The 72,089-nt window shown below is 36.8% G+C and overlaps 2 protein-coding genes across 2 annotated transcripts; one reads left to right on the top strand and one right to left on the bottom strand.

Annotated features, from left to right (window-relative positions):
- Positions 1-6,616: 6,616 nt before the first annotated feature.
- LOC140147241 (plexin-B-like) lies at positions 6,617-39,464 on the top strand. The gene is made up of 28 exons (XM_072169021.1): positions 6,617-7,797; positions 11,220-11,435; positions 14,193-14,324; positions 14,903-15,015; positions 15,625-15,754; positions 16,325-16,496; positions 16,660-16,756; positions 17,078-17,198; positions 17,627-17,854; positions 18,482-18,637; positions 18,997-19,101; positions 19,412-19,514; positions 20,942-21,147; positions 23,596-23,747; positions 24,129-24,246; positions 24,462-24,598; positions 26,125-26,295; positions 26,741-26,834; positions 27,331-27,597; positions 28,854-29,021; positions 31,723-31,966; positions 32,155-32,283; positions 35,755-35,832; positions 36,278-36,459; positions 36,684-36,799; positions 37,206-37,368; positions 37,929-38,065; positions 38,990-39,464. Exons 1-28 carry the CDS (start codon positions 6,709-6,711, stop codon positions 39,402-39,404), a joined length of 5,439 nt encoding a protein of 1,812 aa, XP_072025122.1. The 5' UTR covers positions 6,617-6,708; the 3' UTR covers positions 39,405-39,464.
- A 4,287-nt stretch (positions 39,465-43,751) lies between these two features.
- On the bottom strand, positions 43,752-60,448 carry LOC140147242 (uncharacterized). The gene is made up of 5 exons (XM_072169022.1): positions 60,400-60,448; positions 52,895-53,161; positions 48,659-48,781; positions 44,561-44,680; positions 43,752-43,977 (listed from the first exon to the last, which is right to left on the bottom strand). The coding sequence occupies exons 1-5, from the start codon at positions 60,446-60,448 to the stop codon at positions 43,781-43,783; spliced, it is 756 nt and encodes a 251-aa protein (XP_072025123.1). The 3' UTR covers positions 43,752-43,780.
- Positions 60,449-72,089: the final 11,641 nt, after the last annotated feature.

Raw genomic sequence — 72,089 nt, forward strand, 5'->3', positions numbered from 1 at the left:
CGGACGACTTATCCAATCGATAACGACTCTATTGACATGTACGAACGGGGCCCCACTGACCAAGTTTTGGGATATTTTTCACTGGTTTGCAGCTGTTTGCTGTCATTTACTCATCAAGGCGGAGTACCGTTATTATAAGGACTATGCCAATTATTTAAAGATTGACATGTAGAGAATAAGCCATAATTGATTGGCAGAAAGTACTAAATTTGTACCTATGACGGTTTTATGACGCCAATCTTCAAAATACAATAAAAAAATGGCTGCCCGGTGAAGTAAAATGTGCATTGGAATAACACGGCGAGTTTGGATAGATGATAGGATTTCTTTTAATAAAATGTATGTTCCCCGTTATTAAAGCTTGTACCGGGTTGAAGATTCAGATATTTGGAAAAGAATAAGTAATTGAAACAGAGAGAAAGTACTAAAATCATAGCTTTTATACTTTTTGATATATGATACTAACTAGTTCATCCCCAATAGCCACGATACAGCGCTACCAGTAGGGTTCAATTGCCTATTGTGAGTGTCCCTGTGTTGTGTGCATACATGTAGTTAACAATAACTGCATGATGTTGGACACAAATCGCGTGCATAACGGCCACAAGGTGTCAAAATAGGCTGATTTGGACCACATGCTGCAGAAATATCATGAGCCTTTTCTACGCTCTTTACGCTCAGTTTGTGAGAGCAGGACACATATGTATATTTTAATCAACAAACATAATTAATCTATTCAACGGAATTATGCTTACCACAATATTCAGCTCGATCTAATAATATGTCGAGTGACTCTTTATTCCAATATATGCGGTTGGTTAATGGTGTTGGGTCATCAACATACCACAGTTTGTTGACTATGTCCAACTCAGTACATAAATGAGCTACCACTCCTTGACATAAACATCTCTCATGAAAGGGCAGTGACCACCTTAAAATGCCACCTTGGGCTGGGTCTGGTCGTTGCTTCAGCACGCACACATGGCAATTAACTAGATATAATGCTAAAGAAATAACAATAACAATAATTATAATAACAAACATAACGAGACCTAAGGTGATTTTGCATTGATTGAAACATTCTGGAAGCAAGTTTGTCCAACAGTATGCTTCGACTTTATTTATAAATACGCATTAATAAGCACGTGATAACCTCCGATCTGCCATAACAGCTTGTAGACAGGAAGTTTGGAAGTGACCTTTGACACAGCGGGTGGTCTTCCAGTATATTTGCATACAGAGGTGGTAAACGTCACCAGGTTGTGCAGCAAAATTTTCTATTTTGCTCAACTTTGTCATATTATTGTAAACGATAAATATTTTTCCCGTCGGTAAATACTTTCAAAATGTTGTTTGTGAATTCACTATATATAACTAAGGAGTTCCTATCCTTTTCTGTATAGTGGTCAATGGCATGAGTGTATTTATAAATACAGTCGAAGGTAGCCGTCTAAGATGGTAATATATTTGACTGAATTTGTTTTTCTGATCAAAGGGATTTCCCCAGATGTGGTCATCACACACACACACACACACACACTTGCATGATTACTTGAAATATGCATAGTGAATACTTGTCACACACGTTTCTTTCTTTTTTAAATTAATTTTTACCATCACATCATTTCCCAACATTCCTAGAGATAGACGGGGCTTCTTGAATGGTGCATTTCTTGGCATGCATAATATAATCATATTTTATATAATTATATCAATGCAAACGTATATTAATATGATATGATATATCAATGCTTCAAATCAATTATTTAAATCTAATTTAACAATCATGGTGATTAGCTTTTGCTTTTTTTTTGGTCCACTGCACTTTCGGCCTTTAGTATTTATTATGCCCATTTCATCGTGATGCAGTTCATTTCAATATTATTTTGATTTCTCAACTAGAAAGCCACCTTTCATCAAATATTTCGAATAATTTAACTTATTTTATACATGTTGATCGAAATGGGATATTCCTTTTGAAATCCACTCTCTTGTGGAAGATTTAGCTTAAGTCTTCCACAGAGGGACTAAGGGTTTCAAATACGAATGCACACGATGGAGAGGAAAGAAAATTACTGTTGCTATGTTGTTAGTTTTGAAGATTTTTCTTTCCATAAGAAGTCAAATATTTTTCATCATTTTTATAAGAACGCAGAGGAAAGAAAATTACTGTTGTAATGTTGTTAGTTTTGAAGATTTTTCTTTCCATAAGAAGTCAAATATTTTTCATCATTTTTATAAGAACGCATGTAGCACAATCCCAGCAAACACAAAACATTTTACTGAAAACGTTTCAATGTCGGCTCATATAAAATGCGTAAAACGTTTTAATAACATTCACAAAACATTTTTGAAAACTTAATGCAAAATATTCTGAGATAACATGAATAATGTTTTTAAGTGTTTACAAAATATTTTGCTAAAATGTTTGCAAGAAAATATTTTGCAATAACATTTTGACATTCTAAAAATGTTATTGTAGTGTTTCTTCATATAAAACGTTTTAAAATGTTTTCATGACCTTTATATAAACCGACATTTAAATATTATTAAAACGTTTTGACCAAAACCAAAATCCGTTTATAACACGTCACAATAACGTTTTTAAACATTTTTATGTTGGCTGGGATGTTGTAAGCATCATAGTTTAGGATTCGTTTTGCTTCAAGTTGGATTGCTAAAACCCCCTTTTTTAAATTTCAAATGTGTTATCAGCGCAATGAAAGCATTAAAAGAATAAACATCAATACAAAAATGCAATGTTGATCATAAGGTGATACGGTGGAAATGGTCAAGACACATTAAACATAATATTACACTCACCCGATAAAGCCACTAGTAAGGTGACCCAATTATATAATATCATCTCTGATCCTTCATAAATGTTATCTGCTTTTTGATACCAAGAAAAATTATGAAAATGATTTTTGTTGCAGCTTTAGAGTGAAGTTATCAGCTTACCACACCGTGCTGGCTCTTGTGTTTTATTTTCTAAGCCTATCAGTCTGCATATTTCGCACAATTAAGCTAGACACGGATACATTGCGCATGCGTATGATGTAGTATGTAGGTACAATGCCCTACTACATGTTTTCTGTTAAATTTGAATTTTAATATTCTTTCACAAATAATCACGGTATCGGTATTCTGTCAATTTTAAGCCGAAATATTAAATGGCCTCATGAGGTGAATGAAACAAAGACCACTTACTCTTTTGAGCGTTTAATAGCGAGGTGCAATGGGGATTTATTATTGTATTACGACATATAAACTCGCTATGTTTTCCTAAGAACGTTACAAAACGAATTGGGCAGATTTCAATTTGGTGTTAGTTGGAACATATGTTTACATTTAATACAGACTTATACAAACAAATCAGGTTTGTAGTGTATAATACTAGTATATACACACTCAACACCAATTTGTTTCTTTTTCTCCTTGTTAGGCCTATATTGTTCTCCCATCCTTCTAGTTTAAAAGGGCATTTCGTGATCCACAGCTTCATACCCCACTTTTCTTCAAAAACAGTTGAGATTTTTATACCACTGGAAACCTTTTGCTACATTATGTTTATTTGCCAAAGATATCTTGTAGATTAATTTGCATAGCAAAAATATCGTTAAATTTGAATTACGTTCTGGTGTACCAGTACGAAATTACAACAGTGACGTGACCTATGTGTAATGAACATAATCATGCATAATTCGCAAACATACTCCTTTAAGGACCCGAAAGCTTTATCATGTTTATATTCAGGCGTTTGGCCAATCCATGGTGTTATCAACAAAGCAAACCTATATCGTCGCCAGTACCATATCAAAGCGGTGCTTTTATGTATGTTCAAGTTTTTGTTTTGAAGTCAAATCCGTATTTTGAGGGGGGCCTTGGGGGGGGGTGGCTAGCCCAGAGGTAAAAGCAGGGGGCGGCAAAAAGAAGGGGCGGCGGAAGATGATGGGCCGGCAAGAAGAAAAAAGGGCGGAAGAGAAGGGGCGACAAGAAGAAATATTAATGAAAAAAGGGCGAACAAAAATTATGGAAAACTAATGTAACTATAACTATAAATGTAACTCCAACAGGAGCCAACAGGCCCGCCAACAGAACCACAACTCGAGGCGGTGGGTGTAATTGGGGGTGTAACACCTCTAAATCTGTAAAGAAAGAAAATATTGTTGAGGAAAATATTTTGCTTCTCCCATAATGCTCGTATATGGACAAACCTAATTTTTTTGACTTGCAATCTATTTTTCTGTAATTTTTGCACCACATAATTTTAGCAATATGTAAATGATGCTATGAAATAGACTTTCAAGTCAAAACTATGACAAATTAACCTTATAAACTTAACAAATGGTTACGGCATTTTAGACCATACTGGCGATCAGTTTTAACGTTTTTCAAGTGCCGATGTACGTTACGTAAGTATCATTTGAAACACGTATTACGTCGACGTATTACTGTTCTTTGATTTTATTCAGAAATCAAGCCAGTTAGAGCATCTGAAGTTGTGTAATATTCCATCTTTCAATTCTCTGCTCATGATGATACGCCTCCATCTGGACATAAACTCTCAATAATTCGCAGTGGAAGAGGAAAGATGGGGAGGTCAATGCCGAATATATAAGTGTTATTGCCCTGAAAGCCCAAGTAAAACAATCAGTTGCTTCGGGCAATTCCCACTTGGTCCAATCCCATTTGGTCCAATCCCACTTAGTCCAATCCCATTTGGTCCAAATCCCACTTTGTCCAGACCCAGTTAGTCCAATCTCACTTAGTCCATGTCCCACTTAGGCCATGTCCCACTTAGTCCATGTCCCGCTTAGCCATGTCCCACTTAGGGTCATTCCCACTACGGCCATGTCCCACTAGGGCCATGTCCCACTTAGGCCATGTCCCACTAGGTCCATGTCCCACTAGGGCCATGTCCCACTTAGGCCATGTCCCACTAGGGCCATGTCCCACTTGGGCCATGTCCCACTAGGGTCATGTCCCACTAGGTCCATGTCCCACTAGGGCCATATCCCACTTGGGCCATGTCCCACTAGGGCCATGTCCCACTTGGGCCATGTCCCACTTGGTCCATATCCCACTATGTCCCACTATGGTTATAATATAATTTGTGTTTGGTCATTGTTAGTACTTGTTTTAGTTTTCATAGTAGGGCCTATAGTTATAACGGGGGGGGGGGGGATATTTTAATCCGTCTGTAGAGGCTCATTAAAAAATCACCAAAATATTTTCTCGCAGAACATGAGTTTACACTATATTTACTATTGGGTTGACATACATTTTTCATGGCCAAAAGGGGGCCCTGAAAATAATTTTAGGTCCCCTAAGTTAACAAGTGTTTGTGAACGGAAAGATAGTCAATGTGTCTTAAGTTCTTCTGTTCTTTGGTATAGGATCACAGTCAGATTGGATAAATTTGAACTGAGAGTGGGTCCCATGACTATGCATTTTTTTGAAAAAAGGTGTTGTATTCAAGAACGAGACTTAAAAGATTTCATTTGGTGGTTTGTTAAAAAATGTTATTAACCTGGAGTTTTCATAGGCTTTGCATGCTATACATAATGTTTCAGTATATATAGCTGTGACAACTATTATTATTCTAGTGAGATATTAGGGTGGGACGGGTTAGTTAGCCTCTAATTTGTTTATAATGTCAAAAGCATTGTTCACATAGATTGTTTTGAGGGTATAAGTTTTAAGAAATAGTCATAACATGTGGAGATTTTGGATGTAGGTCCATTATGACTAATAATTAGTATATAATAGGATGTGCATGGAAGAGTAAGTTATCTGGAGGTGGTTTATGGACTTCTGGTAAAAAGCATGTGTAGTTTGTTCTAATATCAGAGTTATATGGGTCAAGAAAGGCCCCATCTTCGTTGATATATTTGGAGTTGTACATATCTACGAGTATGTTATGTGTACATGTTGAGCTTTATCATGCATTTTTTGATGACTATATCGTGGATGTTATAGAGTTTATTGTAAAGAGCAATTCTTTCTTTTGTTGCAAGATTTGGTTGTGGTCATGTGAATCTTAGATGACAAATTTCATTTTTGGTTTATGTTGGCAAACAGTCCCTTCTTCTCCTTCAGTCTCCAATACAATTTGGCAGACCGTAATATTTGAATTCAGCATAACCGAATTAGCCAACATAATTTGGTTGCCAACTTGTACGCGAACTTACCGCTTGATGCTTAAATAAGCACATTATTTCCAAAATAGAACCAGTCTATATTGATATTTTATGTTTACGAGATAGGTACTCCTGTGTTTATTTCACATGTGTCGTAAACTTATTGTTATTGATTTAGTGTTGTAATTCTCATGAATACTTCCGTCTCACACAACTTCCGTGTTTAGACTATTCCAATCTTTACATAGGTAAAATAATAAGTATTCTTAACAATAATGACACGAATGATAAGCGGTATTGTCTTTTAATTAAAGGCTAACAAAAGATATGAATTGTTACATGAAACTGTCCTCGTTATTTTAGTAAGATAATACCTTGGTGCACATTACACAACGCATCATTGGTTGAAGAAGATACTGAAAATAAGGTGTTACCCAGAGAAAATGTAGAGGCACAGGTGTTGGAATAAATATTTTTACAGCTTTTCGATACCATACATGGCGAGATTATATGTTGTGTTTTGCAAAATAGAGTGAACGCATAATATACGCTTCAATGTGACAAGATGTTACCGCTCAACTTAATCCCACTTTCAATTCTTCTATTTGTGACTTTCCAAACCACCGTCAGTCTCGATGCCGGACTATCAGCATATGAACTCGCTTCCTACTCGGTACCACCTGATTGTCCCCTGTGTGATCCGAAATTCAACCATTTCGTCATCCATAAGACAACAGGGGATGTGTATCTAGGTGCTTCTAATAAGTTAGTACATTTAAATCCTTCTTATCAGGAAATTAAAAACGTGCCAACGTTCATCGAATGTACGGATGATATAGATAGAGAAGACTGTGTTAATCATAACAAACTTCTCATTATTCACTATGGTACTGACAATGAAAAACTCATCACATGTGGGAATTATAATGTTGGAAAATGTCAGACCCGAGATCCAAGCAATATTGAGGTCTCCATGCTCATTGATCAACAAGTGGCAGCACCAGGCAATCTTAGCACAGTATACACCATTGCACCTGCACCTGACAGGACTAGCAATGGGGTTGGAGAGATGCTCTATGTCGGAGCTACGGATCCAATTCAATATATCACATTTTTTAGTCGTCGAAGACTTTCCGAGGAGTCTATACTGAGTACACCAAGAGATAATACATTAACACTTTCTTCCAAATATTTCCAAGTTGATTTTAAGGACGTGTTTGATTTTAATGGATTCACATACTTCGTTACAAATCAACATTTTGATAGAGGTAGCCCGGGTATCACGTACACAAATGTTTTGTCCAAAATTAACCGCGTATGCCATGACAGTGAAAACCTTGACTCTAGGACAGAGGTTGTAATTGAATGCACAAATAACGGTGAAAATTACAACCTGATTCAAGCTGTTCATCTCACAACAGTTGGTTCAGATCTTGCTGGCTCTTTAGGTCTCCGTACAAACGAACAGGTACTCATCGGATTATTTGCTAAAAGTGTAGACCCAACGGATTTCATGGCAGATAATCGGTCCGCATTGTGCATCTTTAGACTAAACGACATTGAATTCAAGTTCCTGAGTGCGATTGCCGCGTGTTTGGAGAGTGGGGATGGCGCAAATGGTGCATTTTACATTTCTGGCCTCCGTTGCTCAACCGTAAGTAGTAATTTATCATCACTGGCAAACGACAGAATCAAGAATCAGGAGAGCTTACCTTTGTGGTCAGAAATGTGGAACCGTAAGTGATAATTTATCACTGTAAAACGATTATACAGAATTAAGCAACCAATTTTTGTCAATATCGAGGTCACATTTAAACACAAATAAAGAAATACAAAAACAAACAAAAGAACGGACGAATAAACAAAGAAACGGAAGAAAAAGGAAAAAATTCTAAAACAAATTTGTTCGATTCATATTAATTAATCCTAGTAAGAAGAAGAACAAAAACATAACAAGAATAATACCAATATTTTTACACCACTTGACTTATTCGATTCAATCGGCCTGAATTGTTAAAAAGTGGTTGAAAAGACCAAAGATGGGTCATTTTGCCGAAAAGTGGGGGAACACGAGATTGACGCCCATGGTATAATATAACGCGATTCAATATACAGCAGAGCAACCTCTTTTCCCATAATAATGATGCCGTGACTTCCACATCATTAAAAACAACAAATAGGCATGATGTGCAACTTTCCGAGTATCCGGTTGCCGGATAATTTAGCTCAAAGCGCGCATCTTAAGAGTTTCTAAACAAAAATACTAAGTAGGCTATCTGAGCCGTTTCTACAAGATTAACTTTTCACAATGAGATTTGAGGGTACTCATTTATGTTAAAGAGGTCCATTTGGTTAGTATAAAAGTATATCACCTCAAAAATAAGCGCAGCACAAACATGTTATTTAATGTTTCTACATGAATGATCTTTGAATTCGGACAATGCATTATGGTGTAAGACCCGTGGCTAAGTGTCGGTGAACTTGGCATACTAGGGGTGTCGGATTCGAATCCCACCCAGAGCAAGCAACATATTTTGTTTTCTCTCTTTATTCTTTCCTTCATTCCCTTCACAAGGCGCCAAAAAGCCCTCTGGGCGTTAGGGTTAATTCAAGTATCACAGTTTAATGGAAATTTTTCTTCACTTCGTTAAGGGGTCGGTCACACACCTTTGCACAGTATTTTGTGGGGCCTCAGAGCACATTAGACGCATCAAATTGCATTCTGAATACGAGGAATATCCTTCTGGTATCAAATACCCGAAAATTCGCGATAGAATAAAATCGTTTATGGCAAATCATTAAAAAACTATATTTTACTAGAAAAGTTAGAAAAGAGCCTGGTTTTGCTTCCAAGTTATGAATTTATATGTTTTACAAACAAAAATATATGTTTCCAAAGTCACCATGAATGATTGTAGCATTTAGCTCTAGCAAGGTCCAGGAATACGCCAAATCCGAAGAAAAAAAAATCCGCCCGCCCGCACGTCCTCTTTCAAAGCTGTGGAGGACAAACAAACAATTATTTTTTTGGCCTAATAGGCCTCTGCACGTGTGCCGTATAGAGGCCCTGCATCATTTTATCGATTGGCTCCAAACAAAGGATTTGAACCGGTGTCCTTCACCGTAGTTATGGCGGAGAGAAGTCCATTCAATCAAATGTTGTCATCAACCTATATTTGATCGTAGTGCAGGGTTATGTGTGTGAGACGAACTGTCACGGTAGATTGCAATCATGCTTTTGTTGAGAGGGCGCAACACTAAATCACTCCGCATTTTATGTAACAACGAAATTCGGCTAATATAGTCCATAGTGAATATGAGATTGTAGCGACCATATCTACCGACATGTTCACTTTAAATCACTCAATATTGGCTCATATGAATTCGACAAGTGTCTTTAATGATAACATGCAGAAAAAACTGGACAATTGATCTCAAAAGCAATTCTCTGTGGCGGATTAAGAGAAACCCCGATTTTGAAATGTGAGTGGTGAGTTTAGTATATTTTTAGCTATTTTTTTGCACCGCAAAATAGCGAAAAAAAGTCAATGGTCATCGATATATGCCGACAAAAGTTTTGGAATCTAGAGAAACAGAGCTTTAATTTGATACCAAATTTATTTTGCCAAGTATTGCAGGGACGTATATATGGGACGCTGAATTAGTGATGCGCGCCCTTGAATGCATTTGAGTAGTCCGCCATATTTACGGGATGATACGTCACATGCAAGGCCTCTATTGAAATATGTGTTGAAAATAGGCCTATTGATCCGATGAGATGCACCTGCACGATTAACACTGCGCCCGTCGGTACTCCGCGAACCGCGCGCACGCGATACGCACCGCAAGCACGCGTTAGCGAGCCACTCGCACGCGATAGCGCGCGGACAGAGAGACGGACGGACGGACGGACACGCCATGATTAGTATTATGATATATTTTAGATACATAACAGTCCTCGGAGCAAACTTTATAAATCTAATGAAATGTAATTTCATATATTGAATCAAAATGAAACAATTGTGTACTTTTGGTAGAAAGCGAGAATAAGAATTTTGCTGCAAATAAAAGCTTCATAAACGGGACCATAAAAACCATGGTTGAGACACACACAAAAAATATTTATCAAAATGTTGGCGTTTCTTTTACTTTGAAATATTTTAGGTATTATAATTTGCTGATGATTAGAGAATAAACGATAGGAATTTTTATTTTGCCTATCCTCTACCGTGTGATAGACGACAGGCAGGTCCAATATTTTGAGTAGTGGATGCCGGCGTAGCCGGTATCCACTACGATAAAAAATATTGACCTGCCTGTCGTCTATCATAGGAGAGGATAGGCAAAATAAAAATTCCTATCGTTTATTCTCATTCTTAGTCAGTTAAATATTATTTTAATAACTGTAAACAATTTTTTTTAAAGCAAAAAATAAGTTACCGTCATAAAAACTCCCTCATTATAAAATGAACGAAACTTGTTTACAACTTTCACGTATTCTGTTGCGCGTACTGCTAGCGCGTCGCGTATTCCGCACTAGTCTACGCATACAGCGCGATACATACGCGCACCTCTACAAGCGTGTAAAGCATTATCAAGACGCATGATGACGTGGGGTCGTCTACGGCCTGATAAACGGCACCCGAAATCTTGCGAGTGTCCAATCAAAAATGTGTCTACGAACTAGACCACTCCCACTGACTAAGAATCAAACATAGACGGCTGTGAATTATGCCCTTCCTTAATTGATCAATTTACCTTTAAGCACGGAACAAACTATATTTGTTTCACCTTGCATTAGACATTAGGCATTAGACAGTTTTTGCCTTTAATCAAAAATGCAATGCTGCGACATTTGCATCATGACTCAAAAACCACAAAGATTTTTCTATATTAAATTTCAATCACTAAACAATTGAGTATCACTTCTTTTGATTGTTTAAAAAGTTTGAAAATTCAAATAATTCGACTGAATATTCAGTCAAAAACGATATTTGATTGAATATTCAATTAGGAAATTTATGAGGGTACACGAAGTCATGTAATAATCTGTGTTCGTATTTCACCTTTCGTTAGGGATTAGATCCAAACATGTTCGACACGACGCACTTTGCTGATCAGCAAAAATGCAATGCTCTGAACTACGCCCATGCTCGAGGGAAACTGACTGAACCAATCCAATCAACTGCAATCATAGAATGGCCATCAACTCTTGTGTCATCAATCATTACTACCATTGAAGAGGAACATACCATTGCTTTCATTGGTACCTCAACAGGACAACTTATGAAGGTAAAATTTCTTAAATAACGATGGCTTAGAACCATGAACCATGGCCACTATATTCAGGACTGGTGGAACCGCGGTGGCAGGGGTGGCGCGCACAACCCAAAAACGCCACGAATTCTCTAAATTCAGTAAACTTCCGATGTCAGCCGTGTAATTGAATGTGATTATTTTGAAATTTTAAAACGTTTAAGCTATCACAAACAAGTAGGCCTATGTTAATAAATAACATAAATACAAGCTAAAACCGTTGGGGTTCAATAATGAACCCACAAAACTAACCGAGTGTATGGAAAATACCATACGGCTGATCGGTTTTGCCGGCTCTCTCCGACCATCATGCCACTCGCCGCCTGGTCGTGAGCACGCACAAACGCTGCTGTGTGTGAAAGTTAATATGCATAATAACCAGTGCGATTATACATTCCCCGGTTTGAAGAGCTCTAATTTCTTTGTTTTAACACACAAAATTATGACACCTTCAAATCATCATACCAAATCAGCGAACTTGCACGTCACAAAAACAGAAGTAGATCAAAGTTTAACGTGGCTGTGTACTCTAGACATTGTTTCTTTCGCGTAATTGAGCTTTTTTGAAATGTATTTACTTTGTTATGTTTTTTTTTATAAATACATGGAAAGAAAATCCAGATTTGTTAACTCGAACTGCTCTATTTTATGGATTTTATTTCACTATTTCACTCGTTTCCGCAATTTAAAAGGAAAGAAAATCTTCGTTGTACCATCCCCAGACAAACAAGTACCATCGGGGTACACGCGCGCAACAACGCATCGCGTTTTGTAGTCGCGCAATTTGTTAACGCACAGATACGCTACGCACACGCAGCGCTTATCTGCATGCGCGGCGCATCTTATGGAAGCACCACGGAAGCACTGATTTCACAAAAACCTAGCGGTCAAATGCCTCCGTTTTAGCTGATAAAATGTGAATTTTTTTCTCAAGTTCTTTCCCCGATTTAAACATCAAGATATGAATAGATTTCGCCCAAACTTCATGCCGCATTCTCCTGTGAGCTTCGATCAAAGTGCAAAATGTGACCACTTTAAACTTCAACGGCCTTTATTTCAATGTTCATTTTCTCGGTAAAATGACGATTTAGGTACTCGATAACTCAATAAATACAGCATATATAGGTAAGCAATTATGCTCATCATAAAAAGCATGATCGACTTAAGGGCTGGGGTATGAACGTTTGGACAGTATTTATTGTGGGACATTAGAGCACATCAGACATATCGAATTGCATTCTGAATACGAAGAATGTCATTCTGATATCAAATAATTTTGATTTTTGAAATTCGCAATTTAATACACATTTTATGGCAAATCATTAAAAATTGATATTTTTGATATTTAACAGTACTTGAAGTAAACTTTATAAATCTGATGATTTATACTTAAAGTGTATGTAGGTGGGATGAAAAGCCGACGATCAATTGAAAATTTTGACCTTTCGTATTGAAGATATGGATTTTTTCCCAAAACACCAATAAAATTTAGGTCTTTTTGGGAAAAAAATCCATATCTTCAATATGACAGGTCAAAATTTTCAATTGACCGTCGGCTTTTCCTCCCTGCTACATAGACTTTAAGAATATGTCATTAGATTTATATAATTTACTTCGAGGATTGTTATATATCAAAAATTTGAAAAATATCCAATTTTTATAATTTGTCATAAAATTTGTATTATATTGTGATTTTCAAAAAATGAAAATTATTTGATATCAGAAAGACATGCTTCGTATTCAGAATGCAATTCGATAGGTGCTCTCATGTCCCACAAAAAATACTGTCGAAACGCAATAAACGCTCCTTTTAGATCCCTTAAGAAACGGTTTTCTCGCTTTTTTTATATTTTGGTATATTTCCGATTTTAGCCTGGGCATCATTTTAATGCCTTATATGGTCAATATCTCAAAAAATAAGGCCAATATCAAAAAACTATAAAAAAAAAAAGTTTTTGGAATGATGCCTCAAGACTAAGAAAAAACAAAAACAAAAATTTTTGGAAAGAGTGTTTTTTGTTATGATGTACCGAACAAAAATTAACTTTTTTGTGATTTTCATCATACTTATTGTTTTTACACCAAATCTGTATTTATATTGAGATTCATTGATGTCGTGCCTTTATAAAAATGTATACTTTTATATGTCTTGCGTGAATAATTGCAAAGTTATGGCACTTTTACTACATGCATGTCTGAGAGTACATAGCCTCCTTAATTGGATGGAAAAATAACGTGTTTTTCGAACTAGCAAATTTCAGTACAGCGGCAACATTAAATTCCATTTTTTGGCAGTAATTCATATAACACAACCAGAATTACCTTCGCGTCGCGTGAAGCCTCGCTTGTAAAAATCCTTCTTAGTAGGGGGCACATCTCCCCTGAGACACCCCTTACAGTCACACAAGTGACACGCTGAAATTCACTTTTGCCACCCCTATAATTTATATGTGGTACTTAGATTTAGACGACCATTTTAGTATAAACTTGGGAAATAATGTTTTTGCGGGAATTTTTGTTTTTTGTTTGTTTTTGTGGGGTTTAAAACGATCAAAATAATGTTTAAACAATAAATATCTTATTTTGTACATAGCCAGATAGGGGTGTGTGGTGTGTGTGGTGTGTGGGGTGTCTGTACGTGCATTTTTAAATGCAAATGCACCCCACACACACTACACACACATCGTTATGAAAAAACACATAATATTTGCATCCTTTACATTTTCTAAATAGTATCGTATTAGAGGCGGCGGAACCAGCAGGGTGTACGAGACAGTTAGTTTAGGTAGCCCTGTACTGAGGGATGATCATCTGAAAACAACAGAAGACGGTACACAACATCTGACAGTACTTACTGAAAAAAAGGTAACATATTGAACAGTTTTATGGTTAAGAAACGAAATGCTCCCTTTTCGAAGACATTAGTCAAAAACGTAGATATGGTAGATATAGACAAAAACCCAAGGCAATCTCCACAATTGGACATTTGTTTAGAGATTCGAGGTTAAATGAGCCTCATCTGACATATCAAATTTTGAGCCATGCATTCTTGCTATAACCATGCTATAACCTACTTTGTAACCCCGTTTTGATTGTGATAGGAATTGATATCAGAATATGGATTTCAAAAATCATTGCTCTCTTCAGTGCGAGAGTTCGAGCCTCGGTGAGGTTCAACAATGTTCTCGTGAAAACAAATTACGGTATATGTTGGTAGAATAGAAGACTGCACCTATATTGAGCTGCGTCCATGCATGAGAATGTTTAATAAGGTGTGGCTTGGGCCAAAGTGTCAGTGAAAATCTGTAAAGTGTGCACAGGCCTGTGAACTATAAATCCCCAAATGTATTGATTACTTTTTGCCAAAATTTCGCTGCTTATCATCCGATAGTCATACATTCTAATCAGTTTTCTTTTTTCTGATAATTTTTAACAAATAAAAGATATTCAAATTGCGCGTTGAAAACTGTGGCTACTACACAACCTGTGATGACTGCATCGGTGCTACGGAGGAAGATGGTGATCCATACTGCGGATGGTGTAGTCTTACTAGAACGTAAGTAAAAATTCGCAATTCGCACAATATAATATATTCAACTATATTTGCTCACATCGAAATTTGAATAATATGGCATCTAAATAATGTGATACTTAAATCCTAAAAAATTACTTTTGGCTGAATTGTGTTTGAAAAATTAATATCTAAATTGATAAATTGGAGAAGTCGAAGAAACTGTATTCCCATCTTTTACATGCATATAGTACTATCACAAATTTCTTTCAAGTGAGTATTTTGTGATTCTAGTATCTTCTTTTTATGTAATTTTTCAGTATAGATATCCACAAAAAAGCATTCCCAAAATTTCAGTTGATTCCGATTTTGCGTTTGCGAGCTATGCATGATTATGCGCATTAGACTGCTCCATAGGCCACTATGTTGTAACTGCGTTCTGTTAAGCCAGAACGTACACATTTGATGATATTTTTGCCAAGCGAATGAATCTGCAAGGCTTTTATTGCAAATAAATATTATGTAGCCAGAATTTTACGGTATAAAAATCCCCTTTTTCTTAAAAAAAAAAGAAGAACATTTGGAGGATGAGGCTGTAAATCACGAATAAGTGTTTCATAATATTATTCCTAAAGTTTTTTTTGTTTGTTTTAGATGTACGCGTAAAACTGACTGTCTTCTGCCAGATGTATCAACTCGTTGGTTATCATACAATGAAGCGCAGTGTTTGGAAATTAGCTCTGTTAAACCATACGACAGTCAACCATACACCGTACAACAAGATGTAAGTATACCAAAAACACCCAATACCAAACACTATATTGATTATTATATATCTTTTTTCCTCTAAATAAATCCAAGTAAGGTAAATCATCTACAGTAAAGTGCTCAACCAAGAAGGGCGCTGGAATATATTTAAAATCAACTTGGTGGTTGACTAAAACATTGCTGTTTACAACGTTTTTTCATGAAGGCCAGCCTAGTAGACCAGGACGACCTACACTCATATCAGAACATAATGCAAAGTGATGATATTCACAGACAGTTCAATTGCCATAAATCTACCGACACAAACTATTTTTTACTGCAGATTTATGCCAAGTGAACTAATAATTATAATTATTTTACTTTTAAATAAAAATATACGACCATAAAAAAAAGCTTTAGCATCATGTATTTGAATGTGTGAAATTATGTTTCAGTTTCTTTCCAATGTTTCTGTGAAACACATTTTATTTTCTTGTTTTATTAGTACATTTTATAGAATTATGCCAAGAATGAGGTTTGGGTATTCTAAATTTTAATATTTTTCCCAATACGTGAATTATGAAACACCAACTTTGGTTTCAAACAGATAACTGTGACGGTCGAGCAGCTTCCTGATCTAGCAACAAGTACAGACTACGAGTGTGTCTTTGATTATGGAGACACTCATTCCTTATCATCCATGGCAACAAAATCCGGCAACGATCTAGTTTGTATGACGCCCCCTACTAATGATTTACCAGAAATACCCGATGGAAGAGGTGAGTTATAGGCAACAAACGTTTTGCACGTAAAATCAATTTCATTATTAGTAGCTGTAAATATGATAATTATGAAAATAGGCCAATAATCATGATAATGATACCTAGAATACGTTATTTATGTTAAGAGCATTAGTTATCACTTTGTGTACCATATTTACAGATTATATCACGACGGTTTTGTCCATTCGTTCTACGGAAACTGGAGTTAAATTTGTGGACACAAATCATACATTCTTTGAATGTGCGACTCATGAGAGGTATGAATAGTTTAAAGCCAAAACGTTATTTTTATATCTTATGTAGTGGTAGTAGTAGTGGTAGAAGTAGTAGTAGTAGTAGTAGTAGTAGTAGTCATAGTAGTAGTAGTAGTAGTAGTAGTAGTAGTAGTAGTAGTAGTAGTAGTAGTAGTAGTAGTAGTAGTAAAAATCTTTAAAACCCGCATTCCGCATTCGTTTTTGAAACAATTTTTTTGTTCATCCTTATTATTATTATTATTATTATTATTATTATTATTATTATTATTATTATTATTATTATTATTATTATTATTATTATTATTATTATTTTATTATTAACAGGTGTCTAGATTGTGCAAGAAGTGTCTGGGACTGTGTGTGGTGTGTGTATGGCGATGTATGCTCTCATGACAAGAGCCTATGTCCTGATGACACTGACAATACACTCATAGCAGGCATGGAGGTAAGTCGTGTTCCAGGTATGATAACAACGACATCAATATGAAAGAATAGCTGCTTGCATCAAGAGGAGTTCACAAATGACATGAAATGTAATGCTACTTATTTTAAGAACCTTAACAATGATAGTGACGATGAAGTTGGTAATGAAACTCTCTATAATATTGACATAGAACTCGAGGATGTGATTGAATCCATTAGTGAAGCAAGAAATAATAAGTCGCTTGGTTTAGATTCGATTCCTAATGAACTTATTAAGAATGGTGGAGATTACCTAGCAAAATCTCTTCACGTGTTATTTAAAAGATTAGTCACATTAAAAAGCATTCTAAAAGAATGAAATAAGGGCATCATTATACCAATTTGTAAGAAAGGCGACAAGAAAGATCTCAATAACTATAGAGGTATTAGGTGTGTCAAAGATCTTTTCAGGGCAGGTTCAGGAAGGATCACAGGTGTGAGGAACACGTCTTCACACTAAAGAGTATTGCTGCGATGAGATTGGCTGAAAACAAGTCAACCTTCCTGGCCTTCCTTGATTTCCGGAAGGCGTTCGATACGGTATGGAGAGATGGTCTTCTCTCCATTGCTTGGAAATTAGGAATAAGAGGTAGTGTATGGAAACTCATTGATAGTATGTACACTGATGTTCAGGTCAAGGTAACTTTTGGGGATATTGATACAGACTTTAACATAGAAGACGGCGTGAAACAGGGCTGTGTGCTTTCCCCAATTTTATTTTGCGCCTACATAAATGAGTTTTCTAAACTGTTAAAGGATTGTAATTTAGGTGTGCGATATTGAAATAGGGTGTTTGTTTTGGGCAGATGATATTTTCTTAATGGCTAATGATGCAGATGAACTTCAAACAATCCTTGATGTCGCCTCGTCATTTTTTCGCGCACCTGGCGGCTTGGTTTTAATTATGACAAATCGAATGTTATGATCATAGGTAAAGAATCCAATAGGCAGGGAAAACCATGCTCTGGAAGTTAGGAGAAAGCACCATCTCTACTTGTGATTCATATAAATATCTTGGTGTCCACATAAACAACAATTTGTCCGATCACACGCATGTTTCGGAAGTTATTAAAAAAGGGTAATAGACACAAAAGTGTATGTTCCAATAAAAAATAAATAAAAATAAAAAACAATAATAGTGGCAATTACCACCACCACAAGAAAAACAACACTAATAATAATTGCACCTCTATCCCCGTTGACATGAAAAAAATACAAATACAATCGTATAATCAATTAATTTTTGACAACACTCTGATTTGACAGCATCACGATCCAATTCCTTCTCGCCAAGGTCCAAGAGAATGCGCGCAACTTGAAATACTTGATGAAGAAGTGCTTTTAGCGGTAGGACCAGAACGGGAAATTGACATCACAGTATCCAACTTACCAGATAACTTTCCAGATGTGAACCAAGTGCCCGTATGTTAAATACATTATAATATAAGTAATATTTACTAGGAGACGTGTTTTAATATCGGATATATAAAGGTTATAAAACGTTTTCATAAAATGTTCAAAATCGTTTAAATGTTGGCAAAACATATTCATGATATTTCCAACTGTTTTGCAATATCATTGTGTTAATAATATTATAAAAGTATAGGCATACGTTGCGTTTTTTGAAAGAAAAATATTTTGTAACTTTTCATGTGCTTTTAATTTAAAACTAAAGTGTTAGTGTTTTCATAATGGTTTAAAACCTTGCTGGGTTTCATATGAACGTTGTTAACAATGTCGTATTATATACTTACACGGTGTACGATACAACCCGCTTACAGGTGGATAGCTACCTATGTATACTGTACATTGAAGGAATAGAAGTTGAAATTCCTGCAGTAAGGGATACCGTCAACATGGACCTCGTTCGCTGTCAGGGGACGAATGTGAGTTTTGGCTTTTTACCTCGTTCTTTGCAAAATATTTAATTTGTTATAATAGATGTTAAATTAGTGTTCACAATAGCGGTGAAATTTTACGATTTATAAAATGCAACACATTGATGTAGGCCACATAGGTTTTTATTGCTTTGTGTTGTAATGATGAATGGACGTAACCAGGTTGACAGAATGTTTTTTCATTAAGTGAATCATGAAAAGAACAAAACGTAAATCGCCTATTTGTGCTACCTCTAGATGTACAAGCTATAATAAAAAGTTATGTGTCTTTTTGCATTACCCTTCAACATGTTCAAAGCACGTGTACATGGCCAACATTCAGGAATTTACAGTAACTCTGACCTTGCACTGGCATTGGGGAGGAACGCGAAGAACGATAGATGATGAGTATGGTTTTCAAGGTTAGTTTAACGACATTCCATATTCCCTTGCTTTTTTTGGGTTGGGTTGTGTGCCGGTTGGGATTTGTGTTTATTCGTTGTCATGTTTAATTGTAACACTTTGGGTTGGCAAACTGTTCATTCTTTCTTATTAAATATATTCAGTTTCCTCTTGTAGCGAGCAATCGTTCCCCATTGTGTTTATTTGTTCTTGTGCAGGATGCGTATCCCCATTACCTACTTTACTTATAATTATACTGGGGAAATGATTAAGCATCAGTAATGATCTCCTTCACTTGTGTACTTGCGTACATATTTGTTTGTGTGTATTGTTTACCATGACTGCTATAACATTAGACCCAGCTTTAACCACCGTTTATCAGTGGGAGCTAGTAGCCTAATGGATAAGGCATCCGTCTGCAGATCGGAAGGTCGTGGGTTCGATTCCCATGCCGGCATATTACCTTGCTTTTGTTTTCAAGTTGGGTTGTGTGCCGGTCGGGATTTGTGTTTATTCGTTGTCATGTTTAATTGTAACACTTTGGGTTGGCAAACTGTTCATTCTCTCTTGACATTCCACATGATGCAGTCATGTCTACAGTAGAATTCATCTCGACCTTTGCAGGACTTAACCCCATTAAAAGCTATTAAACCAAGATAACACTCATTGAAACAGCTCAACTGATTAAATCGGATCTTCTCTGGCTGTGCACATGTGACTGTTTTCATGTGCGACATCGCAATAAAGTTTGTATTATAGCTTCAGTTGGGTAACCGATTATAAAGGAAACGAAAGGAAACAATGGTATGTGTACTTTTGTTCACGAAATGAGACAATGGCGTGCTTTTTGTAAACCAGCATTCTTGAAAATGAGCAACATAATGATTATTGACTTAACACAGTTTGGAAATAATTTCTTCATATTTTTGGTGTTATCTTGCGTTTACATATCCTTCCTAAAACACAAAAGTACGACCCTCTCCAAACACCTAAATTAGCTAAAAATTTAGGACATGTTACAAAACTATATTGTCTAGAATTTTAGAAGAGTACTTTTAATATTGGCCGGTTATTTTTCACACAGCGACGTTAACTAGGCAATGTACTATTACCTATAACATTAACTAAAACACCAAAGTACGAATATTTCCAAACATCTAAATTAGCTAAAATTTAGGACATGTTAAAAAACTATATTTTCTAGAACTTTAGAAGAGTACTTTTAATATTGGCCGGTTATTTTTCACACAGCGACGTTAACTAGTCATATCCCCATACTTTTAACGTAGGGCTATTTGTAGAGGTCACGCGTCAATGGGAAAGAGCACTGTGTATTGTGTATAGGAAAACGGACAGTAACTGCAGTATGATCAGTTAGTTTTGTAGTAATTCAATCAATATCCAGATCATGCTCCAATTCGAATTATACCATTTTCCCCTTCTGTAGTTACCTTGTTCAAGTGCGAAGTTGATCGTCCTGACTGTAGCCGATGTGTTTCTGGATTAACTACCAGGCCAGAACTTCAACTTCAATGTGGATGGTGCATTGATTCCAAGCTGTGTGCAGTGGAAGATCACCCAAACTGTATTGAATCTAGATCATTGATAAGGGAATCTGGAAACGAGAACTGTCCAAGTCCTGTCATCACTTCGGTAAGCTGGCAACTGTTTCTACATTTGCATTTGCATTTTGTATACAGTAAGCATATTTACATAAAATATCCGCTTCCTTGTTATTGTTTTTTTAAAGTAAGTAAAATAAACGCAATGTATGTATTTTATACTTATATTCTTTTGTAGATGTGGCCTCCATCTGGTCCGATCGAAGGTAACACTCTAATAGATATTAACGGCACAGACCTCGGTAGAGGGTTCGATACCATCAAATCGGTCATGGTAATAGTAATGTTAATATTATACTCATCTTTCTTTTTAAATGTGGCCTCCATCTGGTCCTATCGAAGGTAACACTCTTATAGATATTAATGGCACAGACCTCGGTAGAGGGCTCAAGTCCATCAAATCGGTCATGCTAATACTAGTAATGTTAATATTATACTCATCTTTCTTTTTAGATGTGGCCTCCATCTGGTCCTATCGAAGGTAACACTCTTATAGATATTAACGGCACAGACCTCGGTAGAGGGTTCGATACCATCAAATCGGTCATGGTAATAGTATAATGTTAATATTATACTCATCTTTCTTTTAGATGTGGCCTCCATCTGGTCCGATCGAAGGTAACACTCTTATAGATATTAACGGCACAGACCTCGGTAAAGGGCTCAAGTCCATCAAATCGGTCATGGTAATAGTAATATTAATATTATACTCATCTTTCTTTTTAGATGTGGCCTCCATCTGGTCCTATCGAAGGTAACACTCTTATAGATATTAACGGCACAGACCTCGGTAGAGGGTTCGATACCATCAAATCGGTCATGGTAATAGTATAATGTTAATATTATACTCATCTTTCTTTTTAGATGTGGCCTCCATCTGGTCCTATCGAAGGTAACACTCTTATAGATATTAACGGCACAGACCTCGGTAGAGGGTTCGATACCATCAAATCGGTCATGGTAATAGTAATGTTAATATTATACTCATCTTTCTTTTTAGATGTGGCCTCCATCTGGTCCGATCGAAGGTAACACTCTAATAGATATTAACGGCACAGACCTCGGTAGAGGGTTCGATACCATCAAATCGGTCATGGTAATAGTAATGTTAATATTATACTCATCTGGTCAGGACCATCTGGTCCTATCGAAGGTAACACCCTTATAGATATTAACGGCACAGACCTCGGTAGAGGGTTCGATACCATCAAATCGGTCATGGTAATAGTAATGTTAATATTATACTCATCTTTCTTTTTAGATGTGGCCTCCATCTGGTCCGATCGAAGGTAACACTCTTATAGATATTAACGGCACAGACCTCGGTAGAGGGTTTGATACCATCAAATCGGTCATGGTAATAGTAATGTTAATATTATACTCATCTTTCTTTTAGATGTGGCCATCTGGTCCGATCGAAGGTAACACTCTTATAGATATTAACGGCACAGACCTCGGTAGAGGGTTCGATACCATCAAATCGGTCATGGTAATAGTAATGTTAATATTATACTCATCTTTCTTTTAGATGTGGCCTCCATCTGGTCCGATCGAAGGTAACACTCTTACAGATATTAACGGCACAAACCTCGGTAGAGGGTTCGATACCATCAAATCGGTCATGGTAATAGTAATGTTAATATTATACTCATCTTTCTTTTTAGATGTGGCCTCCATCTGGTCCTATCGAAGGTAACACCCTTATAGATATTAACGGCGCAGACCTCGGTAGAGGGTTCGATACCATCAAATCGGTCATGGTAATAGTAATGTTAATATTATACTCATCTTTCTTTTAGATGTGGCCTCCATCTGGTCCGATCGAAGGTAACACTCTTATAGATATTAACGGCACAGACCTCGGTAGAGGGTTTGATACCATCAAATCGGTCATGGTAATAGTAATGTTAATATTATACTCATCTTTCTTTGTAGATGTGGCCTCCATCTGGTCCGATCGAAGGTAACACCCTTATAGATATTAACGGCACAGACCTCGGTAGAGGGTTCGATACCATCAAATCGGTCATGGTAATAGTAATGTTAAAATTATACTCATCTTTCTTTTTAGATGTGGCCTCCATCTGGTCCGATCAAAGGTAACACTCTTATAGATATTAACGGCACAGACCTCGGTAGAGGGTTCGATACCATCAAATCGGTCATGGTAATAGTAATGTTAATATTATACTCATCTTTCTTTGTAGATGTGGCCTCCATCTGGTCCGATCGAAGGTAACACTCTTATAGATATTAACGGCACAGACCTCGGTAGAGGGTTCGATACCATCAAATCGGTCATGGTAATAGTATAATGTTAATATTATACTCATCTTTCTTTTAGATGTGGCCTCCATCTGGTCCGATCGAAGGTAACACTCTTATAGATATTAACGGCACAGACCTCGGTAGAGGGTTCGATACCATCAAATCGGTCATGGTAATAGTAATGTTAATATTATACTCATCTTTCTTTTAGATGTGGCCTCCATCTGGTCCGATCGAAGGTAACACTCTTGTAGATATTAACGGCACAGACCTCGGTAGAGGGTTCGATACCATCAAATCGGTCATGGTAGCAGGACGCCCGTGCGACCTTATAGACAAGGACACCTATGAAATGAGCCAGCGGTAAGCTGATGGATATGATAAAAGTAATGTTCTTTTAAACCTAAACCTAAAAACGACACATGAGCCAAGCCTTCAAATTCGAGTGTTATATCAACTAACTTCCTCCAACATTGCAGCATATCTGTAGCAGCATATTGCAACATATCTGTAGTGTTAGAAGAAGAATTTTAATTCTTAAGGTTAAAACTTAGAATTCTTAAATTTTAAGGTTAAAACCTTATTTAAAAATGACAGGAGCGAATCAACCCCACCATCATAACCGCCTCCGTTTACTAGTTTACTAACCGATCCAGTAACTTAAATAAAGGTGTCAACAGCAACAGAAACAACTGTAGTAGGATGTGTACGTTTCACCTGTATGTGTCTATCTTTCATCATTAGATTGTTATGTATTACATCTATGAGCGGGGCTGTGGTAACAGGAGATGTGTTGATCACTGTTGCTGGAATCGATAACACGGATCAAATGAATGAGCCTGGTACAAATTTTGCCTATAAGGTATTGATGAATTACTAAGGTTGTTGGACATAGGGATAGTTATTTATTTAGGATGATGATTACTTTTCGATAACACAGTTTCTCCTTCGCTAAATAAGGACATTATGTCCATCCAATGTTGACTAAATTTATTAATCAATGTATTTTGAACAAAACAACTATGCTTCGATTATTCATTTTAATATAACAGCTGGTTTGAATTCTTGCTTTCACAGGATCCAGGGATCCTTGCCTTTAGTCCATTGTTTGGTCCTGAAGCAGGTGGAACTAAATTGAAAATAAAAGGCACTTCTTTGGTAACAGGACGTTATATGCAAATACACATTGGAAACTCAGCATGTGGTTTAGAAAGGTGAGTTTAATTCAATAAATAAATTAATTGAAATATTGTATTACTCAAAGGAGATACAGGTACCACATTTATTTTCCCATGTCAAGTGAGGAACATAGTCAATGTTGTAATGATCCCCTATCTCGGGTGAAAAGTGTAATAACCCGCCCTCCCCTTCCGCACACACAGAACAAAACAAATTGCTCAAGAAGGCCAGAAAACTTATTTTACTTTTTTTTAATTTGCATAAATAACGCCGGAAATATAGTAATTATCAATCGACTTATAACTATCGTCGATATTTCATATGAATGTTGAAAGTTGATAGTTTGTAAAGTTCTTATGCCATCCTTATCGACTAAGTGTAACCTTTTGTGAACAGATCATTTGAAGGAGGATTTCGTGATCCTAGCATCCTCTTTTTATGACATTTGTGACCGTTCACGGCGAATGAGCCGTAAATTCCTCCCCGGTCAATTTTGTTTTATTTCGTGTTTAAAAATAAACATCATAAACTTAAAAATGGTATATCATTTGACTTCAAACGATATCCAGAAGCGGGGTTATGGTTTGTTAAACTTTGCTCCTTCAACAAAATTATAGCTTTATACGTTTTTACATGAGCCTCTTTTTCCACATTTCTGGCAATAAATATCAAACAGTCATAATTGGCGGTCATTTCAAATCATCCCCAAGTCAACGAGGTTTAAGAAAGTTCTCTCATTGTTAATTGTTGGTTATGCATACCTGTACAAAATACAATGCCTGGTAACCCACCACTTGAACAGGATTTAGCAAAAGCAAACAAAGACCGGAGCTATTAAAAGTTCTATAGCCATCTAAGGTAGAAGCGTATTATCCACTTCAACAATAGGATTATTGATTAGTTTTGACTATCAAAATGAGACAGATGTCGGGTCAGCTTAAGTTACTGATGAATACGACCTTTGTACACATTTTACACCGTAACTCAGAATACAATTTAGGGAATTTACGGCTTATTTGTGCTGCCGGGTCACATTTTTCAGTAGATATCCACGAAAAAAACTTATTCCCAAAATTTCAGTTGATTCCAATTTTGTGTTTGCGAGTTATGCATGATTATGTGATTACACTGCTCCATACGTCACTGTTGTAATTTCGTTCTGGTATACCAGAACGAAATTCAAATTTGAGGATATTTTTGCTAAACGAAATAATCTGCAAGAAATTTTTGGCACATAAACATTATGTAGCCAGAGGTATATCCAGTGGTATAAAAATCTCAACCTTTTTTAGAAACGTGGGGGATGAGGCTGTGGATCACGAAATGCCCTTTTAATTAATTTATGTTTTTAACATTTTAAACTATTTTAATTCAATATGATGTTAAAACCTTGAAAAGCGACATAATCTGTTGTTTTCAGGTCATACCCGAATCATTGATTTTAACGTCCCTCTTTTATTCTGCTGCTGAAGACACAAAACAAACTTTTCTTAATAATGGCGGCAAAGTATTTCAAAATATTTGTGTTCATCGATTTTACTGCATTCATGTCTCTTTTTAGTATTGCTGCTGATGACACAGAACTCACCTGTTCTACGGGATCGGCAGTCTCCGGTTACAAAGCTCAACTTAAAATGACTTATGATGGAGCAGAAAGAACGTCTGAAGATGAATATGAGTATCAAGATAATCCCGCTATTAACCGGGTTCAACCAAACGAGGCTTTTAAAGCGTAAGTTCACTTTCGTATAGATTATATCCTATATCGTTTTTATATATTCAATGAGTTGCTGTTAATAACGAAGCACTCATGTCGTTCGTAATGTGGTTGACTTACTGTACAGGGTCACGCTGATCTTATTAAATTTTGTGAGAGATGATCATAACATGGAGAGGAGATGTCTATATAACCAGATGATAACTAAGGCCTAAACCTATGACCTAAAATCTAAGACCTAATATCTAATATCTTAGTATTAAGACCTAAGATCGAAGATCTAATATCTAACACCTAAGATTCCTCTCAAATAACATCCAATGGCTTTAAAATTAGTCTTAATTTTATAGCTAAGGGGTTCTAATTAGAAAACTAAGACCACAAGTTTATGGTCTAAGTAGATTCCCTTAGATATAAGGAACCTTTTTAAAAATGTTTAATAATTGTATGTACTTTTAAGGGGAGGACGAGTTCTTCGAGTTACAGGAAGCAAGTTGGACGTTGTTCAGACTCAACAAGTGAGGATATCTATAGGGGGAAAGATATACACTGAGGTAAGGTAATAACTATTGTATTTATGTTCATTAAATTAAAGATTATGTAGACTGTTCAGCATGCAATTGCTAATGTTTAATATTAGGATGATTTAAAGGATGACTTTTCCCGAGAAAAATCGCAGTTGGTCAATATGTTGGGCAACTGTCATTCAACTAAGCTAGAAAAGAAGAATACACTGAGGATTAATAGTTCTTCTTCACTGATCCATTTGAGTTAATACTAGCTCACCTATAATGGTGGTAACCTCCTGTTGATCTTAATTTTACCACCTTCATTTCCAGAAAGAAAAAAATCGATTTTGGCAATAACCAGAATAAAATCGTGAATCGCAAAGGTACTTAACAATCATTATGTTCAGAACTGGTACGATGGCGCACCGAGTGATCATGCTGATTGTATCCCTAGCGATAAATCCTTCTAGACTTTTAAAATAAAAATGTCTTATTAATCTCATTTATTTTAACATTTAGGATTATGTTTATTCTGTTTCAGTCATGTAACGTTACCAACGAATATGGAACTTCCATGGAGTGTCCATCACCTGCTGTAAATCTTCCTACAAGTAAACGACGTCAAGCAGTTAGTGATGAAAGTGTTATAGCAATCATGGGATTCATCATGGATGGTGTCACTGATCTACGTACATGGTCTCAAAACCCACAAAACCGTTTCACCTTCGAATATTTCGAAGACCCGAACTATGTTCCGTTTTTAGAGGAAGTTTTTGTCAACGAGAAGGACGAATTTTTGGCAATAGAAGTAAGAAATACGTCGTTATTCCCAATACAAATCATATCATTCATAGTACGTTGTTTCAGTCAGTTACGTGGAGGCAAATACATATGTGTCAAACCATTTATTTTTTCGGACTCTTTCATATATAGTTTGCCCAGTGAAATAACGTACTGAAAATCGATATATCAATTAATCCCTCCAGACATCAGGTTATAAGTTAACTATTATATCAGCAATACGTTTTCGATCCCACCGTTTTTGCATTAATATAAGTATAATTTACGTATAAACAGAACAAAATATTAATTTCTGACATGATCGTGTCCTGGGTCTGAACTGTTTCCATTCGAAATATTGATGCCAAATTGGACAAAAGAAGCACATGGTCCTACTCCCATGACTTCCAGTTTTTAATCCCCTATTCATGTTGCGTGAATCACTCTATTGTGGACCATCCTTTTGATACTTAAGTATTTGGACAAGCGGAACAGTTTTGACAGGCCTTTTGTCTACCTCTCTGTTTGTAAGCAAACGAGGAGGTCGAAATTGTCCTCCTCGGCGAATACGAAAGTCAGCGTAATAGTACTGCACTACTCTTTCCGCACGTTTCCGTGTGGTAAACTTGAAACATGGTAACGTCACGGGCAAGTCCGCACACGAACACATTCTTCACTGCAGACAGTGAGATCGCCGCAGTGTTGTACCACCATCGCGCACCATTTTGGTGTACAACCAGGTGGTACTCGGCAATGGTGGTACACCAGGTTTTCCTTCATTTGGTGTACCACCTGGTGTACCAATGTTATGGTATACCCTAGGTAGCCCACCTGGTTGTACACCTGGTTTACAACCAGGTGTCACCCAAAGCGGTGGCACACCAGGTGTACCATTGCAACGGAGTGCTCATTGTAGTGGTACACCAGGTGGGCCAATGGTGGTACACCTGGTGCACCACCAACCTGGTTGTACACCTGGTTGTACACCAGGTGTATAACCAGGTGGTAGTCGGCAATGGTTGTACACCATAATTGTGTACATGAACAACCCCTGCACCATACTATAATAATCCATTTGGCTTCCTCGAGACACGTGCGATCAAAGGCGGTGCATCTTTAGCGAAGTGACCTCGCCTTACATAATACACTGCCTTCAACTGTCCGGAGGAAGCAAATGGACTATGTGATTTAGATACGTTACGCTATTTTTATGGAATTCATAATATGGTAATTCTAAGATTTGTCACAAAATTAACCTAATTTTGCCCGAAAATCTGTTTCCAGGGTGAAAGACTGAATTTAGCAAGTACTGAATCAGATGTACAGGTTTGGGTAGGCCAATACCCTTGTGAAGTTGTGAACCTTGGTTTGAATGTGCTGTCTTGTCAACTACCGGCAGAACTAATCAACAACGCAGATGTTACTGCCTCAAAGTTTACGCTTAATGCTACCGTAAGTCTTTAGTTTTTAGCAAAATATTATACTTGCATAATAGGGTAAATTGGGGTAAATGGAACGGTGGGGTAAATGGAACGCTGCGAATACAATTTCCTCAATCAAGAACAAAATTGGGCAACATCATACCGAGTGTTTCATTTACCCAACGCCATACGTTCCATTTCATTTCATTTCATTTTATTTAGCACTCAATATACATCAAAAATTGCAAACAAAAAGAAAATACAATAGATTGCACAGTATGGATAAAATACTTTTAAATCTTCTGTACATGTATGTAATTCAGGGTACCAGAATAAACTATTGCACGAGATGACAATGGAATAAATACCAATGAGTACCAAGGATAGCCCAAAAAGCCTTCCGAAGAAAGCTTAATTCCATTGGGGTCCTTGTAAAGCAAAAAACAATAAAGCAGCAGCAGCAATGATTAAGGCAGGAGGACGAGCAAAACATAACAAAGACGAAAAACAAACGAGCAAAAAGGGCCTAATAATTTTCATGATGCATAATATCACGCTCAGCTAGCCAAGCCTGTTCGGAAAGGTGCTTCTTGACAGCACGTTTGAATTGCGGCAAATTCCCAATTTCTTTGATTGATTTGGGTAACAAATTCCAATGGTGAATAGCAGTGAAATAAAAAGTATTGTATGCTTGGCCTTTGACTTTGGGGACAATGAAATTGACTGAGCTACCCCTGGTACTATATTTGTGAATGGACGAAATACGGGTAAAATTGGAATTAAGATAATCTGGTGCGGTACCCTGAAAATTTTTAAAAACGTTATTCATTTTCATTTGAATCACCCTATCTTTCACTGAGAGAAATTCAACTCTATCCCGCTCTCTCTGTCCAATATGAGAGCGAGGACCTAAGTTTAAAATAAATCTTACCACTCTGTTTTGCATTGTCTGTAACCTTTTCTTGTAATGTACAGACAAACCTGAAAACCATGAAGAACATGCATAGTAATAGTGACATAAAATCAGGGCAGTGCTCAGAGTTTTATGGCACTTTTCATTCAAAAAATGAGCATGCCTATACAGGAAAGCCAGTCTTTTGTTTCATACCCAAAACTTGGGTTTACTTGGTATTGGAGTGGAAGAAAATCTCAAAGGTTGTCACTGACCTTGAAGTGGTGCTACGGTTCAGTGAACAATACTAATTTAAGGGTATTGATTCCTAAATATTTGAATACTGTGCTGAGAGTTGCCATACAATATTGGCAATATGTTTGTTATCTAAAATAACATAAATGTTTTAAACAAAAAAAATAGTAGATTTTAAAGATGCAATTATGCAAATTAATATGCTAATTAGCTAATTATTTGGTTTGGTGTTCCATTTACCCCACAACAGATCCACTTGAGGTAAATGGAACATGGTTAACTAACCTTAAATATATATAACCTGTTAAATATCTTCTTGATAATTGGTTTAAATATTCATACTGCAGTTACTGTATACACAATACACAGAGCTCTCACAATTGACGAGTGACCTCTACAAGTAATGTATGTTAGAAGTATAGGCAATTGTGTGAAAGGCTCCCCAGTAGTCTTGGATGTTTGTTGATTTCTTTATTTCTTTCTATGTTTGAATTGTTTGAATAAAGATGATTGAATAATATACATATTAGGTACACAGGGTACATTAAAAACAGTGCATCCCGGCAGAATTACGTTTATTAGTAAGTAATAAGATACATAAGAAATTAATATTTAGCTATTTTTTATTTAACCATATAAAACCCTTACGCTTTGATCCGTCGAACATCGGATTTCATTAAAACCAATACCATTATAATTCTATTCAACTGGACTAACTCTTTTAGATGGCTACAGTATTAAGTTCTATCCATGACGCATCATAATGTTAATAAATATATTTTAAGGGTACTGGCGATCCTTCTGCTCAAAATTTCATGAATCGGAATGCAGTCATGCATGTTGAAAAGACAAATAGTTTCCACGGCTTCGAAAGAACTCGAATCAGAAATCTGTTAATTCCATCCTCTGTTGATTATACGACTGACGCCTTACGGAACTTGGAAAGGAGAAACAGAATTTAACATATAGACCTCAAAGGTGTTGTTTTTACTATGTTGGGTACTTACGATTATAACCCACTTTGAAACACTTACTCCTGTCACATCTTCGGTTAGCCCGTGAAGACAAATCAGTTAAAGCCATAATGTGAGATTTGCTTCACAACGACGCCCTCAATTTTACTCGGATTTCTACTTTTTGCATAATTATAATGCCCAGTGGTGTACTAAAATACCACGTAAAAGACTAAGCCTGAAGCGCTTTAATAACAATAAAATTTAACTTTTTATATTAAAACCGGGTCGACTCGGTTTTATTCAGAGTTCATCGATCGACTGCTTGCTAACATCTCCCGTGGATGTCGAGCTGCTTATATGTACACACGTCGAGCGCGATGCTCCGTGTAGTATTACATATCACGATCGGCGAGCGTAGTACATGCATTGTAGGCGCTGAAATGAAATCGCAATTTTCTTCGTTATACCACACTTGTTTGGCTCGAAATTAAAAGGGGATAATGTGATCAGTGAAAACAAACATTTAAATAGAAATCAATTCTTTATGCAAATCACACATTATTGCTGACCCTGAAGTTTCTGCTCGTTGATATGTTATTTATTATTATTTATTATTTTTATATGCTCAGATAATACAAGGTAATCTGGTATTCAAGAACATTGGACAAGTCAAGTTCTTGTTCTCTCAACCACCAACAAATGGCGATTCCGCAGGAGGACAATGGAAATTGATACTTATTTCACTGGTAACACTGGTAGTATTATTTGGAGTAATTATTGTACTGATACATATTTGGTACAAAAGGAGGCGGGAAAATATGATCGCACAAACTAAAATTCAGCTTATAGAAAGTCTCCAAAGATTACATCAAGGTAAATATTTGTAAACCAATTGTGTAACGTATCTAAACAACAATATTATGTTTGGCCATTAAACTCAAAATATGTCCAAATGTCTTTAGTTCCTATTATATATACATATTATACCATATTGTGGCGTACGGAAGTACAGATTTCAGATGCAAACCATAAGTATGTGGTTATTTTTTTCGTATTTGCAGAAGCTGAGAGGGGTCTGAAGGAAGCGGCATCAGGCACGGCTGTCAAGCTCTCTAACAATATCACCGTAGATTTGAATGACATGCAGATTCAGTACAGTCAACTTACATTTAAAAAACCACTCGGAAAAGGTAACCACTGTCTTGGTATTATAAATAACCAGCCTAGCTTCTTTCAGGGCGATTTATCCTTGTAGTTTATTTGAAGCACCACTGGGATCATAAAGGTACTTGAACGCTTGACATGTTAACGTATGGATGGCGGAAACCTTCAAAATACGCCTAAGAATACGCCTAAGAATACGCCTAACCTTAGACGTCTAAGATGCATTCTTAGGCGTCTAAGATGCAATCTTAGGCGTCTAAGAAATTCGCGGTAGACTTAAATCAACGAATCACAGGACCAGAAATCCCAAACAACCAATCATCTTAGGCGTATTCAATTATTGACCAATGAAATCTTAGACGCCTAAGATTTTATACGCCTAAGAATTCTTACACGTCTAAGATTGATATTTTAGTAATGGACGGTATCACCAATGTGATTTTCTCTGAGGACTTGCAGCAAAATTGATTAATTGGTTTGATTTGATTTTCGTTGGTTTGGTGTGCTGTTTTGGTGTGGCTAGTAGTAGTCAGGTATTAATGTTGATGAGCATGATCACGGCGACGACGACGACGACGATGATGATATGATGATGATGATGATGATGATGATGATTATGATGATGATGATGATGAAAATTAATACACAAACAACAAAGAGGAACAAACATGCCTAGCATATATTTATATACCTCCATGATTCTATTTTTAACATAGAAAATTTGACCTCTTGTCTTCTTGCACTTTGCAGACTGAAATTATGCATATCTGATCTCTTCAATTATAAAAGACGATTTGGCCTTGGCCCGGGGGGCCTTGGTGAAAATATGTCACACGCTGTTCGAATTATAAAGACATAGTTGGTTGACCTTATAATGTGTGTGCAGTAATAACTTGACCTCTGAACGTATTGGATATAAACGCATCATACCCTACACCGTCAGGTAAACTTTCTTGTTGAATGGAGGTACCGAGGTCTCTTAACTGTGTATTTTGGCTCAGTCATAGCATACGTGTTAAGAAAAAACATACATGAAAAGTGAGCAGGGTGACACCATAGACACGTGCTCTTTGTTTAAACATTACAAGTAACATGAATGGCAAACATTAATGTTTCATATTGCTTGCAACCCCCTCCCCCCAATCAATGTTGGAGCCAATACTAGTCCGTTCCTATCTCAGTATCAAAACAACATTGACTGGGTGGGTGCGGGGGGTGGTTAAAATTTCATACTAAATTTAATCCCTCATCACTGCCATCATCATCACCACCACGACTCTAATAATCATCTGACATCATTTGTATTATCCATCATCATCATCATCATCATCATCATCATCATCATCATCATCATCATCATCATCATCATCATCATCATCAACAACAACAACAACAGCAACAACAACACCATCATCATCATCATCATCATTATCATCATCATTTACACTATAGCCACACAAATAGAAATCTTACATTAACTGCAAGTCATCAGAAAAACAAATTATTTAAAACAAATTAAAGTTTTATCAGTTTGCAACAACAACATCAACTGCTAGATTATGTTCAAATGAAAAAAAGCCTATTATGTAAAAATACATTGTTCCGCCTGAGTTGTCAATAAAAATTCCCTTTAAAAGGGAAGGCCAGCCTCAATGCAGAAGAGGTCTTGTAAATAGTTTGGGTCACCGTGAAAGGCATCTTTTAGGATCACGCTTACATCCATGTTACATGACAGTTCCACAAACCATCAATGGTGATAACATGCACACTGAAACAGCACAAAACATTAACTCCTATAACTCCTGTCATCTCTTTAATTCATTACTCCAAATTGTTCTGCATTTTTGTCTTTACTGCTTTACCCATGCTTATTATTAAAATCAAGAAATACACTGCAGTTGTTAGTTAATTCGCTATATGTAAACTTAACTTACATGCACATTTTATTTTAAAATGATTTTATATTATTTCGCAATGTATAGTTTACTATAAAGTAGATAGTGGCAAGCACATGATAAAGGTCTGATCATTCACTACAATCGTCACTTTTAAACTGTATTTTTTGAATGTGTTGATTGTTAGTCCAAAACTCCTGCAAAGCTATGGACATGGCATCTTACCTACTCCATTCTGTAATAGTCTGCATTGTGTGTTTTCTCAGTCTTCAATCATTTTGTTGAATGTAATTTTATGAATAAAAAAAAAGAAGATAGAAAGTGGCTTCACTTTAGTTATGTGTCATTTACAGTATTTTTTACAGTATTTATAATAAAGTAAGACAATAATTCATATAAGTGCATGTCAAAATATCGGATATATTGTTCAATATTATAGCTAGCCCCTAAAAACTTTATTTTCCATCGGATTTTTCCCGTTGAAAAGACAAAACTGATGTTAAAGATAGCAATAACATTTTGAGTCATTTTTATCCATAAAACGATACAGGATAGGATAGATAATTACTTTGCGACTTCAATGTGGTCCATATAATGAAGATTTTGATTCTACAACATTATTAGATCTGTTATCAACATATCAATTATGCACTCACAGGCAACCAAACATCATGCTATGCTCAGTAGTCCACTGATATGACCTCGTCCAGTGATCATTCCCCGCTAATTACTAATTGTTGACCATGTCATTTTTTTGATATGCTGATTGCTGAACAAGTTTATGTTTATATGTGTAGGCCTAACCTATGATAACTTTTTAAGTCATAATTAATTCAAACATAACTTTGGCAATACTCAATCGTTTTCGTTCGTTGAAACAGCAAAACATACTTTCTTTTCCTTGCAAATCGAATTATCAGACATCAAAAACATTTCCACCACAAGAATTAAAAAAAATAATTCATACCAATAGGAGAAGGCTATAATCTTAGCTAATCTTTAGTGTACACAAATCCCATCTCAGAATTAGATACCAGCCCTATGGGCTGGCGAAAAGTGGCTGAAAAGAACAAAACAATGGGCCATTGTGCCGAAAGGTGGGAGAACATGTACCCTATCCCCCTCCCACCCCATCACCCCTTTCTCTTTGGGATTGACGCGGGTGGCTATGGAGAGAAAAGGAGTTCATTAAAAACACACCACCCAGCCATTGTTCGAAATATTCTCTAACGCACAGCGTCCGTTGTACGTTTTGATACCGTCCATCGTTAGTCACGGTCAAATGGTCAATCTTAGACGTGTAAGAATTCTTAGGCGTGTAAAATCTTAGGCGTCTAAGATTTCATTGGTCAATAATTGGATACGCCTAAGATGATTGGTTGTTTGGGATTTCTAGTCCTGTGATTCGTTGATTTAAGTCTACCGCGAATTTCTTAGACGCCTAAGATTACATCTTAGACGCCTAAGAATGCATCTTAGACGTCTAAGATTGCATAAGGTTAGGCGTATTCTTAGGCGTATTCTTAGGCGTATTTTGAAGGTTTCCGCCATCCATATTAACGATATCAACACGACGTCTTGTCGAAATCGTTTCTTTTACAGGAGAGTTTGGAAAGGTATTTCTGGCTACTCTCACGCTTCCCAATGCGACTAAAAATGTTGCTGTGAAGACAGTTAAGGGTGAGATAATGATATCCTTCTTTTACCATACTATTTCGTTGTAGTGGTAGCACTTTCATCTATTGGTAAGTGTGTAGGTGTTTAAAACATTTTTGTATTACCTTGTGCAGCATTATTATGTTTTTACCATATCCTGCTGTAACTGATCGTAATACTGGAAGTCAATAAATTCCAAAACAAAATAGAAAATAACCCTAGTTTGAATGTTTGCTAAATAGTGCTCTTTACTTTTATTCTAATCATCACATGAATGACATCACCGTGATCGTGGCGGCGTAGCATTTGTCCAATTCCGTGTCCCATAAGATGTTTATACAATGTCAATTCTTTCATGCAATGTACATGATGTATATGAGACTAAAAAGAACACACTGTTATCGCTTGAACAAGTTAGTTACTTCTTGCTTGTGTGAAATTCCCGTCGGTATGATTGATTTCAATATAGGTGATACAGACGCATCATTTACATTGACATTTTTGGAAGAAGCATTGATTATGAAAGATTTTGACCATCCAAATGTTTTGGGTTTGCTTGGTTTGACGTTTGATCCTAATGGGAATCCTATTGTAGTTCTGCCTTATATGAAGCATGGAGATCTGAGATCGCTTCTATTGAAAGCTAAAGATGTAAGTATTGGTATTTGATATCAATCTTTATTATTTTCACTTCATGCTTTTGTCAATTAGACAAGTTAAAGAAGATTCGCTCATTTTATAGATTAAATAATTTTGATCCATATGCCCTGCCATCGTCCATGGTTTGATTATCTTTGGTTTGATGTAACTGTATATTTCCCTCTTAATCATGTTAATTGGTAAAACACTCAAGAATAATCATGTCTTGTTATTAGTCCCATGAAATCAGCGTTGAACAGATGTTAATCTTTGCCCACGATGCAGCCAAGGGAATGACATACCTTTCTGAGCACAAATTTGTACACAGAGATCTGGCAGCCAGGAATTGCATGTAAGAAAATACTTTCCTTTATCATACATAAAAATCACAAAATATTACTAAATATTATCAGGCTTGGCTTAGACTGGTTGGTTTAGCTATTTTAAAGAACCACATATTTATGCTATCCTTTAAGTCCCAAACTGAAAATGCCTGTTTCCCAGGAAAACAGCTGATAGCAGGCCAGACCATGACCAGATGGTAACATAGGTTTGTTTTACCTTGAAGGCATGAATAGTCTGGCAAATTTGGGCTAACTTTCCCCTGAGCAATATGCCATAAACTAGTAGGACAACTGGCCAGTATCTACTGGTCAGTTTATACTCTCATCTCTCATTTCCACATCTGCATCTGTTGTTTATTCTGTGGCTTTAAAGTAAAAATTCAACTTAATGTACACAATGGTTACACTTCATAGGATCGACGAGCAACTCGTTTTAAGGATAGCTGATTTCGGTCTCTCTAGGGACATGAATGAGTCCGATTACTATCAGAGTGGTGACCGTAAGGCTAAACTGCCTGTCAAGTGGATGGCTCCAGAGAGTCTTGCTAAAAGACTATACAGCGTCAAGTCAGATGTGGTATGTTCTTATTTTGTAAGGATTTTTCTAAATAAAACAATGGTCAATTTGACAAATATTTATAGGTTAATGAACGCGTATTACTTGTTGGGAAAGAAATTAGACAAAATAATGCACTTGCGCTGATGTTGATGCGTCTAATGCACGAGCCCCGAATTTCTCGAGCAACAAGTAATACAAGTTCATTAACCTATTTCATACACGAGAAGAAAAAACATGTGGTTTTTACTTTTATAATAACAAAATTATCACTAAAAATATTAGAAAACAGAACCAAACTGCGCGTAGTACGCGGAGTGCAATTAGACACAATCAATGCATGATTTTGATTTTTCTTGCTTGATTGGTTCTCACTATCGAAGAGTGTATGAATATGCAATATTCCAGTGTGCCTTAGTATGCTTTTTAAAAGTAAGATCCTGCTGAACTGGACTAAAGAATGGCAAAGCGAACAAGAAGGAGTATCCTTTATTACAAAACAGGTATTTTGGTCATTTTGAAAATTGAATTCAATATCAAATACCTGTACCTTGTATTTGATTGTTTTTGTCTTTTTTTAGTGGTCATATGCCATTATGTTATGGGAAATGTTCTCGCGAGGAAAGAAGCCCTATCAAGGTGTAGCTAACAGAGATGTATATCATTACATCACACAAGGAAACCGTTTACCATGCCCAACCGAATGCCCTTCGGAAATGTAAGTTTTACTTTAAAAGTTTATCTTAACTTTTCACTGTGGTAGAATTTAATTTAAAAGGCTCAGGTGTTCATTTGTTAACTTCAACTATGACACCTAGTTTTTATTATATGACTTAATCCATCCCATGGTGATAGAAGCAACATAATTGGGATATACACTCCTTGTGTGTTGGTCACCTTTTAGGAAAAATACGAAGCATCGCTGTTCAAATTGTGTTAAAACATAATGACAAAATATAATTCGTATAGCCCCACTCGAAAGCAAGTGTTCAATTAGCATTTTGTGCAAATTTTATTACAAACTTGAATGCAATTTTTTAATTGACCTTTTCATTTTACATGTGAAGTCTATTAGAGATGAAGATTAGAAAATGCCGCAAAGGCCGCTATTACCTCATTTGGGGCCATATTAGGCTATTTTAGACACTTAAAGGCTTATAAAATGAGAACCGCATACAAGTATATATATACATAAAATTTGCATCGAATGTTACTTGAGCAAGTACGAATATAATCAAATACTTCTGAAGAGGGGGCTATAGTCAAAACAAAAAAATGTCCTATACCTTAGTGGTTATGAAACCAAAGGTGAAGGATTGGAAAAGGTCGAAGGTTAACATTTGGACTCCAAACTGGCCAGTACATGTAATATGTTCTCCAATTTTTAAGAAATTATATATTTTCTGAATCCTTATGATCAGAGGAATATTTTGGAAATAGTTTCAAACAACTTTCAGTTTCGACCCCTGTATAAACTTTGTATTTCACAAAGGGTTAACGCTATATAGCGCAGGCTAAAGTATTTCCCTAAAAAGTTACCAACAAGGAGAGTATACACAAAGTCTGTTGATTGCATCACCTTAGGGTAAATTGATTAGTCTGTTGTGCGGTAAGAATTGATTGAAAATTTTATTTGTCACAGATACAAGATAATGAAGCGATGTTGGGAACATAATGCCAAGGAGCGCCCAAGCTTCAAGGAGATCGCGGTCGCCATCCAATCCATAAAGGATTCATCCGTACGGTACTCAACACCTACGCATCCTGTAGTTGACTTTAACACTATTGGTGACAACGAACCCAGCTACGATACAACTATAACAACAAGCGACAATCAACATCAATATATTGATATATTACCAGAGAGAAAATCCAGCACTGATTACGTGGTACAGACAATACCTTCAGATGATGTCAGTCGGTCAACATCTCAATATTATGAGGTACCGCTGAATACTCTGCCAGGATCGCAATCTGATTATGAAGTACAAGTGGACCCTTTCGCAGCATCTCAACCAAACGACCATATCAAGATGGAATCTGAAGCTCAACTTTGAACTTTTACTTATACTCCTGGTAATCTCCTCTTTGCATCTTTTAGGTGGAGGTTTTTATGAAACGCATAAATAAAAATGAGGACTATTTTAAGGTTTAAATTAATTTTATATAATCGAGAGTGGGATTTTTTACCGGGAGCGTAATTTAATTCATATTAAGTATTTATATCATTAATTAAAAAAACTTTGAATGAATAGGTACTAGTATAATACACAAATACAATTAAGGGGGTACTACACCCATGTGGTAAATTCGTGACTATTTTTGCATTTTTCTCAAAAATAATTACACACTGGTAATAAAAGTTATGTACATTATTGGGGCAAGGAATCCATTATTACTACATTGAAATTTCAGTGACTCAAGACAAGCGGTTCAGTATATATGATAGGAAACGAGTTACATCCTAGCGGTACCTTATTTCTGATCATAAATAACAAACCGCTTGTTCTGGGTCACAGAAATTCCAACTTTTGTTACCACTGTGTTATTAGTTTTTGAGAAAAATGCAAAAATATACACAAATTTATTATTATGGCAAGGAACTACTTTTTCGTAGGCCATCTGAAAACATACCATTTAAAAGCATCAATCACTAAAATGCACATTTTTTTGCTGTCTAATGTGGCATTTTTCCAGAGATAGTGCATGTGGATGACGCTTAAAATCTCGGAAAAATGCCACATTAGACAGCAAAAAATGTGCATTTTGGGGTTTGATGCTTTGAAATGTAATGATTTTTCTCATTATTAGATATTTTATACTACAACAATTCATCCGCACGACATCAGATTTAAGTACGTGTGCATCCGACCAGTTTATCTCTCAGAATCGAGGGCATACTGCCATTTTAAGAGAGTTACGGTTCGGTAATTTATAACACGACATTTTCCCGGTCAAATTTAGGCTGACTTTTTGGTGATCTCATATAGTTTCCCCAGGTATTGTTAGCTTTTATTTCTGCTATGAGAGTTTTGAATATGGGAAAATTCTGCACGAAATTAGCCATTTCTCCATTACAAACTGTGTACGAGGCAAGTTTGTACCTTTTGACCATGCACAACATAATGGCGAACATTAAAAAAACTTACGCTTGACAAATAGAACTTTCCTGTGTCAATTTCACTATAATGATAATAAATGGCATTTGTTTATGACAGCTGCTGGGCTTCAATAACCAATAAGCACTAAATGTACAAACTTCAAAGATATATACAATCTTGATTTGTGAATTTATGAATCTCTGTATATTGGTAGCTAGACGGTGACGCAATGGATTACGGTATACCGTAAAACTCCGTCTACAAGCATATATAGCGGGTTTTTTTTTTTATAAAAGCTTAAGTAATTCGAAGCAAGCGTTAATATACCAATACAATAGATCGGTTTTAAAATAATACTTGTTTGTATATGCTTGGATCCGTAATTTATTTGCTCGAACTCCATAATGGCGACTGGATTAATGTAGCTTTCATCAGAAGCACACTATATGCTTGTAGACGGGGTTTTACGGTAATACTCGGATATACATGTATATACATATGCGATAGGAACACAAATATTGAATATAAAACATATAGCATTAAAATCAATACTCGATACAACGATAAAAATGTAAAGGATTCAGATTGATATTCATTGTGACAAATGAAATAGAATGTCTATAGTATTATGGTTCGAGAATTATTTTCCGGAGAATTCCTGTAAGCAAATCCTATAATTATAATAATATAATGCATTTATGCGCTTTACGCCAAAACTACTTAAATATATAAATAGAGGAAATAAGGAGATAAAATACATACTAGTTGAAGCAGCGTAACAATTATTATTTATGTAGTAGTTCTCAATAGTACTATTCACATTCTTAAATTGAATGACCACTGGTGGTTTTCTTTGAATTTCATTTTTATATCATATTACTATTAGGGTGGAGTTTTTCAATAAAAATTAAACATTTTGTAGAAACAAAGATGGTCCGATTGACAGCTTCTTTCCCAGCTCATCTTGTTCTGGTTTCATCAAAATTGAAATTCTAATCAGCCATGTTGAAAACTGCGGAGCTAAAATTATGCTTTGAATGGATGACATGTATCAGATACTTTACAATTGTCAACAAAGTGATCATTGTTTTACTGAGTATCACAGATTTGGCTTCAATATAATAAACACAATTTTGCGATATACATTTATCGTGATAATATTAAGGATTTACCCCATGTTATTTACTTTTTATGTTTACATGTGTACAGTATACTAACTCTGATGAAAAGAAGATAACCATCTAGCCTTGACCAAGGCCCTCTACGTTTTTCCCCTCATGATCAGCGGGTTGACTCGAGTTGAGTCTACGAGCCCGATTACTAAGTAATTCGGGCTCGCCAAGTCCGTGAGGGCCACAGACTGCGGCTACTTGTGGATCAGGCCCTGTTGTGGATAAATCTTTTTGAGTTTTGTATGACGAAGTGACAAAAACTCATTGAACACTTAACTATAGTGGGAATTCCAATTGAATGAACGCAGCTTTCAATAGCGTGACGATTTTTTGCGTACACTGCGCGATGTACGCCAGCGTGTGTGACTGTGCATGAGTAACGCTGAAGTGAATCTAACCATGGTAACGCACTCGTGATTGGTTAGCATTGTATCCAAGGTCGTGCGTTCGCGTTGTAGTTTGAAATACGCAATATACGATCGCGGTTGGATCGAGTGCAGCTGTTAAAAGCTGCGTTCATTCAATTGGAATTCCTACTATAATCTTGTTTATATACCATGAAAATATTGATTATACATTTTTGCTATAGACACTTTTTTCGCAATATCTGATGTATGCTTATAAAATGATGTCCCAGGCCAGTATAGGCAGTATTATGTGTAATTATAAAACTGCCACATAATATATTTCTGTTTTGGAAAAAAAATGGTAAAACCTAAACCAGAATGGATGTAATTTCCTTTGAGCTATCATCGTATATGTCAGTGTACCACTATTGAAGCAGTGTACACAAGTACATGTACGCAGATGCTAAAAGTATCCCAGTTGCCTGGTGAAAGCAACCTGATCGTTTGTATATATCACACCCGGCAGGTCACAGCCCTGCTTTAACTACAAAGAAGTGTTCCAAGCGTAACATAGGCCTGCTCCGTAGCACTCCCAGTATCACTTACAGAGACAGAGGTAACTGGTAAGTGTTCTTTGTCATTTAACCATCCGCCATCTTGTCTCCATGTCAAATCGTTCTCGTCGCAGTTGCAAGATAGAGAAGGACTTGAACATTCTGCGAATACAACAAGAAAATTAATTTCAGGTGTTTGTCTCTCTCTATATATACCCAGCAAACACAAAAACGTTTTAAAAACGTTTTAAATAAGTTATATTTTGGCTTTTGGTTAAGGTAAAAACGTTTTAATAACATTAAAATGTCGGGTTATATAAAAGTCATGATAACGTTTTAAAACGTTTTGTATGAAAACACACTACAACAATATTTTTAAATGTTTTCAAAAAAATGTTATTGTAAACTATTTTTGCAAACATTTTTGCCAAATATCTGTCAATACTTAAATGTCGGGTTGTATAAAGGTCATGAAAACGTTTTTAAAACGTTATTGCAAATATTTGGGCAAACATTTTTCACAAAATATTTTATCAACCCCAAAATAACCTTCTGTTTAGAATGTTTTGTATCAAGTTTTCAAGAATATTTTTGGAATGTTATCAAAACGTTTTTATACCCTTTATATAACCCGACATTTAAACGTTTTCTGACAACCTTTTATAACCTTTTGTGAATGATGTCGAAAACGTTTTGTGTTAGCTGGGTAGGCATAATGTCAACACGAAGGTGTACCGACAGTCCGTATTTACAAAATTGTCCAAGGCCAGATTTTGGTCATTCTAGCATGATAAAATATTGAAAATGTTCGCATTTACGCATTTATCCCAGTACGCAGGGGAAAGGACGCAACATGCATGACAAGAACACTCGTCGATAGTCAGTGATAGTGAAGCAAGTTTTTGTTGGTATATTCACAATTTTGTGTCCACCTGTTCCGAATAACTGGCTACGACAGTGGCACGCACTGTTATTTTATTCCATATAGATGACCAACAGAGTTTGTGTTCATTTTTAGGGCTATTTTGTTATTATTACTATTATTAGTTATTATTTTGTTACTATAAATAAAAAGGAGACACCTCGGGTTGTACTCAATTTACTCTTGGGTGACAACAGTGGGAACACGTTATTAGAAAATATACAAACTTGTATATGTTCTCACCTTGTGTTAGGCCACAGCCACATCCATTCGTGCCAGTTGGGGAACCCCAGTTGGACATCAGCATACCAGCACGATCCAACCAATAATGGTGCAGTTAAATACCAGAATGAAATGTAGACCCATAGCACTTGATTTCAATAAACTGCCGACAATCAGCAGAAATTCTGATGAGCGCGACAATCTGTTCAAGAGATGTGTCAATGTATGTAATACTTCTCACGTATGAACCGGGATCTTCTGGCCCATTCACATGGTGATTTGGTTCCAAATCGTGATGAACTTGAGTAATACCTTTGAAAATAAAGTGCAGAAGATGAAAAAAATAAATAATAATCACAAGATATTTGCGTATAACAGTAGCTTGTGTAAAAGGCGAGACCCCCCACTTTTGTCATTCAGTCGAAAGTGAATGAACCCAGTCGGGGGATACACTTAGTTAAGGGGCAAACTTTGCACCCCCTCCAAAATTGTCAGTCAATCTGGGAAAATGCACCCAATCTGAGGAAATGTACCTAGTATTTTAATAATGAAAAGCCTCAGACAATCCAAATTATTAAATCCACCGACACACTTGACAGATTCTTGAGCGTCCTCGCGAGGAAAAAAATAGGGTCAACAATTCACAATTTTAGTCGACCTGCTTATGGAGAGTGAAGTAAGGCGAAATTTTTTTAGCAATCGGATGGATCGTGACCCGTGCCTCCTACTTTTGTAAACTTACTTTTGTATAATAACTTATTGGGTTCATGTCCTAATAGAAGAACTGGACGATTATGATATTGATGAAAATATGACGTAACAAATATAGTTCATTTCTTTTAGGGTGTACAATCGTAAATGTTTTCATTATTTTAATAATCGTGTAGATCCTTACCATCTGTCGTACACGTGACATTAAAAGGCTCCAGGTTACCAGGACCATCAGGATCAATCAGAGTTACATTGCTCTCGGTTGCCAAATCCGGCGAGATTTCTTCACAACTTCTAGGAAAAGCTATAATGCGAAATATTAGAGAGATTAGATTTACAAACCTACGTATTGAACGTACGTGGAATCTATTCAAAATCGCTCCCCTGTGACGGGATTTTGAATAGATTCCACGTACGTTCGATGCTACGTTTGGAAATCGCAATCTCTCTATTAATTTGAACACTGGTTAAATCGAAACGTTGTAGCATTACTATCCAATATAGAAGGTATCATGTGATTCTATCAGCATCCCATGATATGATACAATAACTCATCGGGACACACTCGCAACTCCGATTGCTATTGCTATGGTAGGTAATCCGATTATTACCTAACTTCGACAGCGAATTGGGTTGCAGGTAATAATAATAATAACAATAATAACACAGACTTATATAGCGCATCAAGCACAGGCATCTGTGCGCTTTACAGCAGGCAAGATAAAAAGCTAAAAATAGGAATACGATAAAACACTGATAGTAATTACAAAAGAAAACTATAAAAAGTACATATTAAAGCAAATGCGATCTACAGTAAACACAATAGAGAATACTAAAAACAACCACGATACTATAATACAAGACGGCGAAATTCGGCAACCGAATGCACGTGAAACATTGTAAAAACATGATTAATTATACACGGTTTTAAAAATATGGGTCTTTAAGCGTGATTTGAACTGAGTTGCAGATTGTGGAGTCCTGAGTAGGAGAGGAAGCGAATTCCATAGCTTTGCCGCAGCCGACGCGAATCCTCTTCCGTAAGTGACAGGAGATGAAGTGACGAAGAACGCAAAGTTCGATTAGGTTGATACTCCGAATCAGCTCCGAGATATACACGGGTGCCTGGCCGTTCAGGGCTTTATAAGTCAAAAGCAGACATTTGAAAACAATTTTAGCATGAATTGGCAGCCATTGTAGCTTGCACATGACATGGTAGCTCTTGATCAGAGCCCTCGCAGTACCTTAGAAGATCCAGAGATCCGCAAGTAAAATAAACCCAAGCAAGTGACTAGTATTAGTAAAGAAAATGTATATAGGCCAATCCATTCTGTAAAAAATTAATACCACTCCCATGCATCACCCAGCAGTAGGCCTATACATGTATTTGTACAGAGCTTGCCGAAGGCAAGCTTCACTATAGGCAAGTCACCAACAAGTAAAGTAGGACCACTACCTAAGATATTGGTTTACCCCACACACCAACCGCGAAAGTCCACTGACCGACAGCTGGTCTTTACTTTAGTCTCAGGTTTTTTCATTTTTTCTTTCAATTGGATGGAAAATAGGTTGGCTTTGGAGCAAAGCTAATGACATGGGTGATGTGGTCACGCTTCCTGCTTAATGTGATTACTCTAGCCGCCATGTTATGCATGCGTTGCAGCTAATTAAGTTCTTTATTGGGAAGTCCAAAGAGAACGCTGTTGCAGTTGTCCAACCGGGACGAGATGAACACGTGTTTCTCGGCGCTTGCTTGATCAAGGTAGCGACGAATTTTGCCTATTTTCCCGATGGCAAAGTATGCGCTTCTACACACGCTGTTAATGTGACTGATAATAGAAAGAGAACTATCAAGTATGACTCCAAGATCGCGAACTACCACTGAAGGAGATACGATAGTGTCACCAATGTTGATGTCTACCCTAGAAACGTTCTTGACAAACCGGGATTTGACATGAAGTAACTCCGTCTTAGAGTCATTTAGCTTGATTTTGTTATGTGCCATCCAAGTACGAATAATTCATCTTCAATGCAATCCTCAAGTTTGGCCAATGCTTTAACACGATTTGATGGAGTAATTACGACATACAATTGCGTGTCATCAGCAGCGTACGATAGAATACAGAGGCTATACTTCCTGATAATGTCCTTAATGGGAGCGGAATAGAGTACAAACATTTCAGGGCCAACAACGGAGCCTTGAGGGACGCTCCAATCAAGTCCAGTTGAATCGGAAACCTCACCATCGATGATCACACATTGTTTTCTGTTTTTCAAATAAATCGCAAACCATTCATGAGCTCTCCCTGATACACCGTATCTTGAACGTAGTCTACCGAGCAAACATAATGTGATCTACTGTGTCAAATGCCGCGGATAGGTCAAGTAACACGAGGATGGCTTCACCGTGATTATACACAGCACATAACAAATCATTGGTCACGCGAAATAATGCGGTCTCAACGCTGAAGAACTGTCTATAGGCAGACTGACTGTTGTTGTAGAGCTCATGTTCTTTGATGTACGCTTGGAGTTGACTCATGGCGGCACGTTCAATAACCTTCCCCAGAAAGGGGGAGGTTAGATACAGGACGAAAGTTATTTACGTCTTCGATGTCGAGATTTGCCTTTTTGAGCAAAGTGGTAACAAAAGCTTCTTTGAGGCTGGCCGGAAAACACCGTTTGAAGAGATGTATTTACAATCAAAGTGATTGACGGCAGCAGTTCAGGTAAGTACTCTTTGGTCATGACGAGAGGTAGAGGATCAAGGGGGCATGATTTCACACACGACTTCTTGATAATGTGGAGGATTACATCACATTTCAGTGGTTGAAAGTGTTCGAAGCTACTCTGGCAAACAATGTCAGTATTAATATCTCTTATGGGAGTAGATTTGACAGACATATCATCCAGCAAATTCCGAACTTTCCTGATCTTCTGGTCAAAGAACTTGCTAAACCGGTTAGCCACATCTTTCTTAGAGCTGTGTGAAGGGAGAGCTTTAGCAGGTTTGTAAACAGTCAATCTGCTTAAACATCTGACGAGTGTCACAAGCGGCGATTTAAGCACAGTGATAACCAGTCTTCGCACCATCAAGAACTCTCTTGTACTGGCGACATTGATCCCTGAACGCGATATTTGTAGCTTATTTGTTTTACACACCTGGTCCGCGTAAAATGTCGGATGCAGCTGCGTTTGTACACAATGGCTCATTAGAGCGGTTGAGAGACTAGCCATATTTAACACCGTATTAACGTACGCGAAAACGTACGTGCCACGTGCTGCGTTTGAAAAATCGCAATGTCTCTATTGGAGAGGTTGAGATTTCCAAACTCCTGTAACTAAATGTACGGTAAACATCGTCGCAAATGCACAAACATATATCGAATACAGTAAAGGATATTGAACATACGAGGAGCGTCTAACTATTAATACGCTCCATTTTGTTTATATTAAATTTTTATAATAAAGCAACAATGAGGTGTTGACTTCATTCATACGTGTGGTTCATACGCAGATATTGTCCATTGAAATGCGTGTGAGATCGGCTGTATAGAAAATGAGATTGCTATTAGCATTTTTGATACAAACGCACGGAGTAAACGCAAGGTGGACGTTGAAATGGACAGTATTGGTTATATACCACTAATAGGCCTGGGCGATACATGGAAATACGACGCGTAACTATTTGTTTACGTGGCATCTAAAAAGACTGCATAAAAATCGCTGAAATTGATCAAGTTATAGCCAAAAAAGTACTTTTTATGGTTTGATGCTTCAAAATGGTATATTTTCTCTCATTATATGACATTTTTGTTGTAATCGTACCAAAATGCTTTCGCACGGCTTCGGCTTTTAGTAAATATTCGCCCTACCATATTGTAACTTTCAGCTTCGAGGGCGCACTGCCATTTTAAGGTGTTTACGGTTCAGTGCATTAAAACAAGAAAAGTATCAGGTCAACCTATGTTGAGGTTTTGATCATTTGGCATCTAAATCATATAGTTGCATCTGATATTAGTGGCATTTAACTGTAAGAGTTCTGAATATGAGAAAATTCCACCCGAATTTTCCCATTGAAACCCGTGTAATACATAATTAGTGGTATTTAACCTATTGTACATGCAACGCGTCTAATCTTCCAAAGGAAAAGGTATCATTTTGAGTCAAAAAGTCATGATATATGCATGTAGTGGTCCTTTGTCTATTTGCCTTTGTAAATATCATTGGTAACCAATAATATTCGGGAACCACAGAAATGACATAGCTCAAGAACACTAACCTGTGCATGTTACGCCATCTCCACTGTAACCGGCATTACATCCACATGTGAAGGAACCAGCGGTATTGGTGCAAGCAGCATTTGTGTCGCAGTTATCAGTATCCAGTGTGCATTCATCAACATCTATATAAAAAATGTATTGAATAGAAATTTTTTGTGGACTATATCGGGAGCGATATTAGCAACAATTATTACTAAATACATTCATCAAAATTTAAGCCATGAAGTATTAGGTAAATTATGAAGTGAAAATGTGTAACTAAAAAAAATTGCTAATTTCAACACCGAATCTGATCGTTTCAAGCGCCTAATTAAGTGACTGAGTGGGTATTGTTTTACAATAGCAATCGACTGACTAGCGTTCTACGTGTAAGATACATCAATATCAATAAATATAATAATAATAATAAGGCGTTTCATATAGCGCCCAATGCCAAAAAGGCCTCTAGGCGCTTTACATAAATACAAAATAAAATCGATACGCAAGGAAAATTTACAAAGATAAATCTTAAAAAGTACAATAAAAGAGTGACCTGCACCCAAAAGTCTTAAGTACACATAAAAAAGCAAAGCAGTTATAATAACAAGAAACACTTTAAACCATGGGAAAATCCCGGTAACGAATATCATTAAAACACATCAGACCACATAATGAGCAGATATTGCAACGAGTGAGATGCGGACCACGCAGAAAAAACAAAGCAAACACGAAAAGGAACGAGCAAACAAAAATTAATCTGATGGTCGGCATCTCACTCAATATAATCAAAGATAAATAATTTGGCAAGTGGCATAAACAAACTACACAATTGGATTATTAAAAAGATGAGTTTTCAAGTGTTTTTTGAAGATGGCAAGAGACGTGGCTTTCCTGATGGACTGTGGCAAGTTATTCCAAAGCTTGGGTGCAGAAGTGGAGAAGGCCCGCTCACCATAGTAAGATGTTGCAATACGACGAGGCGGGTCCAGAAGAAATTGAGTAGCAGAACGAAGCGAGCGAGTTGGTTGATATGTAGTAAGAAGATCGGCAAGATATGGTGGAGCAAGTCCGTGAAGGGATTTGTAGGTGAGCATGAGGATCTTAAATGCAATACGATCCCTTATTGGTAGCCAGTGAAGCTCACTTCGTCGCAGATCGTTAATATCAACGCGATATCCTTTAACACCTAACACGAGTCTTACGGCACTGTTTTGCACTCTCTGAAGTTTTGAAGTAACAGTACCGGGAAGACCGTATAACAAGCCATTATTCGAGTCCAGCCTTGATGTTACGAGCGCATGGACCAATCTCTCTGCCGTAGGGCGGTCAATATACTTGCGAATACTACCTATCTTCGCTATTGCAAAAGAGGCAGACTGGCAGACTTTGGTTACATGCGATGATAGAGTCATGTATTGGTCCATGATGACACCAATGTTGCGCGCCTCGTAAGATAGTTCGACTTCTGAAATGCCAACACTGATGGAAGATATCGGATTCGGCTCATGCTTAAAACGCGAAGAGAAATGTATGACCTCCGTCTTCGTATCATTGAGAAGCAGTTTATTTGCAGCAGTCCACTCTTTTACACCGCGAATGCAATCCTCGAGGCGCTGAAGTGCACTATCGCGATTCTTTGAGTCCAAGACCAGATACAACTGAGTATCGTCGGCATATATCATGCTTTCTACGCCATAGGACTCGATGAGATCTTCAAGAGGAGCGGAGTAGATGGTGAACAAGAATGGACCGGCAACCGATCCCTGAGGAACGGAGCAGTTCATAATATGCGTCCTAGATATGCTCTCGCCAATAACAACGGCTTGCCGACGTTCACACAGATAACTGTTGCACCACTTCAGCGCGTCGTCACACACACCATAACGATCTCTCAGCCGCTGAAGTAAAACTTGATGGTCAACAGTATCAAAGGCGGCTGAGAGATCAAGCAGAACCAACACAACATCAGAACGTTGGTCCTTGGCGCGCAAGATGTCATTTTGGTCTCTGACGAGGGCAGTTTCAGTGCTGAAATGTTTCCTATAAGCAGATTGTTTTTTACCATACAGTCCATTCTCAAACAGAAAATCTTGGAGCTGTGAAGAAGCCGCTTTCTCAACTACTTTTGAGACAAATTTTAAGTTCGAAATGGGCCTGTAGTTATTCAGAGTATTCTCATCAAATATCAATAAATCAAATCAATCAAATCAAATACATTTTGAAGTGCGATCAATTGAAAAGTTAAAATGTTTCTTGTACTTTGAAACGAACCGTAGAAGCAAAGTGTTATGGCTTAACACATTACAATTAAATCTCCATGGCGCTTGAATAAATTGCCTTTGCTTGGCAAAATAATATGTCATTTTTGATTGATTACATCACAAATCACAAATATTTCTACTGAAACAAAATTGTTTTGAAAGCTTAAAAAAAGAAAAGTTCGACAAGAATGCACAATCTCCAAAAGGGAGTTTGATTCGTGCATTTAATGTTACTCCGTCTCCATTGTAAGTAAGTATTTATGTCAAAGTTATCAGTACATTCAATAATATCTGCAAAAATGTGTGAAAAGGTTTTTTGTTGTTTTCGCAAGAATTAATACTTCTTGGTCTAAAAATACGATGCATTGCGCGGTGCAACTGATACTAAAAGTGGTGAATGAAAACATTGTCAGTACCGTTTATATTATTGTATGGTCGTTAAAGCAGACCATATATAATGTTTTTAAATTGTCAAATCTGTTCGCACTTTTTAGCGTTTATGCAGGCAATTTGTGTATTGACAGTTGCACGGTACGTATTATGTAGTCTATGTATGCTAAAGAAGAACCAGTTTATAATATTGACATGGTGCAGTCATGTCTACAGTAGAATTCACCACGACCTTTGCAGGACTTAAACCCCATTAAAAGCTATTAAACCAAGATAACACTCATTGAAAACAGCTCAACTGATTAAATCAGATCTTCTCTGGTTGTGCACATGTGTCTGTTTTACATGTGCAGTATCGAAATGAGCTGGTATTATAGTTTCAGTTGGGTAACCGATTATAAAGGAAACGCAAGGTAACAATGGTATGTGGACCTTTGTTCACGAAATGAGACAATGGTCTGCTTATTGTTAAGCAGCATTCTTGAAAAGGAGCAACATAATGATTGTTGACTTAACACGGTTTGGAAATAATTTCTTCATATTTTTTGGTGTTATCTGTCGTTTACATATCCTTCCTAAAACACAAAAGTGCGAATACTTCCAAACACCTAAATTAGCTAAAAATTTAGGACATGTTACAAAATAACATTTTCTAGAATTTCATAGAATACTTAAAATGTAGCTTGTACCGTTTTTTTGTGGCATCCTTCAGAACTAAGCGGTCCGTTACCAATATTTTCGGTCAAATCTCCATTCAATTAACATGGGGAGTTGGCTAGCTATGAGCTAGCTATGCCTTGCCCTCACTCATATTTTACCAAAGTGCGACTATTTCTGAACATCTAACCTAGCTGTAATTTTAGGTCATGTTAGAGAAATATATTTGCTAGAAGTTTGGAGAATACTTTAAATATTGGCCGGTTATTTTACACACAGTGATGTTAACTAGGCAAATGCATATACCTCTAACATACACTATTTGTAAAGGTCGCGCGTCAATGGTGAGAGCACTGTGTATTGTGTATAGGAAACGGACAGTAACTGCAGTATGATAATAAATTACTTTCATAAAAGGAGCAATTTGGCGAAAAAGAAAACCACCAGGTGCAGCAAATGCACAAACACGGAAAATAGTTATACGTGTATTCGTGATATTATAAGAGAGGATGCAATCCGTGGCCGTTCACTCGCTAAATATTCAAAGCCAGTGTTATGGAGTAAGGTCCCTTATTTAGCCAGTATTTAATAATATTTTGCACGTACGAAAATAACGTACATACCGATACGAGGCATAAAATGCGAAAATTGTGTGCGTTTTACAATAATCCATTTTTGGTTAACGAGGTGTGAAAATTTGAATTCATACGTGCAGTTTGGCCATTTATGCGAGATAAGCCGTATAAAAAACGAGGTTGCGATTTCACATTGGACACAAATCGCGGGCATAACGGCCACAAGATGTCAAAATAGGCTGATTTGGACCGCATGCTGCAGAAATATCATGAGCTTTTTCTACGCTCTTTACGCTCAGTTTGTGAGAGCAGGACACATATGTATATTTTAATCAACAAACATAATTAATCTATTCAACGGAATTATGCTTACCACAATATTCAGCTCGATCTAATAATATGTCGAGTGACTCTTTATTCCAATATATGCGGTTGGTTAATGGTGTTGGGTCATCAACATACCACAGTTTGTTGACTATGTCCAACTCAGTACATAAATGAGCTGGCGACTGTCTAGGTGCTACCACTCCTTGACATAAACATCTCTCATGAAAGGGCAGTGACCACCTTAAAACGCCACCTTGGGCTGGGTCTGGTCTTTGCTTCAGCACGCACACATGGCTATTAACTAGATATAATGCTAAAGAAATAACAATTTAACAATAATTATAATAACAAACATAACGAGACCTAAGGTGATTTTGCATTGATTGAAACATTCTGGAAGCAATGCTTTGACTCTAATTATAAATACGCATTTATAAATAAGCACGTGATCACCTCCGATCTGCCATAACAGCTTGTAGACAGGAAGTTTGGAAGTGACCTTCGACACAGCGGGTGGTCTTCCAGTACATTTGCATACAGAGGTGGTAAACGTCACCAGGTCATGATGCAGTCATGTCTACACTGTCTACAGTAGAATTCATCTCGACCTTTGCAGGACTTAAACCCCATTAAAAGCTATTAAACCAAGATAACACTCATTGAAGCAGCTCAACTGATTAAATCAGATCTTCTCTGGTTGTGCACAAGTGTCTGTTTTCAATGTGCGACATCGCAATAAAGCTGGTATTATAGCTTCAGTTGGGTAACCGATTATAAAGGAAACGAAAGGAAACAATGGTATGTGTACCTTTGTTCACGAAATGAGACAAAGACCTGCTTTTTGTTAACCAGCATTCTTCAAAATGAGCAACATAATGATTGTTGACTTAACACGGTTTGGAAATAATTTCTTCATATTTTTGGTGTTATCTGTCGTTTACATATCCTTCCTAAAACACAAAAGTGCGAGCCTCTCCAAACATCTAAATTAGCTAAAAATTTAGGACATGTTACAAAACTATATTTTCTAGAACCTATTTAGAATAGTTTAGATGTAGCTTGTACCGTTTTTTTGTGGCATCCTTCAGAACGGAGCGGTCCGTTACCAATAAGCTCAATATTTTCGGTCAAATCTCCATTCAATTAACACGGGGAGTTGGCTAGCTATGAGCTAGCTATGCTTTGCCCTCACTCACTGGCATATTTTACAAAAGTGCGATCATTTCTGAACATCTAACCTAGCTGTAATTTTAGGTCATGTTAGAGAAACATATTTGCTAGAAGTTTGGAGAATAAATTAAATATTGGCTGCATGGTTATTTTTCACACAGTGATGTTAACTAGGCAAGTGTCCATTCTTCCAACATACATCATTTGTAGAGGTCACGCGTCAATGGTGAGAGCACTGTGTATTGTGTATAGGAATACGGACAGTAACTGCAGTATGTTGTGCAGCAAAATTTTCTATTTTGCTCAACTTTGTGATATTATTGTAAACGTTTCCGTCGATAAATATTTTTCCCGTCGGTAAATACTTTCAAAATGTTGTTTGTGAATTCACTATATCATGATGCAGTCATGTCTACAGTAGAATTCATCTCAACCTTTGCAGGACTTAAACCCATTAAAAGCTATTAAACCAAGATAACACTCATTGAAGCAGCTCAACTGATTAAATCAGATCTTCTCTGGTTGTGTACAAGTGTCTGTTTTCAATGTGCGACATCGCAATAAAGCTGGTATTACAGCTTCAGTTGGGTAACCGATTATAAAGGAAACGAAAGGAAACAATGGTATGTGTACCATTGTTCACGAAATGAGACAAAGACCTGCTTTTTGTTAACCAGCATTCTTCAAAATGAGCAACATAATGATTGTTGACTTAACACGGTTTGGAAATAATTTCTTCATATTTTTGGTGTTATCTGTCGTTTACATATCCTTCCTAAAACACAAAAGTGCGACCTCTCCAAACATCTAAATTAGCTAAAAATTTAGGACATGTTACAAAACTTTATTTTCTAGAACCTAAGAATAATTTAAATGTAGCTTTTACCGTTTTTTGTGGCATCCTTCAGAAGTGAGCGGTCCGATACCAATATTTTCGGTCAAATCTCCATTCAATTAACACGGGGAGTTGGCTAGCTATGCCTTGCCCTCACTCATATTTTACAAAAGTGCGACCATTTCTGAACATCTAACCTAGCTGTAATTTTAGGTCATGTTAGAGAAATATATTTGCTAGAAGTTTTGGAGAATAAATAAAATATTGGCTGGTTATTTTTCACACAGTGATGTTAACTAGGCAAGTGTCCATTCTCCCAACATACATCATTTGTTGAGGTCACACGTCAATGGTGAGAGCACTGTGTATTGTGTATAGGAAAACGGACAGTAACTGCAGTATGTATAACTAAGGAGTTCCTATCCTTTTCTGTATAGTGGTCAATGATGGCATGAGTGTATTTATAAAATACAGTCGAAGGTAGCCGTCTAAGATGGTAATATCTTTGACTGAATTTGTTTTTCTGATCAAAGGGATTTCCCCAGATGTGGTCATCACACACACACACACCCCTGCATGATTACTTGAAATATGCATAGTGAATACTTGTCACACACGTTTCTTTCTTTTTAAAGGAATTTTCACCATCACATCATTTCCCAACATTCCTAGAGATAGACGGGGATTCTTGAATGGTGCATTACTTGACACGCACAATTAATCATATTTTGTATAATTATATCAATGCAAACGTATATTAAGGTTACACTAAGAAACGTATAAAAAACGTATACAAGACGTATAAAGTTGTTCTCTAAAACAGAGTTTTCTCAGTAACCAGTGGCGTAGATTTCTTTTTGACATTGGGGGGATGGAGTTTGAAAAAATTCTCGAAGTATAGTCAATCCAGCACCTTTTAGCGACATAATAAGTTTATGTTACAAATGCCCGCGAAGCGCGCGACAAATGTTGCTATTTTGAAGCTAAACTGATTAAATATGGTGTAAAAGTAGAATAAATGCGCGCGAAGCGCGCGAAAATTTGTATTTTGGGGGCTAAAATGAGCAAATATGAGGTTAATTTGATCAGAAACCCATTATCAGGCGTCAACATTCGCGGGATGGTGGTATGGACCATCCCCCCCCTTGCAAACTATTGGGGGTGATTTATCCCCCCCATCCCCCCGGGATCTACGCCTATTCAGTGGCGTAGATTTCTTTTTGACATTGGGGGGATGGAGTTTGAAAAAATTCTCGAAGTATAGTCAATCCAGCACCTTTTAGCGACATAATAAGTTTATGTTACAAATGCGCGCGAAGCGCGCAACAAATTTTGCTTTTTTGAAGCTAAACTGATTAAATATGGTGTAAAAGTAGAATAAATGCGCGCGAAGCGCGCGAAAATTTGTATTTTGGGGGCTAAAATGAGCAAATATGAGGTTAATTTGATCAGAAACCCATTATCAGGCGTCAACATTGGGGATGATTGTATGGACCATCCCCTTGCAAAATATTGGGGATTTATCCCCCACCCCCCGGGATCTACGCCTATGTCAGTAACCAGATATCGCAGCGAGTGAAATGTTGGTGCATTGGATGTAGCTTAACATTTTCTTTGTGTGTTTATACAAATTTTTAGAATAAATTTGAAAATCATTCGTTTAAAGCCTTTTTTCGCACCATGTTCACAAGATCAAAAACGCGTTCCATGACGTTTTTTTTCAAATGTGCGCCCCGTATAAAACCACGCCGAGTGATTATTTTCTTCTTTTTTGTATTGTATTACAAATCGATCAAAGAAATAATGTTGCCATGGGGAAGAACCAAATACAGTACCGATTGAATCTTAAAAGCCCGTTTTTAGGGAACATTTTCGAGAATCTTGCTTGAGAAAACACTGCTTTTTTACATTATCGATATCTTGATTGTGGAACGTTAATTTTGACATCTAACTACCAACATTATTTCTCAACTGTCTGTCGATTGCTCTACCACTTAATTTTCATTCCTAATTGAAGCTACTTTTGCAAAAAACGAGTTTTTTCGTCATCGATGCGTCCGACTTTGCGGAGGAATGCGCTTGTTTATCATAACAGCCTGCATGCACTATTGATCATGTAGTCAGTTTGAGACCATTAAATTCATAAGCTGTCTCTGTGGCGCAATCGACTAGCGCGCTTGACTGATAATCTCCTCGACTATATGTAATTGTTTTGAGCTGGTCAACTAGTACGGGTTCGAGTCCCTGTGTGGTCCAATTCTATTTTTTTCTCTATTTTTTCTTACTTTTCTCTTTTTCTGTCTTCTTTCTTGTTCGTTTATTTCTTTCTGACTGCAGTGATTGATTGTTTTTGCCGGTTTTTTTATATTATTGTATAATTCATTAATAGGCCGACTAGTCTAAATAGGCGCGGCCTATATAAGCCTATAAATATTTTTTACAAATTAGATATTGGTTGTTGGTTTATTATTATTGTTGTTGTAGTTATTGTTGTATATATTGCATAATCAGGGTAGGCCTAGTACTAGGCCTATTACTAGTCTATTATAGCGGCATTTATTTATTTCACGACAGATATCATCTAAGCATAATATTTTAAAAAAATGAAAATTTATAAAATACCATAGAAAAATGGCAGAAACCGGCTTCCCCCACCCCGGCAGCCCCTATCATGGTTGCCCCCTCCCTCCCTATCCCTGCAACATAGGATGACTCACGTGCCACGGTTTCATAGGTTCGTGGTCATTTTGCATGTAGATTGATACACCAAGTACGCTTGAGGTTTTTTCTGCATGGCTGTTTCTATTATTAACTTACGCCCCTCTGGAATCAAGCCTTGAAAATCCATTGTATTTAACCTTAATATGATTGATTCAAATCAATTATTTAAATATAATTTAACAATCATGGTGATTAGCTTTTGCTTTTTTTTTTTTTTTTTTTTTGGTCCACTGCACTTTCGGCCTTTAGTAATTATTATGCCCATTTCATCGTGATGCAGTTCATTTCAATATTATTTTGATTTCTAATCAACTAGAAAGCCACCTGTCATCAAATATTTGGAATAATTTAACTTATTTTATACATGTTGATCGAAATGGGATATTCCTTTTGAAATCCAGACTCTTGTGGAAGATTTAGCTTAAGTCTTCCACAGAGGGACTAAGGGTTTCAAATACGAATGCACACGATGCAAAACGGAGAGGAAAGGGAATTACTGTTGTTATGTTGTTAGTTTTGAAGATATTTCTTTCCAAAAGAAGCCAAATGTTTTTTATCATTTTTATATGATAGCATGTAGCAAATCCACAGCAAACAAAAAACATTTTTGAAAACTTAATGCAAAAACATGGATAATGTTTAACAAAATATTTTGCTAAAATGTTTGTAAGAAAATATTTTGCATAACATTTTGACATATTAAAAATGTTATTGTAGTGTTTCTTCATATAAAACGTTTTAAAACGTTTTCATGACCTTTATATAACCCGACATTTAAATATTATCAAAACATTTTGACCAAAACCAAAACCCGTTTATAAGACGTTTACAACGTTTTAAAAACAATTTTATGTTTGCTTGGATGTTGTAAGCATCATAATTTGGGATTGATTTTGCTTCGAGTTGGATTGTTAAATCCCCCCTTTTTTAAAATTTCAAATGTGTTATCAGCGCATTAATACACAAATTCAAAGTTGATCATAAGATCAATAAGAATTGATACAGTGGAAATGGTAGAAACATTAAACACAATTTTACACTCACCCGATGAAGCCACTAGTAAGGTGACCCAATTATATAATATCATCTCTAATCCTTCCTAAATGTAAAGAATTACCTGCTTTGGTGATACCTAGAAAAATATGAAAATGATTTTGCATGAAGTCATCAGCTCACCACATCGCACTGGCTCTGTGTTTTATTTTCTGAGCCTCAGTCTGCGTATTTCGATCACAAATAAACTGGACACGGATATAATATTGCGCATGCGTATGATGTAGTGGATAGGTACAAAGCCATACTACATGTTATTTGTTAAATTTGAATTTTGCTATTCTTTCACAAATAATCATGGTATCGGTAAAGTATTCTGCCAATTTTAAGCCGAAATATTAAATGGCCTTGTGAATGAAACAAAAGCCACTAACTCTTTTGAGCGTTTAAATGCGAGGTGCTATGGGGATTTATTATTGTATTACGACATATAAACTCGCTATGTTTTCCTAAGAACACAAGTTACAAAATGAATTGGGCAGATTTCAATTTGGTGTTAGTTGGAACATTTTTACATTTAATACAAACTTATACAAAGAAATCAGGTTTGTAGTGTATAATAGTATATACACACTCAACACCAATTTGTTTCTTTTTCTCCTTGTTAGGCCTTTATTGTTCTCCCATCCTTCTAGTTTAAAAGGGCATTTCGTGATCCACAGCCTCATCCCCCACTTTTCTCCAAAAAAAGTTGAGATTTTTATACCACTGGAGACCTCTTGCTACATTATGTTTATTTACCAACGATTTCTTGTAGATTAATTTGTATAGCAAAAATATCGTCAAATTTGAATTACGTTCTGGTGCACCAGTACGAAATTACAACATCACAGTGACCTACGGTATGTGTAATGCACAAAGTCATGCATAACTCGCAAACGCAAAATCGGAATCAACTGACATTTTGGGAATAAGCTTTGTTCATGGATGCTAGGATCACAAAATACTCCTTTAAGGACCCGAAAGATTTATTATGTTTATATTCAGGTGTTTGGCCAATCCATTGTGTTATCAACAAAGCAATCCTATATCGTGGGGCATGGTATCCCCATACCCTTCTCCCCAAACGAGGTCCCATGTAAATATTACAGTAGCATGCCAAAGCGGTGCTTTTATGTATGTATGTTCAAGTTTTTGTTTTGAAGACAAATCGATAGCATGCGTGTATTTTGAGGGGGCCTTTGGAGGGGGCGAGCTAGCCCCCGGGGTAAAAGCAGGGGGCTGCAAAAAGAAAGGGCAGCGGAAGATGTAGGGGCGGCAAGAAGAATTAGTAAAAAAAAAGGGCGGAAGAGAAGGGGCAGCAAGAAGAAATATTAATGAAAAAAGGGCGAAAAATATGGAAAACTTATGTAAGTATAACTTTTTTGGACGCCAACAGGCCCGCCAATAGAACCACAACTCGAGACGGTGGGTGTAATTGGGGATGTAACACCTCTAAATCTTTAATAATAAAGTTTATTGTATTTATACAATAAACAGATTTACTTCCTGTGAAAGAGACTAACCCTGGTCCAAAGCTTGTGCTTGGACAAATATGATTGATTTATTAATTGGTTGCCTAGTAATGGCTTTATTTAAGAGCCAATGAGGTTAGGGTCTTTTGTTTGAAGTAGCCAATGGGAAGTAGTCAATAACCTTCTGACACTGCCAGTTGGCCAGGGATTAGGCACACTTTTATCTGTCATGGAAGGAGAAGGTTGGGTCTCCAATGTGAAGAAAATTTTCCCACCCACCACACCCAAAAATTTAGGTCATATCCCAGTATTCAATACCTTTGTGGACAGTCACTAGGGAGCAGTAGTTGGCTGGGAAGGCTTCCATATCGTACGGGTTATAGAGGTACATAGACCTAAAGAGTATTGCAGTCTGCGTTTTAATGGTAGCCTCCGGGCATGGGCAAATTACCAAGAAGAGGGCGGTTAAGCTGACCAAGGGAGAGGATTCAATAAGTGCACATTTTAACTTCTCTTCTCTTCTCACATTTGGGTATACAGATCTAGGTGTTCAGGAAATCCCTTTAAAAAATGTTCTGTAGCTTGCCGGTTAATAGTTCTTCTTAAGTTGGGCCACACTTGGCGAGTGTGGAAAGGGCTTGAGAATACCCTGGAGGACCCCGTATCTTACAAGAAATTAATTTTGGTTAACTTCTCTGCAAGAAGAGGAGTTGGGCCACACTTGTGTGTGTGTGCAAAAGGGCCAGAGAAATTCCCCGGAGGGCCCCATATCTTATGGGGAATCAATTTGGGTCAACTTATGCGAAACGAGAAGTCGGGCCACACTTGCATGTGTGCAAAAGGGCCGAGGAAATTCCCTGGAGGGCCCCGTATCTTACGAGGAATTAGGGTTAACTTCTTTGCGAGACAAGAAGTGGGGCACACATGCGTGTGTGCAAAAGGGCTAGGGTAATACCTTGGAGGGCCCCATATTCATTAATTCATTTTCATTTATTCATTTTATTCATTTCTTTCATGCATTTATGTATTGTACAAGGAATTAACTTGGGTTAACTTCTCTCTGAGAAGTTGGCCCCGTATTCAATTCATTCATTTTCATTCATTCATTCATTCATTCATTCATTCATTCATGCATTCATTCATTCATTCATTCATTCATTCATTCATTCATTCATTCATTCATTCATTCATTCATTCATTCTTCATTGCATTCATTTATGTATCTTACAAGGAATTAATTTTGGTTAACTTCTCTATGATAAGATAAGATTGGGCCACACTTGTGTGTGTGCAAAAGGGCCCGGGAAAATTTCCTGGAGGGTCCGTATCTTATACAAGGAATTAAGTTGGATTAACTTCTCTGTGAGAAATTGGGCCCCGTATCTTACGGGTGAGTAATGTAGGAAGTGGCTCGGGAAATTACCGGGAGGGCCCCATATCTTACGGGTGAGTAATGTAGGAATTGGCTTGGGAAATTACCCGGGAGGGCCCCGTATCTTACGGGTGAGTAATGTAGGAATTGGCTCGGGAAATTACCCGGGAGGGCCCCGTATCTTACGGGTGAGTAATGTAGGAATTGGCTCGGGAAATTACCGGGAGGGCCCCGTATCTTACGGGTGAGTAATGTAGGAATTGGCTCGGGAAATTACCGGGAGGGCCCCGTATCTTACGGGTGAGTAATGTAGGAATTGGCTCGGGAAATTCCCGGGAGGGCCCCGTATCTTACGGGTGAGTAATGTAGGAATTGGCTCGGGAAATTACCGGGAGGGCCCCGTATCTTACGGGTGAGTAATGTAGGAATTGGCTAGGGAAATTACCCGGGAGGGCCCTGTATCTTACGGGTGAGCGGACACTGTGCGTAGATGGGAACAGACTCTGTATTTACGGGGAAAGTAAATACTATCCAGGTCGAAAATTGTGGCGGTAAAAAAGGCACAGGGCCACAAATTTAATCTTGAATCCAATTATATGAAAATAATTGGATCACCATAGGTAATTGCATAAGTGTTTACAAATAGTAATAATACTAATAAATTTGAGAAACAGTGCATGAGAAGTTGAACGAAATATGTCAAATATCCAGATTACTTTCCTGAATGTTTCCGGCTTCAGGAAAGTAGGATTAATGTATATGCACTTTTCTAAGGAATTTATATTAAAGGATTGACACAATAAATGTATGTAAACTTCTCTTGAGAAGTTTTCTCTTGAAAAGTTAAGCCAAGTTCGATGTATTATAACGGTACCCTTTGGGTCCGTATTTTATTGGATAAGCTGAAGTTAAATCCAATTCTGGTTTGTGGGCAAACAAATTTTTTTGACTTGCAATTTGTTTTTTAACCACATAATTTTAGCAATATGTAAATGATGCTATGAAATAGTAAATGAACAGTCAAGACTATGACAAATTAACCTTATAAACTTAAAAATCGGTTACGGCATTTTAGACCATACTGTCGATCAGTTTTACCGTTTTTCAAAACCTTTCAAGTGCAGATATACGTTACATTTGAAACATGTATTACGTCGACGTAATATCTGTTCTTTGATTTCATTCAGAAATCAAGCCAGTTACAGCTTTTGAAGTTGTGTAATATTCCATCTTTCTATTCTCTGCTCAAGTAAAATACTCCTCCATCTGGACATAACTCTTAATAATTCGCAGTGGACGAGGAAAGATGGGGAGGTTAACGTGTTATTACCATGAAAGCCCAAGTAAAACAATCAGTTGCTTCCATTAAAATGTTTCAAACTCTAGGTATATTCTAAAAAAGATACTTTTGGGATACCCTGTATATGCTTCTATATAATAAAATCCATGAATTTTTAATATGGTCCTATAGTATTATTTTAAGGGATTTTTAAATTAGTAGTTGAAATAGTTAACCTTTTTCAACTACTAATCCGGGTGAACTCACATTATGATGGCAATATTCATGATATTAGTGGGCAATATTAATTTTTTGTACTTGTTTTAGTATAACTGAATAGAGGAAGCATCATACCAAATATTAATATAGTATAATAACATTTAATATTGACAAATATAACGGGTTACAACGTAATTCGTGTTACAAATTATGGTTTCGGTAGGAGGACAAGAATTAATATTGCCAATACCTGCACACGCCTAATCGAATTGCGATCTATCAGACCAAGTGTAAATGGATTTATTACGGCGAATGTAATTACAAAACCTCGACTCTTTGTTGCAGTTTACAACGCGTGTTTCAACTCAAATATTTAATGTATTGCGTTTGGTAGCAACCAAAAACAGACAAAAACAAAAACGTATTCTGTTAAGGGACTGGCAACTTATATTATTTTTCAGTTGTCGAGTCAAGGGCATTTGAAACATTAAGATTATGTTAGCTGGGGTCATTAATTTGTTCGATATCATATACGAGGGCCGGACAGTATTAAGGAAATTTGACATTTGACCCCATAATATGGATTATTTTAACATTGTCTACATTTGTGATTTCTCTCTGAGATTCACTTAAGTACTCTGTCACCCACCTTTACACATTATTGTTCGTGGGACCTGAGAACACATCAGACACATCAAACCGGGACATCAAATTGCATTCTGAATACGAGAAAATAATGTCCGTCTGATATCAAATAATTTGTATTTTTTGAAATTCTCGATATAATACAAATTTTATGGCAAATTATTTTAGCGTGACATTTTTGACATTTAACAGTCAACTCGGGTCTTTTTTACATTATATCTCTAAAAAAGGTGTGACCACGTGTAGCGTTAAATGAAAGAGAAAATGTGAAGAACACATTATTTGAAGTTGACAGTAACACTTAATGGTAGCTACGGGAAAACCATAAAGGATTCATCCGCACCTACGTATCCTGCAGTTGACTTTAACATTAATGGTGACAACGAACCCAGTTACGAGACAACTATAACGACAAGCGACAATCAACATCAATATATTGATATACTACCAGATAGAAAGTCCAGCACTGATTACGTGGTACAGACGATACCTCCAGATGAGGTCAGTCGGTCAACATCTCAACATGATGCAGTCATGTCTACAGTAGAATTCATCTCGACCTTTGCAGGACTTAACCCCATTAAAAGCTATTAAACCAAGATAACACTCATTGAAACAGCTCAACTGATTAAATCGGATCTTCTCTGGTTGTGCACAAGTCACTGTTTTCATGTGCGATATCGCAATAAAGCTGGTATTCATAGCTTCAGTTGGGTAACCGATTATAAAGGAAACGAAAGGAAACAATGGTATGTGTGGCTTTGTTCACGAAATCAGACAATGGCGTGCTTTTTGTAAACCAGCATTCTTGAAAATGAGCAACATAATGATTGTTGACTTAACACGGTTTTGAAATAATTTCTTCATATTGTTGGTGTTATCTGTCGTTTACATGTCCTTCCTAAAACACAAAAGTACGACCCTCTCCAAACACCTAAATTAGCTAAAAATGTAGGACATGTTACAAAACTATATTGTCTAGAATTTTAGAAGAGTACTTTTAATATTGGCCGGTTATTTTTCACACAGCGACGTTAACTAGGCAATGTACTATTACCTATAACATTAACTAAAACACCAAAGTACGAATATTTCCAAACATCTAAATTAGCTAAAATTTAGGACATGTTAAAAACTATATTTTCTAGAACTTTAGAAGAGTACTTTTAATATTGGCCGGTTATTTTTCACACAGCGACGTTAACTAGTCATATCCCCATACTTTTAACGTAGGGCTATTTGTAGAGGTCACCGTCAATGGGAAAGAGCACTGTGTATTGTGTATAGGAAAACGGACAGTAACTGCAGTATGATATTATGAGGTACCGTTGAATACTCTGTCAGGATCTGATTATGAAGTAACCCAGCAAACACAAAACGTTTTCGACATCATTCGCAGAAGGTTATAAAAGGTTGTCAGAAAACGTTTTAATGTCGGGTTATATAAAGGGTATATTAAGAGTATAAAACGTTTTCATAACCTTAAAAAACATTTTTTGATAATCTACTGCTCAGCAAAAAAAAAAATGTTTTACAGAAAACGTTTAAACGTCAGGTGATATAAAGGGTATAAAAACGTTTTAATAACATTCCAAAAACATTCTTAAAAACTTGATACAAAACATTCTAAACAAAATGTTATTTTGGGGTTGAAAAAATATTTTGCGAAAAATGTTTGCCCAAAATATTTTCAATAACGTTTTAAAAACGTTTTTATGACCTTTATATAACCCGACATTTAAATGTTATTAAAGGGTTTTGAAAAAAAAAAACATTTCAAAAACATTTCTGTGTTTGCTAGGTTCAAATATTTTAACATAATGTTATTTAAGTATTGACACAATATTTGGCAAAAATGTTTGCAAAAATAGTTTACAATGACATTTTTGAAAACATTTAAAAATATTGTTGTAGTGTGTTTTCATACAATACGTTTTAAAACGTTATCATGACCTTTATATAACCCGACATTTTAATGTTATTAAAACGTTTTTACCTAAACCAAAAGCCAAAATATAACTTATTTAAAACGTTTTTAAAACGTTTTTGTGTTTGCTGGGAGGCCAATCAAATTAAGGAAAATAAGGGGTTAACCCACCACTAATTGCAACACAATCCATTAAATCACCATTTATTTAAGAAAAGTATAATAAATAACACATCAGAAGTCCCAAAATATCAAAGTATTGGAACAATGTCCAATTTGCATAAATCCAAAATGGCCGCTTTATGCACGGGGTGAAATTTCAAAATTGGACAAATCTTGTAGTCCAATAGATTGCCGTAACCATGTGCAAATCAAGTTAAATTTGCCATATTTGGCAGAGATACAGCAGGTATAGAGCTAATCAATATAGGCCATGGAGCCAATTCAACAGCACCGATATTTTGTGGGAACAGGTCATTGAACTTTTACGCGGTGGTCAAGTTCAAAATTGAACTTGGTTAAAAACAACAATAATGTGTTCATCAAGTCACCAGAATTCAGAAAAAGTATAGTTTGACGTATCTACGATATACTGTTATGGAGTTATGGGCAAATAGGTAACATTGTGACATCATGTATCGAATTTTGGCTCCACGGGGGCGAAAATGAAAATTGCTCCGATTTTGTTGAAAATGGTCTCAAACTATTTGTTTTGCCATGAGAAATCATAAAAGGAATAGTTTTCCCTATGTATGATGTTTCATTACCATGGTAATAAAGCAAAATAGGACAATATCCACTGAGTTGCATTGCATTCTATTGAGTCAATTTGACGTTGACAATTACTGTGATACCTGGATAAGAAAGCACTCTTAGACACTATCATGAAAGTTCATCTGTGTTGGTAAACTTCATAATTGGAAATTTAAACTTATGATCTCAACACAAAATTAAGACGTACCTCAAATTTTTGGTCACAACTTTGACCTTTATCTGGAGACTGGCAACCCAAGTTTGGGATCGCTTTTTGGCCCAGATATCCAAGATCAAGAGTTCCCGGGGGCCCAAATATAAGTGACCTTTTGGATACTTTGAAATTACTGTCAGCAAATCCATGGCGCGGCTATGGGGTCACCTGTATCCCCGATCGTCTGCAACTTATATATGGAACAATTAGAACAGGAAGCTATAAGATCAGCCCCACCCCCTTTGTGGTGGTTCCGTTATGTGGACGATACCCATACAAAGTTAAAGAAACAATACGCGGAGGAGGTTACGAATCACTTGAACTCAATCGATCCGGACATCAAGTTTACGACAGTCACTCGCATTCCTCGACACTCATACAGTCATCCAAGAGGACAGTACGCTAAAAATAAAAATCTATAGAAAACCGACCCACACGGATCAGTACTTGAACTTTGATTCAAATCATCCTGTCCAGCATAAACTGGGTGTAATCCAGACTCTTCACCACAGAGCGGAGAGTATCATATCTGAACAAGAGGATATAGCGAAGGAGAAATCGCACATTAACAGCGCATTAAAGAAGTGCGGTTATCCGGACTGGTCCTTTGACAAAGCTAAGAAAGCAAAAGAAGTGAAATCTAAGAACACTAACCAGAAGAATACAAACGTTGAGACAAAAGGACAAGTAGTTCTGCCCTACGTTATTGGAACTTCCGAAGCCCTGCGAAGAATTTTCGGCATCTACGATATCAGAGTTTGCTTTAAACCCACTCAAACTCTGAGACAGCTACTTGTCTCGTCTAAAGACAAAACTGAGAAGAAAGACATTACCGGACCAATTTATTACACACCCTGTCAGGGGAAACCCTGAAGGGCCAGTGTTCAGAATCCTACATTGGTGAGACTGAAAGATCATTTAAAACCAGATTCTCCGAACATCGTCGTCCGAGTGCTACCTCGTCGGAAGTCTCCCAGCACATCCACATTGAATCCCCCGGCCACCAAGTTAATTTGGGTGAGGTCAAAATCCTTGACCGGACGCTAGATACTTTGAAAGGGGTGACCGTGTTAAGGAGCCAATTTACATCAGAGTCAACCAACCATCGCTCAACCGCGACGGGGGCCGATACAAGTTACCAAGAGTGTACGACCGGGTTTTGGGGTCAAGTATCCAAAAGGTCACTAATCCCAAACTTGGGTTGTCAGTCTCCAGATGAAGGTCAAAGTAGTGACCGAAAATTTGAGGTACGTCTTAATTTTGTGTTGAGGTCATAAGGTTAAATTTCTAATTATACACTCTTCGATAGTTATAACTATTCTTTTTCTCATTTCTTGCAACAATATTAATAATTTGAGACCATTTTCAACAAAATCAGACAATTTTCAGTTTTTGCCCCCTGCGGGGCCAAAGTTATACAAATACATAACCGTACGTCATATCAAGGTCAAAGTATACTTTTTCTGAATCCTTATGACCAGAGGATGACGGGGATGTTGTGGGTTCTGAGTAAGTTTGAATAACTTTGAACTTGACCTCCTGTGCAAAGGTCAAAATTACCTTTTTCCACTAAATGAGGGGTGTTGTTGAAATGGCTCCAAGCCTAAATTAATCACCTATAAGTACTATTACTCAACCAAATATGTGACCCGGCAGCACAAATGAGCCGTAAATTCCCTAAATTAAGTTACGGTATAAAATGTGTACGAAGGTCGTATTCATCGGTTACTTAAGCTGGCCCGACATCCGTCTTATTTTGGTAGTCAAAAACTAATCAATAATCCTATTGTTGAAGTGGATAGTAAGCTTCTACCTTAGATGGCTATAGAACTTTTAATAGCTCTGGTCTTTGTTTACTTTTGCTAAATCCTGTTCCTGTATTTTGTACAGGTATGCATAACCAACAATTAACAATGGGAGAACTTTCTTAAACCTCGTTGACTTCGGGATGATTTGAAATGACCGCCAATTATGACTGTTTGATATTTATTGCCAGCAATGTCGGAAAAGAGACACATGTAAAAACGTAAAAAGCTATAATTTTGTTGAAGGAGCAAAGTTTAACAAACCATAACCCCGCTTCTGGATATCGTTTGAAGTCAAATGATATACCATTTTTAAGTTTATGATGTTTATTTTTAAACACGAAATAAAACAAAATTGACCGGGGAGGAATTTACGGCTCATTCGCCGTGGACGGTCACATATGGCATCTTTAAAACAATTTGCACGATTGTAGTACCTATGAACTGAAATCTCTTGAACTATTGTTAACTAGAGCGCACCATAGCTGAACCATGGACTTTTGGCAGTAGGCCTATAGGCCTATTGTGGTAGATGTGAGATGTGGGGAGAATACCTTCTTGGGATTTCGAGATTTAAAAGGACCCAAAATAGGAATATTGACCCGTGTCTTATAAGTAGTGTTACCCCCCCCCCCCCCATGGCGAAATCATTGGGCTTATGTTCTTACTTGTTCCTCTTGCATGTGATTTGACACCATTTCGAAAAGGATCCAAAGTAGGAATACTAAAGTAGTTGTTGGGAATGTTGGCCGACTTTTTTGTTTGACAGGAAATGTTTAAGAGAATCTTTTAATTAGAGAGTGTTAGTAAATGTTAGGAAGTTCTATCCTACCAGGGTCCCTACATCAGGGGGAAATTGGGGTAATTAGGGTGAACTGTCAGTCTTAGGGTAATTGTTAATTAGTCGTTATCAGGTAGTAGTAACTAATTATGATTATTAATTAAGTAATGTCAATTCATTTATACTGAAGTGTAGGCCTATAGGTTAATTCAATCATATTTATTACCAAGTTTCCCAAATATTCTTATAATCCAATTTAACTCTGATTCTTATTTGGATATAAATACAAGTAAAAATATTCTGACTTCATTAATCTTCTCAGAAGACAAACCCGATACATCTCTTCAGTAGCTTATATACCATAGTATACTATATACCATAGTACCAGCAGCCATGGCTAATGTACAAGATGTTCCAGCTCATCAGATTGCATTTTGGGATATAGAGCCTGAAAATAGCTCAAGTCTTTCGCACGTATACATCGAAGTTTTTCAATGTGCCAAATGTGGCGATGCGTTACCCTATTCTAACGCAGACCACCAGTGTATAGATGGTGATGGGGAAGACGATGGTTTTGAAGAAAGTATGGGATATCATGACAGATTTGTACGTTTTTGTGAAAGATCGCAAAATAATCCATGCATTAGTTTGGTCATGCAGTGTGAATGTGGAAGTCTGCATGGTGTCTACCCGGAAGATGTTACTGTGAACAATGGGAACCAGCCACGTGTGAACAACGGGAACCAGCCACGTGTGAACAATGGGAACCAACCTCAAGATATGGATATGGACATACGTAGAATATAGGTGATAATTAGAGCAACCGGTGGGTGTGGCTTTAAATCGTATAAAACGAGCGAACAGATTTTTGACAAAGTTACAACATTACCAGCTATCCTGAAGCTCAAATCATTATACCATCACGATTTAAGACTCATATGTACCGGTGTATATAGAAATGGCATCCAGTGGATCATTCCAATATACAGAAGTCATCAAGAGTGCACAAAAAGCCAAGGAGGTGGAAGAAGTACGGAAATTGTTGAAGTACTTGTACATAGATCAAATACTCTTTGCCTACAGATCTACCTTGGAGACACGGTGTAACGGGTGTATAATAGATCACCCCTCCCAGGACCAGCATATGTGCGTGGAGCCTTTAGGCGAACCCTTTGCATCGGAGCTGTACATTGAAGCTGAATCCAAAGTAAATAAACATTACTTGAATCTGCTATTCATCGAGACCTGCAACACCCTGTGGCTCAACGATAGATTGATAGATTTTGAGAGGACCATTCAGGAATTTTTACAATGCTGGATGGACACAGATTTTCAAGACTTGGAAAAGACTCTGAAGAACTTGGAAGATTTTTATGTCACCGCATCCGATTCATCAGCCAAGAAGCTTTGTTCTCTGGAAGGACGATTTACAAAGTGATAGACATTTGCACGTAAGATTTAGAAATTAGCTGTGAATATGGATGTTTTGACTGCAAGCTGTTAAAATGCTTTTCTGAAAAGATAAAGACGCTAAGAGACCATCCTGATTACAAAATAACTTCGGATTGGATCGAAAAAAATCTTGTATCTGCCAAGTGAATGGAAGAACTTTTTACCGAAAAACACCATGTGTCGGAAATGTGCAAATGTGCAAAGGGATGTGCAAAGAAATAAGCTAGAACAATAGCACATTTCTGGCACAATTGAACATTACCGACACATTTCTTTGCACAATTGCACATTTCCGACACATTTCTTTGCACAATTGCACATCTACATTGTAAGCCTATGACATATATTTTCAGGGTCTTTGTATTCAGTATTTCTTTATATATAAACAATGTTCCTGTCATTTGAACATTTGAAGCCAAACTTTTGAAGAGTAAACATCATGAATTCTATTTCTGCCATCAAACCCCATGCTTGTCACATGTGTGATAAAAGTTTTGGTCGAAGGTATAGCTTAAGGAGACATATTGAGAGTGTACATGACGAAGAGAACTCGAAAATGGATGAAAGCGTGAACTATGATCCTGGCAATTCTGTGGTGAACAATTATGAGCCTGTATTTAAAAATCCTAGAGTTGAAGATTCATCAGAAGAAGATTCTGAAAGTGAATCTCCGGATGAAGATGAAAATTCTGAGCAAGGGGATTCTGAGATTGAAAAGGAGGTAGAAGACGTGGAGTCATCAAATGAAAATGAGTCTAGTTCTGATCTGGAAGACAATACTGCCTATCAAGACTGGTTGAAAGAAGCCGTGGAATCAACTGAAGAGATGTGGAGTGGGAAGTATGAAAAGTATGTCCATGGAGGCATGAGAGAAGATGAAGCCAAGGAAAAAGCTAATATGAAGACCACTTGGGCAGTCAAGAGAAACTTCTTCAACAAATATATGGACTTTTTGTCCAGTTACCTACACCTGAAAGACGACTACACTCATCAAGAAATTGTGGAAGATCTTGAAGAGAAATTGGATAAAGGCCTGAATGTAAACAAAGCACTCAGCAGAGTGATACCTAAACACCAATCCAAATTTGCCGGATTGTTCCAACAAGATGAGGATGAGGAAACTGACGAAGAAGATAATGCTGATTAAAGACTATACTAATCTAAATACACACTTTGATCATTCACAATTGTATAAGTTATTTAAAAACTATTTAATTAAAAAATATATCAGCTACTCTTTCTCTTTGTCATATACATGATATAGTTTTGGAGTATATTGTCTATTTTGATCGTGACAATTTAAACCATTGTAGTGTGAACTGAACATGTTGAAGTATGATGAACGATAAAAAGCGTAAAATAAATATAATTACACTTAATGTTTAAACTTATGTCATGTATGTGGGCCTGAAATGATGTCTGCATGAAAATGAAAAAATAAACTTACCCCTTCAGTAGTATCTGCTCTTTATAGTCTCTTGTAGTTAATCTTTGATGACTCTTCAGATGATTGACATGTTGGAATACACTACCGCAAATCTCACATGGGAAAGCCTCTATG

This window comes from Amphiura filiformis, chromosome 3 (assembly GCF_039555335.1).
Source record: "Amphiura filiformis chromosome 3, Afil_fr2py, whole genome shotgun sequence".
NCBI classification, from domain to species: domain Eukaryota; kingdom Metazoa; phylum Echinodermata; class Ophiuroidea; order Amphilepidida; family Amphiuridae; genus Amphiura; species Amphiura filiformis.

Excerpts from the sequence above, each read along its gene's own strand:
- LOC140147242 (XM_072169022.1), bottom strand. The coding sequence starts at position 60,448 with ATGGAAGCCTTCCCAGCCAACTACTGCTCCCTAGTGACTGTCCACAAA. Across the intron at positions 53,162-60,399 it reads CCTAGTGACTGTCCACAAAG|CATTATATCTAGTTAATAGC; the intron begins GTATTGAATACT and ends TTATTTCTTTAG. Across the intron at positions 43,978-44,560 it reads TGTCACGTGTACGACAGATG|GTATTACTCAAGTTCATCAC; the intron begins GTAAGGATCTAC and ends TTATTTTCAAAG.
- LOC140147241 (XM_072169021.1), top strand. The coding sequence starts at position 6,709 with ATGTTACCGCTCAACTTAATCCCACTTTCAATTCTTCTATTTGTGACT. Across the intron at positions 15,755-16,324 it reads CATACACCGTACAACAAGAT|ATAACTGTGACGGTCGAGCA; the intron begins GTAAGTATACCA and ends GGTTTCAAACAG. Across the intron at positions 23,748-24,128 it reads ACCTATGAAATGAGCCAGCG|ATTGTTATGTATTACATCTA; the intron begins GTAAGCTGATGG and ends TTTCATCATTAG.